This window comes from Muscardinus avellanarius, assembly GCF_963383645.1.
Source record: "Muscardinus avellanarius genome assembly, chromosome: 1".
Lineage (NCBI taxonomy): Eukaryota > Metazoa > Chordata > Mammalia > Rodentia > Gliridae > Muscardinus > Muscardinus avellanarius.
The window spans coordinates 176,302,324-176,373,523 of NC_137786.1; the positions used below are offsets into that span (position 1 = coordinate 176,302,324).

Here is a 71,200-nt window from a genome sequence, read left to right on the forward strand (position 1 = left end):
AATGCAGACTTCCAGGAAGATGGCGACCGAGAAAAGCGGGGCTTAAGAGCCCCGCCAACAACAAATCTCCATTACCACAAAATCAGCGCCTTTCATAGCCAGAAAACACCATCACCAGTGAAACAAAAAATCACCAGGTTCCAGAGAGAAAGCGGACTGAGAACAGAGCCACAGAGGAGATACACTGGCTTCACGCCCGAGGATGCGGCAGACGCAGCAGCAGCGCCATACTGCCGGCGGCACCGGCGAATTCACAGGACGGCTACAGCAAGCTGAGGTGAGCCACTGCGGAAGAGCCAGGCGGGATTTCTCCGCGCAAAGAGCATCTTAAGCTCCCAGTGGCCGAGCTCAGCACACGCTGCAGGGATTCAGAGTGGAAATCAAAACCAAGAAGAAAAACACCAGCCCCACAGCCGAGGGTGTAGCAGCGGCGCCATATTGCCACCGGCGGCAGCAGCACCGAATTCAGTGAGGCCAGTACAGCTACATCTGCGTACTCAAGAATAGTGAGTCAAATCGCGGGCCACAGAGGAGAAATCCCAGTACTGTACTCTCTGGGACTTGACCCAGTGGGGGAGTGGCGGTGGCAGAGATATCACACCATAGGAGAACGTGCAACCTGGCACCCCCCTCAGTCTAAAGCAGCCTCTATCGACTCTCTGGGTCGGAGACTCTGTGATAAAACCCAGTAAAGGAGTAGTGGGGTCTGAGATACTACTGACTCGAGATCCAGAACACCTTAAGTGAAGTCATAGTGACCCAAGGGAAGAACCCAGAGAAGGCACAAACATCCGAAATCATGGGAAAGAGGAATAATACTGGAGCAATAAATACCCACAACCCCACAACATCAGAACCCGATAAAACAGAAAATCAGAGATTTCTAGAAGATCAAATCAGGAAAATAACTGTAGAAATAATAGAGGTGCTTCGAAAAGAACTCAGAGAGAGCCAAAAAGAGATAAAGGATGCAATTAATGAAGTAAAGGCCTCAATTCAAAGCACAAACAACCGATTAGAACACATGGAGAAAAGAATCTCGCTCTTAGAAGATGAGCAATCAAAAAATAAACGCATAGTTTCTAATCTAGAAAAAAATATCCGACAGCAGGAATCTGATATTGAAGAAATATGGGCCCATTTTAAGAGAGCTAACCTAAGAATAATTGGAATAGAGGAGGGAAAAGAAAGTGAAACCAAAGGGATCAACAATCTCTTCAAGGAAGTAATAGCAGAAAATTTTCCAGACATAGAGCAAGAGGTCGATACACAGGTCCAGGAAACTTATAGAACTCCCTTTAGACAGGATCGGAGAAGAGGATCCCCACGCCACATAATTGTCAAAATGACCAATGTGGAAGCCAAGCAGAGAATCTTAAAGGCAACAAAAGTAAAGGGCCAAGTGACATTCAGAGGCAAACCAATTAGAATCACTCCAGACTTCCCAAACCAAGTTATGAGAGCCAGAAGGGCTTGGAGTAACATATTCCAAACTCTGAAAGAAAACAACTTCCAGCCAAAAATTTCCTACCCAGCAAAACTTTCTATCAAATTAGATGGAGAAATAAGAAGCTTCCATGACAAACAGAAACTGAAGGAATTTATGTCTTCAAAACCAGCACTAGAGAAAATACTCAGATTAACTACAAAGAAGAAATAGGTAACACACTCCAGAACTAGAGAAACAAGATTTTCCATCCAACAGACAACTAAGATTGGTTATCTGTGGAGATTCATTATTTATGTTAGCCTTTTACCTATCTCTAAAGGGTATTGTTTGCCTTTATTGTTGTTAATTTTTAGGATTTCTAGTTGGAATATTAATTTACCTTCAGATATAGCATTTGGAAATATTTTATCCCATTCTATTAGTAACTGTTAACTCTGTTTACATTGTCTTTGGATATACAATATTTTTTTTTATTTTTTAGGGAGTTTGTATACTCCTCTGTTGCCTGTGCCATTGAAATCATAACCAAGAAATCACTGCCAATTTCAATGTTGTGAGGTTTAATGACCCAGATTTTCTTCTAAAAGTTTATAGTCTTAAGATTTATATTTAGGTCTTTTATCTATTTTGAGTTAATATTTGTATATGGGATTAGGTAAGGGTCCAATTTTATTCTTTTCCATGTAATTATTATTTTTTAACAATATTTAGTTAAAAGATTTCCACCACCAAATGTTCATGGAAACCTTGTCAAAAATAACTTGACAATATAGGGAAGAATTTAACTCTAGGCTTTTATTTAACTCCAATGGTTTATATATCTGCCTTTAGAATAGTACTACACTGTTTCAATTACTGTAGCTTTATATGGTTTGAAATCAGAAAATATATATCTTCTAGCTTTGTTCTTTTTCAAGATCATTTTGGGTACCTAGAGTCCATATTCCATATTAGGATAGATTTTTTTCGGAAAAATAAATATATAAATATATGATAGTTTCACCTAAAAAATAGAAAAAAATATTCTCTGGTAAGAAAGAAAGCAAAAAGAAATATTGAAATGTTATCTTTAAGTCATCAAAAGCTTGGTATCAGACAAATGAAACTGTTATGTGAGATTATCATTTTTAATTTTAGATAAATTGCCATAATACTAGATGTCAACTACTAAGCCAAGCATGGGAGGGAGGGATAGGGAGAGAATGGGGTGGGGATTGGGTGGGGGCTGACTGGGAAAAGTGTGCATGTATGTCTACAAAAGTATGTATCCTACTATGATGTATGAATACAGTGCACCAATAAAAAAAATAAATAAATAAAATGGGAAGCACAAAAAAAAAAAGAAATGCAAATGGCTGACAAATATCTGAAAAACTATTCATCATCTTTAGCAACCAGGGAAATGCAAATTATAACTACACTGGGATTCCATGTCACTCCGGCTAGGACGGCAATCATCAAGAACACAAAAAATAATAAATACTGGCGAGGATGTGGGGAAACCGGAACCCTATTACACTGTTGGTGGCACTGCAAACTAGTATAACTGCTCTGGAAATCAGTGCAGAGGTTTCTCAGAAGATTAGGAATGAAACTACCATATGACCCAGTGAAAGAGCTCCTGGGCATCTCCCCAAAGGATGTGAAATCAGAATATTATCATCATAGGTGCACATCTATGTTCACAGCAGCACAATTTATAATAACTAAATTCTGAAGCCAGACTAGATGTCCATCAATGCATGAATGGATCACACAACTTTGGTCTATACATACAGTGGCATTTTACTCAGCCATAAAGAACAAAATTAGACCATTTGTGGGGAAATGGACAGAACTAAAGAATATTATAATAAGTACACCCAGTCCCAAAGAACAAGTGGATGTATGTTCTCTCTTGTATGTGGAAGCCAGAGAAATATTTGGAAATTTGGGCAGCATCAGATAGATGAGCAGAGACTCCAGGGGAGTGACTAAGGGTGATTAGGGAAGGGAGGATGGGACAAAATCATAAAGAATGCAATAGGAGAAATCATTCTATGAACATGCACAAAATTGCCAATGACAATTTCAAAGACTTGCAGTGTGTGTGTGTGGGGGGAGCTGGTGGCAACAAGAGTTGTGTACATGTATTTTTTTTAACATTCTGTACCACATTATGATATAAAATTACAATGCACCCCCCCCAAAAAAAAAGAAATTATACTTGTCGCTGGGCATAGTGACACACGCCTATAGTCCCAGTACTTGAGAGGCTGGGACAGGAAAATCACAGGTTTGAGACCAGCCTTAAGAATTTAGTAGACGCTGTTTTACAATAAAAATAAATAAATAAAATGGCTGGGGATGGGTAAAAGGGGAGGTGTAGCTAGGAGGTAGAGTGTCCCTTGATTCAATCGCCAGTGCCAAAAAAAAAGGAGTTACACTGTCAAAATAGGAAGATAGAGCATGTGTAAGAGCATGTTGGTTAGACTTAAAAGTTTTAAACATTTCAGATATAGTATCTAAGCTCCATTTGTATTCTTGCATGGGCCCTGCAAATGTGGGCAGAGGTGGTGATTCAAGGCCCAACACTACTTCTTTGTGTGTGTGTGGTACTGGAGATTAAACCTAGGGACATTCTACCTCCGAGCTACACCCCCAGCCCTATTTTTAACTCTTTATTTTGAAACAGGGTCTCACTAAATTGGGGGAGGCCTCACTAAGAAGCTCAGGCTGCCCACAGATCTGCGATCCTCGCATCTCAGCCTCCCAAGTACTGGGATTACAAGGGTGCAGCACCACGCCCGGCCCAACACTACTTCTTGAGCCCCTGCTACGCCATCATTCAGTGCACCTCTCTGTCATCGCCTCCACCATCACTGCTATTCTTCCTTCATTTCTTCTCCAGTCAGTGTATATGGAATGTTTCCTGTGGACTAGGGATGAGCATGTAGAGATGACACTGGTCTCTTGTGCAAGGTGCCTACTGTCCAGTGGGAGAAAGGCTCATCATCAGGTTCTTTCAATTGAATTTACAGAGAGTAAATTCCATTACAGAAGGGCCTACAATGCTAGGCAGCAGGACCACCAGGCAGGACTTCTCTGAGTAGGCCTTGAAGGATAAACTGAAATAGTATGGGCAGAAAAAGGGTACTATGTGGTCAGGTGTGGTGGCACATGCTTGTAATCCCAGTACTCAGGAGGTTAAGACAGGAGGATCATTGGTTCGAGGCCATCTTCAACAATTTAGTAAGGCCCTTCACAGCTTAGTGAGACCCTGTTTCAAAATAAAAGTAGCTGGGCATGGTGGTGCATGCTTGTAATCCCAGCATTTGGGAGGCTGAGACAGGAGGATTGCACAGGTTCAAAGCCAGCCTCAGCAACATAGGGAGGCTCTTAGAAACTTAGTGACACCCTGTTTCCAAATAAAATATACACTAGGTCAGGGAGTATAGCCTGGAGATATAAAAGCCCCTGGGTTCCACCCCCAGTATCACAAAAAGTCATAATAAAATAAAAGTAAAGTAAAGTAAAATAGGGCTGGGGATGCAGATTAGAGGTAGAACGCCCCAGGGTGCACACAGTGCCACAAACAAATTAAAAAAAAAGAAAGAAAAAAATGGTTGTTATGGTTATATATCAAATAGTTCCTGAGAGAGCTCATGTATTGATGTTCAGAGCTGATATTATTAAATCATGAGGGTTGTCATCTTATCAGTGGATATATTCATTGTAATGGATGTATTAGGTGGTAACCTAGGCAGGTAAGGTGTGGCTAGAGGAGGCGGGTCATTGGGGTATAGTCTTGGAGGACTGTGCTGTGGCCTGCATCCTCTTCTCTCTCTTGCTCCTGACCCCATGATGTCACTCTCTCCTACTCTCAGCTCCTGCCACCATGCCTTGAGCTCCTCAGACTTTACATGGACATGGACTGAACTCCTGAAATCTCCAGAACTGTGAGCAAATAAATCTCCTTTCTCTACATTGTATGGCCAGGTGTTTTGGATTACAACAGTGAGACTAATGACTGAAACAATAGGGAAAAGCATCCTAGAAAGAGGGAACCACATGTAAAAAGTATAGAAGAGCTGGGCGTGGTGGGCACCCTTGTAATCCCAGCATTTGGGAGGCTGAGTTAGGAGGATCACAGTTTGAAGACAGCCTCAGCTACTTAGTGAGGCCCTTTGCAATTTAGTGAGACCCTGTTTCAAAATAAAGAATAAAAAAGTAGGCAGGGCATGGTGGCACACACTTGTAATCCCTGTGCTTGGGAGGCAGACAGGAGAATCGTGCAGGTTCAAAGCCAGCCTAGCTGGCTTAAGAGACCCTGTTTCCAAATAGAAATATAAAATAGTTCTGGGAGTGTAGCCTGGAGGTAGAAGGGTTTCCAGGAACCCCAGTACCACCAAAAAAAAAAAAAAAAAAAATAGGACTGAGGGTGTAGCTCAAAGGTAGAATGCCCCTGGGTTCCATCTTTAGTACAAAAAAAAAATGTATTGAAGAAAAGACACAGGTCCAAGAGATGGTCCAAAGTTATACTGGTAGCAGCCTGGGAACATGTATTTGCACATGCCCTGGTTCAGGGCATTTCTTGTCCCCACTCCAATCATATGATGATAGCACCTCATCCTTGACCAGTCAAGATTGCTTCTGTGTCACCCAGTGTGGAAAAGTCCCTCCCCACAGCCTTCCTGTTGGAATCGAGAGGGAAGGCCTTCGTACCCGAGCCCCTTGCGAGTTAGGATGATGCGGAACTGTGGATGGTGTGTTGTATGCTTCTAGAAAGAGTTGATGGGAAAGAAAACACAGATAATCGGGCACAACAGAGTTGAGGGAGAGACAACATCCTGATGGTGTCTGTGATCAGGTCTTCCTGGATCCCAGACCCATCCCAACATGGTCAGCTGATACAGCACACTGGCCCCTGCGGGCTGCTAGGAGATAAGGTCAGGGGATTGGGTTGAAGAGGCAACAGGAGACAGATCAAGAAGGCTTAGGAACGGGAGCTTTGCCGTCATCCTGAGGGCAGTGGAAAGTCATGGAAAGAAGGCCTTAATGAGCGAGAGACATGGGCAGATCTGTTTTTGGAAGGTCATTCTAGGCTGATAGGCAAGACTTACTGTGAGAGGAAGAGTGGAGAGAAGAGGTGCTGGTGAGCAGGTGGAGCTCCTCGTCCTTGGCCTGACTACCAGGAGGCAGGGGAGGCCCAAATGCCAGAGTCAACCTGAGGGTCCCCATCACAGCCCCAACTCCCATTTACTGCTCGATCTCTGATCTGTGCCAGAGGGGAGACAGATGGGACTGGGGAGAGAAAGCAGATATGTGTTCACCAAACCCGTCTAGACCTGGAGTCCAGAGATCCACATTGTAATTCTAAAGGACCTGAGAAAACGTCCATATGCGTAGAAATGCCTGTACATAGAAACCCATGCCCCACCCAGCCTCCACCAACCTCCTACAGCGGCTCCTACTCATTTTCCATGAACTGACTCAAGGAGGAGAGCGCCAGGACCGTCTTCCAGGGACCAGGGTAAGGGAAGAAGGTTGCTTAGCCAGCCCTAGAGAGAGATGCCATTGTCCCCGGCAAGGCCCCAGGCCTTCCCTCACCCCCAGGCCAGCTCCAAACCACAGGCCACGTCCTGTTTCTCAGAAATGCTGCCATTTCCCCGAGCCCTGTGTTCTTGGGGGGACTGGAGGACGTGGCTTCACAGCTGCTAGAGGAAGAGGAGGAGGAAGCATCTCCAGGAAACCTGGAGGCCGGGACTGGATAGTCCAGTTTGGGGACCAGGAACTACCTGGAAGAGCAAGGAGAATGGAGGCTGGGGCCCAGGTCTCCTGCACCTGCCCCAGCCCAGGGCCCGGCCCCTCCAGCACTCTGGGATCCATAGGATACAGCGTCACAGACCTCAGTTGGCAGCCAGCTCCTCCGCTGACTATTGTGTGACCTTGGTTGGTCTCATCCTCTCCTGAGCTTTTATTTCCTTATCTCTAGAACATGGTTAGCGATCCCCACCGCACTGAGTTGTCCTAGGGATCAGGTGAGACCACAGATTTGCACATGCTTTGTTCACTAGTGGCCAGGCATTTGGGAGATGTCACTGGCCATCAGGTAGGGCAGTGGACTCATGGGGAGCCTCGGGAGGGGAGGGCTGGAGACCACCCCTCATCATCATCATCATGGTGGGAGATGAGCCAGGGTCACACAGAGTTGGTAGCCAAAGAAGAATAGGTTTTAGTTTGTCTCTGAACTCAGTCTGGCTGGAATCTTTCCCATCCCAATCCCCTCTTCCATTCCACATGCACAGCCAGCCACTCTCCGTATTTGTGTGTGTGTGTGTGTGTGCGTGTGTGTGCACGCGCGCGTGTGTGTGTTTTGTACTGGGGATTGGACCCAGGGGCACTCTACCACCAAGCTACACCCCATCCATACTTTGTTATTTTGAATCTAGGTCTTGCTAAGTTGCTGAGGCTGGCCTCCAACCTGCCATCCTCTTGTTTTAGCCTCCCAAGTACTAATATTACAGGCATACCCCGCCATGTCTAGCTTATTGCCAGTTTTTTAAAAAGATGTCTGTTTCCTCACTCCCCAGAAACTAACTTAGCCCCCACGAACCCAGCAACTGCTCAACAATCATGACATTGCCAGTCGTCATGGTTGCTGGAGCCTCATTGTTCAGGCCTCACCTATCAGACCTCTCAGCCAGTATGACGCCTGCCTTCCCTTGGGCCTCTCCTCGTGTCCCTTGTTGATGTTCTAGACTATGACCTGGTCCCCTTCTCTACTCTGCAGTCTCTCCCAGGCTAAGGTCCCCCTCTCCTGGTGTTAGTCACCACCTGGAAGCCAGTAACTCCCAGCTCCCCCTCTCTAGTTCAGCCTTCTCTCCTGACCTCTAATATGTACAGAGGGCTATGGCTATCTCCTGAGACTCCAGATCTGCCCAGGTGAACCTCTGAGTCCTCCTCTCAGATGAGGACTCACCAGGTGAGCCTCCTTGCTTGCACAGATCCCTCCCTCTCCATCATCCACTCTGCCGTCCCCGTGGCCTCTCTCCTACTGTGGCATCTGGCACATGAATTCCCACCACAGGCCCCTGCCTGGTCCTAGCCTTGTTCCACCAGGCCACTCTTCACAGCAGGGAGAGCCAGCTGTCTCAGCCACAGATCTGACCGCAGCCCTGGACGTCACCCTGGACCCCCCTCCACCCTTGGGATGGAGCCGCAGGCTCTCAGCTGACAGGCGGCCCTTTGCCATTGCCTTGAATTATTGTCTAGTGACAGCAAGCTATTTGTAATCCCCCCATCATCTGCTATTTTTCATCTTCTACAAAATCTTCTTTTCCTATGTCATCACCAGCCCTCCTCCCTCTGTCCCTCGACCTCTCTTCCTACCTCCTGCCCATCCCTCAGAGCCTACTTAAGCGTTCTCAGTCTGGGCTGGGGGCTGCGCTCCCCACAGCCCCTGTCACCATCACCAACACTCAGGTGTTACAAGGCCTTTCTTTCATCTCCTCTGCAAGACCTGGGGCTTCCTCAGGACAGGAAGGGCAGTTTGTCTCCTTGCTCTGGGTCAGGGGTCTAGATAAGGCCTACCCCAGAAAATGTTCAGAAAATGTTCCATGGAAGGAGAAGACGCCAACCAGGCAAGGAGGGGAACCATGGTGGAGCTGCTTAGATTCACATGGCGAGCCTTGTGTTCACGCATCAAAAAGGTCTGGACCAGAACGAGGAGGGGTTGATGTGTTGAACATGTCCCCACCCCCTGTGGTGGAACAGGTTTTGGGATGCACATTGTGGGCTTTGAATAAGCCCATCAAAAAAACCAGGATGGCAATTGGGCCCGCAAGATCAGGATGAGTGTACCAGAAAATTCACCCCTGTCCTGGGGCCCTGGAGCCACCTCTGATTGCTGAACCCAGCCTCCAGTGGAGGGGAGGGCCCTGGAGCAGGGGCAAACAGGTAGGGCTGTCACTAGGAGACTTCCAAGCTGGTTTGAAGGGTGATGGGAGTTCACCACGTGAACGACCAGGCCTTCGGATCCCTGTGCTGCTTTAAACATAGGGGGCTCAGAACTCACCCCCTCCCCGAGCTGCAGGTGAGGCCCCTGTGTGAACCAGCTGGGCTGAGCTGGCGAGGCTTCTTTAGGAGGGACAGGTAGAGATGGGAGGGAAATGGGCAGATGTCTTGACTCAAAGGATGACGGGGAAATTCTGGCCATGTCCTTCAAACCCTCAGAGTCTCAAACCAGGGCCCCCCAACCCCTGGAGCTGGCAAAGGGAACTTGAAGAAGCCTGACACCCGCCCCTGCTCTGTGAATGTGGCACTAGACTCCCTGGACCTCAGGAAACCTAGACTGGAGACACGGCTATCTCAGTGACTGCAAGGTCCAGCTCACAGTGGGTTCCTGTTAGGCCTTCTCAGGGTGTGGTGGGAGCTGTGGCTGCAGGTCGCTGAGCCCCAGGAGTCAGGGGAGGCCTGGGCTCTGGTCCTGTGTTCTTGAGCTCACTGCAAGGCTTTGGGGAAAGGCATCTGCCTTTCCGGAGCCCCTCCTATCTCTTCTTTGGGAAATATGAGTACATTCTACACTATTCGCTTTAAGTGAAATCATGAGCCTTAGAAGATCTTTGAAATCACAAGGACTTGTACATATGGTAGTCCCTCCCCTCCAGGAAGGAGGAGCAGGATAAATTATTGGTTTGTCTTTGATGATGAAGGTGAGGCCATCTGACCACAGCGCCAAGTTGGCAGGCTGTCTGCGAAGCCCAGGGACTCCTGTGAGGTGGCGGTCGGGGCTGCTCACACCCCTCTAGTGTGTGACTGGGGAAGGAGCGCCTGCCTGGAGCAGGAGGCCTGGCTTCCAATTCCACCACTGTGGCCTCAGGCAAACCGCTGCTCCTGGTCCTCCTCAAACCCACTTTCTCTCCTCACCATGAAGTGGCTGATAACATCCACGGCTCCCGGGAGAGTGTCTGAGGCTCCGTTCAACATCCCTGGCTAACTAGAGTCAGCGCCCTTTCTTAAGCTCTGTGCTACCCAGTGGAGGGAGAGAGGGGAAGGTGTCCAGAAGGGCAGGAGCTTGGAGCTTGGGGACAGCCGCAGCACAGGGCAGGAGACACATGAGCGCCTGGGCTGAGAGGCTGCAGAAATATCCCTGACCCCGCTGACCTACGGCCTGGAGCTCCTACCTGCTGCTCCTGGTCTCTTTCCAGCCCTGTAGAATAGGTACAACTGCACCTACCTCACAGGGTCCGATAGGATTAAATGTAGCAGACAGGGTTAAGAGCGTGATACACTTCTTATTTATTAATATATAATAACAAAGATGATAAAGCTCATATCTGCAACTGTTTAGGTCTTTGTTATAAGGTCTTGGTCTCTTTGTCTGGACTGGCTGTGACCTTCAGCTCTGGAGTCTGGGCTAGAAAGATGTTCCAGTGACCTGTACAGAGGGAGGCAGAAGAGAGCAGAGGGGCACATGTGTGAGTCCATGGCGGTGGGGCCTGGATGTGGGAACGCTCAGGGCAGGAGGGCGGCCTGGCCCGGCCTTGGAGGATGGAAGTGAAGACTCCCATCATACAGTTCTGGTCCATGACGCAGCCTTCAAACAGCTTGCATTTGGGACAAGGCTGGCTTCCTGACTCCTGTTGGTAACACTCCCACCTGTGACCTGCCCTTCCCTACCCAAAGCCCCACCTGGGTCCATCTTCCTAAAAGTAGTGCCGAGCAAATGAAGGGAACCAAAGAAGGTGGTCAGGAGGGTTTCTGTGGGAAATGTTCCAGGAGGAAGGGAGTGGGCAGCAGTAGGGTTTGGGGTTCAGACCTCTCCCTACAGCCCTGTATCCCCCTAACTCAAGACCAAAGCCAGCCAGCTCTGCTGCGTCTTCCCTCTCCTGCTCTGAGTTGGGAAATCTCTGGCCTGGCCGCCCACGGGATTCCTGTGCTGGGAACTGACGTCTGTGGCCCACGATGGCCCCTGACAGCCCCTCCTCCTGGCACCAGCAGCCTGGGAACTCCCCCAGAGGCCCTGCCTCGGTCCCTGCTCTCCTCCAGGCCCCGTTCCTCAGCCCAGGTCCTACCTTGTTGGGTGCTGGGGAGCAGCCGGAAGTGCTGAGCCTCTTTCTGGAAGTCTTGCTTCCTGATCTTCTTGATCTGAATTAGGTGGAAGATTCCTGAGGGCAGAGACAAAGGCACAGCAGAAACACAGGGACCCGTGAGACACGGTGACTGAGAACAGACTGGCCACCTCCATCCCGTGTCCCCATTCTGGTCAGACACCAAGTCCTGCAGAATAATCCTAAGTGTTCTAGATCAATTCTAGCCCAACGGCGCCACCCTGGCTCAGGCTCCCACTGTCTTATCTGGGTCTCTACACTAGAGTCCTAAGCCCTTTCACCTTCTAAACCGTAATCGTGTGTGTGTGTGTGTGTGTGTGTGTGTGTGTGTGTGTGTGTGTGTGTGTTTGTTATTGGGGATTAAACCCAGAAGATTCTACCTCCAAGCTATACCCCCAGCCCTATTTTTTTATTCCTTATTTTGAAACAGTGTCTCACTAAATTACTGAGGGTCTCACTAAGTGAACCTGCCATCTTCCTGTCTCAGCCTCCCAAGTACTGGGATTACAAGCATGAGCCACCACGCCGGGCTCTCTAAACTGTCATTTTAATGGTGATCATTTGGAGTGTGCCTGTTACCCTGCCAAGCCCCTTCCCTAACCTCCCCATCACCTCCACAATAAAGTCCACATCCCAGCCAGGCATGGGGGTGCACACCTCTAATCCCAGCATTTGGGAGGAGGCTGAGACAAGAGGATCTCAGGTTCAAGGCCAGCCTCGCAGCTTAGTGAGCCCCTCAGCAATTCAGCAAGACCCTATTTCAAAATAAAAAATAAAACCGTGCTGGGGATGTAGCTCAGAGGAGGAACATCTCTGGGCTCAGTATCCCTCCAAAGCCCACATCCTTCAGCCTCTTTTTGCTTCTGACCCTGCTCCTGTCACCAGTACACCTGCTCACCTGGCCACAGTGCTAGGAGGGAGGGAAGGCTGGTGGCTGCACCATATCAAGCTTTTCTCTGGGCATAGAGCATACAATAAAAATCAATAGCTGTTGGGAGGCTGAGATAGGAGGATCGCGCAGGTTTGAAGCCAGCCTCGCTGGCTTAAGAGACCCTGTTTCCAAATAAAATATAAAATAGGTCTGGGAGTATAGCCCGGAGGTAGAAGGGTTCCATCCCCAGTACCACAAAAAAAAAAAAAAGAAAGTAAAGAAAAGAAATTCTGCTAATGTCTGCAGTTAAAAAAAAAAATCATTAGCTGTGCTTACTCAGATATAAAAAAAAGAGAAAAGAAAAAAAAAGAAAACCACCTGGGAGTTGTAATGCCCTGCCTGCGGTCCAGTTCAGACTGAACACTTAAGGTGCCCTGAAGGGATTTACAAGCGCCAGCCCCTCTGCTGGAACACCTTCCACTCGGCCTCTACTTCTACTGTTACCGAGTGAGCCCACACCCTGCCCGGCCTCTGCCGGAGTCTCCCCTAGTCCACCCTGAGCAGCTATGACTTCCTCCCTGGGACACTCACAGCACTGGGCTTCTGTTTATCATCATCCCCATTTCTAAGGCACTACCATTATGTCCATTCCCATCTCCCCCCGCAGAGAAACTCCTAGTGGAATGGGTCCTGAGCTTGGTCCACACTGGGCACATAGAATGAGTGAATTTCTTGATGGATCCCTGCTGGATGGATGGATGGACACATCTTGTGTACCCAGGCTAGACAGGGTGCTGAGAAGGAGGTGATGGCTGCCTTCCCCATGCTTGCATCTCGTGGGGTGCTGGCCAGTGCACTGTGCATGGCACCGAGGCCCTGAGCATGTGGGCTGTGAGGCCGCACCAGCTGTTACTCACCAAGGCCTCTGGCCAGAAAGAACAGATGCAACCAGCGAGGCCCCACCAGGCCAGCGCTGTCTTCAAGAAAACCAAGAACCAAATGTGCTGTGGGAATCAGCGTGGGGCCCTATCCAGGGGGAATGGGAAGCACTGGTCCTGGAACTAGGTTTTGGGAATCAGGATATACCCAGGTCAGATTTTGGGAATCAGGATATACCCAGATCAGATGCAGAGGAGCAGGCCAGAGCTCCCAAAGGGGGTACATCAGTGTGTAAGCAGGGAGATGGGAAGAGGCCCACACCGCATGTTCCCTGGCACAGAGATGGAGAGGAGGTGACAGGGGAAGGGAGATGCCCACACTAGTCTATGAGGTATAGTGGGCAGGACTGGGCTTGGAGGCCTGGAATGGAGAGCTAGCCTGAAGGGGGGTGGCCATGCCTCTGGCCCTTTGAAAGGCCCTGCCAGGTGCGAGGGTAGCCGGGACCTGTTTGCCCACAGGCAGAGCTGGCTCTGGGAGTTAAGTTCCAGGAAAAGAGGACAGATTCAGCTCCTTGTGAAGATTCCCAGTGTTGGGAGTGAGTCCCCTGCTGGGGGCAGGGGCTGGATGGATGGGTGTAGAAAGGATCAGAGACCCTCAGGAGGCTGTAGGATACACTCCTTACCTAGACAGGGCTTGGAATTGAGACCCCTGAAGCCTTTCCTACCCAGAGACTCCAGAATCACAAAGGTCCTTAACTGTGGGCCAGCTCTGCTTGGAGCTAGGGCCTGGAGCTGGCCAGGCCATGGGGACCTCCCTAGCATGGCTATCAGCGACCACCTGCTCACTCTATCTCTGCTCCTCTGAGTGAGGACACAGGGACTGGTGTCCACTGAAGACAGCCTTGAGAAGGTTCATTTTGATTCCCAAGGACGGGGTGGGGCAGAAAGGAGGAGGCTGTTTGGGTGGGGAGCGGCTACTCATGCAGGGCCGGCCTGGCACCGTGAAGTGTAGGACCTCTCACACCTCGTTTCTTTTCTGCTGCGCCAGGTGGTGATGAGCTCTCCCTGCTGTGGCCATGCTGACGCTCCTTGGCCTCCCCCAGGCCCCTCCCTAAAAGCACAGGGTCACCTGCATGGAGGTGGCACTGGGGACAGTCAGAAGACCTGGGTTTAAATCCTTATCTTGTTGTTTAAACTGTATGATTTGGAGCAAATCATTTGATCTCTCAGTCTCAGTTTTCTTACCTACCACATGGGGCGTTAATATCCACCCTTAGGTTTCTTATGAGGATTACTTGGGGCACATTACACGCAGGGGCTGCTCCACACTGGTGACAGGGTGCGGGCACGTGGGCGAGGGCTTTGCAGCCAGACTCTGAGGCTACCACGGCCATCCCGCTACAGCAGCCCTCTCTGCTCTCTAAACGGTGGAGTCCCATCTCTGCACAGCCTTCTCTGACCAGCTCAGCTCCCGTCCACAGCTGCTGCCCCTGGGTCACTAAGCCCTGGGTTTCTAAGAACCAAGGCTGGGGTACTTTCTGAGGTCGCAGCCAGCACCAGCCCAGGGACCAGTACTCTACTGTGTGTGTGTGTGTGTGTGTGTGTGTGTGTGTGTGTGTGTGTGTGTATTGCCAGGGATTGAACCCAGAGGCATTTTACTACCAAGTAACACCCCCAGACCCTGGTTTTTATTTGGAAACCAGGTTTCACTAAGTTGCTGAGAGCCTCACTAAACTGCTGAGGCTGGCTTAAAACCTGCCATCCTGAGCCAGGCGTGGTGGCACCCGCTTGTAATCCCAGCATTCGGGAGGCTGGGAGGAGGATCGCGGTTCATGGCCAGCCTCAGCTACTTAGGGAGGTCGTTTGCAACTCAGTGAGACCTTGTTTCAAATAAAAAGTTAAAAATTGGGCTGGAAGTGTAGCTCAGAGGTAGAATGCCCCTGGGTTCTATCTGTAGTACCACAAAAAAAAAAAAAAAAAAAAAAAAACTGTGATCCTCCTATATCAGTCTCCTTTCTCAGTACTGGAATTACAGGCTAGACCCGTACTCTTTTTTTTTTTTTTCTTTTTGGTGGTACTGGGGATTGTACCCAGGGACATTCTACCTCTGACCTACACGCCCAGCCCTAATTTATTTTTATTTGGAGACCAGGTCTCTTTTGCTGAGAGCCTTGCTAAATTGCTGAGGCCCCTTCCAAAGTACTGGGATTATAGGCGTGCACCACTGTGCCTGGCTGGACCAATACTCTCTCTCTCTCTTTTTTTTAATGGTACTGGAGATGGAACCCAGGGGCACTTACCTCTGACCTACAACCCCAGACCTATTTTATTTTTTATTTGAAAACAGGGTTTCACTAAGTTGCCAAGGCAGGCCACGAACCCTATAATCCTCCTGTTTCAGCTTCCTAAATACTGGGATCACAGACACCTGCCACCACGCCTGCTGGTTTAGACCAGTATTCTTACTGCTCAAAACAATGCTAGTGGTCCCTGGAGTCACTGGGTCTACCCCTCGGCTCTCCCCACCCAGCCCTGGCTTGCACTTCCCCGGGTGGCGCCGGCTCCCTCCCTTCCACTGTGGGGTGGCTCTGAGTATGAGGAGGTTTCTCCTCTTATGGATCAGAAATCTGCTTGCTGCAGTCCTAACCAACCCAAAGGGTGGGAGGAGGAAACTGACATTTTTAGCACCTACTACGTGTCATTTTCATTTAAGCCTCCAAAACCCCTCTTTCCCCAACGAACAGGAGAGGAAACTGAGGCCCAGAGAGGTCAAGTGACAGCCCAAGGTTAAGGAAGAGCAGAGCCAGAATTCCAGGCGGCAGAGGTGGAATTTGAAGCCAGGTCTGCCTGATGCCAAAGCCCCTTGCGCTTGTGCGGTGACCCTCGTGGTCACTCAGAACACAGCTGTTCCCCTGCCTGGGGCAGCCCTTCAGAGCCATGAAGCCAGCAGTCTCGGCCCTGGGTCTTCTCTTCTCCGGGCTGCACAGCTCCACTTTCTTCATCCGTTCCTCCTACGACAGGGGGCAGAGGAGAGCAGGGGAAGAGCTGCATCTGCCGCACAGACATGGGCTCTAGCTCCCGTCCACCACTTACTGGCTGTGTGGCCTGGGGCCAGGCACTTCACCTCTCTGAGCCTCAGTTTCCTCATCTGTAAAATGGGGATAATAATACCTAACTCTCAGGCTCGTTGAGGATCAAACGAGATAGTGAATGTGGAAACACTTTACAAACATATTGGTTGTCTTAACATCATCAGGTTCTTATCATTCCCTCTCCCTCTCCCACCCCCGCCCTCACTCCCGCAGCCAAACCCAGCAGGGGAAAGTGACCTTACCGCTCATTGACACTTAAAGAGTTTATTGTGAATCATGGCTTAATGTTTCACTTTATCCAGAGGTTTTATATTTTATTGATTGATTGATTGATTGATTGTGTGGTATTGGGGATGGATCCCAGAGGCTTTCCACCTCTGGTCTACACTTGCAAACCTATTTTATATTTAATTTGGAAACAGGGTCTCACAAAATTGCTAAGGCCCTCACTAAGTAGCTGAGGCTGGCTTCGAACCTACGTGATCCTCCTGTCTCAGCCTCCCCAGTACTGGGATCACAAATGTGTGCCACCACGCCTGGCTTGGTTTTATACTTTACATGTGCCATAAAACCAGACTCTCAGCAGCCCCCTTTGTGGGGAAAACTCTTGACCTTCACTTGGTGAAATCAGCAGCCTGTTAAACAGGACAAGTTTCCTCACAGAGCGAGAAATTATGTTCTGATGTCAGCTTATCTGGAAGTGACGGTCTCCACCAAGAGAAAAGGCTCCGTGACTCTAGATCCAAGGCCTCTGGTCTGGAAAGATCTCCTTTAGGGACCGCTGAAATCCTACCATTGACATCTATTGATTTCAACGAGGTAGGCTCCTGGCAAGGCGCAATAACCCTTTCCCCCCAGGAGAGGGAGCACTTCAAGGCCTTGGCATCTCAGAGTGAGGGAGCTTATCAGAACTGTCAGAGGATCACAGACCAAATAGGTCTCCCTGCGCCTTCCTGAGTCATTGAATCAGAGACTCACACACCTGGGAGGTAGACGGAGGCACCTGATCAACAAAACGTCGCTAAGGCCCTGTGAGGTCTCGAGGACAGGAAGGGGGCCAGGCCAGAAACAGACCCAGCTGAGAGCAGGTCACTCACCTTTTACCAGCTTCCAGAGGTATATCTCCACCTGGCCAGAGGCCTCGTGCTCAAGGGCCATGCGATGCAGGCTGTCTGGGCTTGGTGATACCGATGTGTGGACGAGGACCCGGCCTGTTGTCCTGGGACACGTGGTGGAACTGATCTCAGTGTGACCATGGTCTGCCTTGTCCTCTGGGAGAGACCGAAAGCTTGTGAAATATCCAATCAACATGGTTATTCCTCTTGAAAGTTCTAGTGTTCTAAGATTCTATGACTTCATAGAGTGCAGAACATTGAGTTTCCACTGTCAAAAACCTGAGTCTATTACTGTAACATTCGAGGGTTCCAGTAAAGTCTGACATTTCCCACTCCCGTGCCTCTAACCATCCATGTATCTATAGACCCGGCCTCCTGTGGCCCCGAGTGTGTGCGCCTCCATGTCTGAGATGTTCCAAGTGTCTGTGACCCTGGAGAGAGAGACCCAGGGCTTACTCTGGCCGGCGTCCCCCTGTCCCCAGCACCTCCTGGTACCTGGGCAAATCTTGCAGCACTTCCCGACCACTTTCTCGGGGTGGCGGCAGGGATACTCGGTGGGGCAGATCACACGCTGGCAGTCCTGGTTGCCATCCTGACAGGTGCACAGGATGCAGGGCAGGGGGAAGGAGAGGAAGACCGGATGCCACACCTCCCCATGGGAGTACGTCTTCCCAGCATGCACACAGGCTGGGACAAGGAGCACAGGAAGGGAGGAGGGTCAGTGTCCACCCCACACTGCCTGCAAAGCCCAGGCTAGGGTACAAAACCCGTACCCTGTCCTCGATACCCCCATCTCAGAAACCAGGGCCATGATGCCCAGAAGGAATTGCTGAAGATGGAGAGTCCTCCCCCGGCTTTGGGATGCTCCAGCGGAGCAAGAGGAGTATTGGTCTGGCCTAGGAGACCGGAGACCAACCTCTGTCACCACTTGGTCATGCAAGCTCTAGCAGGTCCTTTCTCCTTCTCTGCCTCTGCCCCATCTGTCCAAAGGGCTGATTTGGAAGCCACAGGGCTCCTCCCTCTCCACCAGTGGGGAGCCCTGCAGCAAGGCCCCTGCCCTCCCCGCCTGCGGCCACTCCACCCTCACCCCGTCCCCCGGCAGCCCAGCTCCCTCCTCCCTGTCAAGCTTTCCCTCGGTGCTGCCTCATATTAACCCATTCACGCGCCTGTCTCTCCAGCTAGTCTACGAGCCCCTTGAGGGAAGAGGCCATTCATCATCTCTCTGTTATCTTCCCCACTTCCCAGTAAAGACAATGAGAGACGCTAAAAATATATATTGTCATATTGTTTCAATCAATCCACTGCACCTCATCCTAGCAAATGAGGGCTGCCCCGATGACCTTCAAGGGCACTTCTGAGTTTGATATTCTTTGAGTTTATAAGTTCAGATTGGGGGACCAAAGCAGGGGGCCAGGAGGTAGGACCCCAGGTTAGAGGAGGTCCAGGCCTCACCTTTCTTATGCTTTTCCTTCAGGACAATCTTGATAATCGTGCTGCCTGCCCCCTTCGTTTGGAGGTGACGAGGGGTGAAGTCCGGAGGGGTGCTGGGGCCAGTGGGGGCTGGGGTGCTCAGGATTCTCTTTCTCCCGCCATCACTGGAACATGGATCCTGGGTGTTTCTCTGCAAATGGCAGGAAGGATGCAGGTCACTGACTGAGTGCAACAGGTTGCAGCCAGCAGCCCGAGGGTGGACACTAGCCGACTTCCCAGTGAAGAGGGGGCATCAGCTCTGAATAGAAAGATATGTATAGGCTGAAAGTGATGGTGCTTGTCCATAATCCTGGCACTTGGGAGGCTGAGACCAGAGGATCACATGTTTGAAGCCAGCCTTGGCAACTTAGTGAGACCCTCAACAACCCTTGTCAGAGCCAGGGTCCTGGGGCTGGGGTGGGCGGAGGGTGCCAAGGTCTTGAGCTGGGAGACATACCTGCTGAGGGATAAGAAGAATTTACACTTAGGAAATAAAGTGAAAGCCGGGCGTGGTGGCGCACGCTTGTAATCCCAGCATCTGGGAGGCTGAGACTGGAGGATCGTGGTTCGCGGACAGCCTCAGCTACTTAGTGAGGCCCTCTGCAACTTAGACCCTGTTTCAAAATAAAGAATAAAAAATAGAGCAGGGGGTGTAGCTCGGAGGTAGAATCCCCCTGGGGTTCATCCCCAGACCCAGAAAAAAAGAAAAGAAAAATAAGTTGAGTGTGCAGTGAGGCTGCAAACCAGGAAGTTCTTAGTCCAAGAAAAGTTAGGTGATAGGAGAAAGGGATAAGGACTCCGAGGATCCCAGCGACACCAGAATCCCACAGGGCAGGAAAACTAAGAGCACACACTCCTCCAGGACAGAGTCTTTGGAGCTCAGGCCCCTCTACTGAGCCTCTGGAATCCAACATCCTAAGGCCTGGACTCCAGATCAGTTCTTGGGGGGGCTGCCAGGGATGCCAGAGGGTGGGTGGGGAGGGTAGCTTACAGGGCAGGAGATTGTGGCTTGGATTGGGCAGCTTCAGGCCATGAAGAGGAGTGAGTGGGTGGGGTAGGGAGCAGAGCCCACCACCTCCCTTGCTATCGCCTAGACCTGCTCTGTGCACTCTCTTTTCAGAACTCTTCTATCTCCTCTTCCTCTTCCTCCTCCTCCTCCTCTTCCTCCTCTTCCTCCTCCTCCTCCTCCTCCTCCTCCTCCTCCTCCTCCTCTTCTTCTTCTTCTTCTTCTTCTTCTTCTTCTTCTTCTTCTTCTTCTTCTTCTTCTTCTCTCTCTCTCTCTCTCTCTCTCTCTCTCTCTCGTTTTGGTTCTGAGGATTGAACCCAGGGGTATTCTACCTTTGTGCTACACCCCAAGCCCTTTTTTCAGTTTTCATTTTGAAATAAGGTCTGGCTACGTTGTTGAGGTTGGCCTTGAACTTCCTGTTTCAGCCTCCCAAGTACTGGGATTACAGGTCTATGTCAACACACCTGGCTTCCATATGGTCTCTGAATCTATTCCTTTATGGCCCTAAGACTAAGCCCCCAAGAGCTCCCCGAGTGGAAACTGTCCCTGGCCCTAGCTCAGGCTCGGGCACACAGGAAGCTCCCACAAAACAACTGTCAAGTGGAATGGAGGCAAGGACTCAGAGGACCCAGCCCCCACATGAGGTCAACTTGCCCAAGTCATCCAGCAAGTCACTGAGTCGTTCCAGCTCAGGACCAGGAACTGAGCCTGGGTGGGCTTCACTCACAGGCTGCCTCCTCCAGAGAGGATGGGAAGGGAAGGGGTGGAACGGCCCAAGTCCTGTGGCACAGAACCCACTGAGAAGCCCGGAGAAGGGGGATGATGTGGCAGAGAAGTCATGAGCTTGAGCCCCAAGGGTCTCTGGGAAGGAGAGCCCAGCCCCCAGTTCCCGGGGGCTCAGGAGACCCGGGGGGAAAGGGCAAGTGGGGTCGTTCAGGTTGTAGATTTAGCACAGGGACTAATGGGGGGATTTGAGTCAGTGTCTGGCTGATTCTCTATTTCTTCTCAGACCAGAGAGACTGGGGCAGGTGGCCCCATCTTGACTCCAGACAAGACTGAGAGGGGGAAGGAGAGAGGCAGACTCCAGACAAAGAGCCAGTGCCCCGGGCAGGGAGCCGGGTCCATGCCAGAGGCCATTCTCTCAGGAGAACCTGTTCCCAAAGGCAGCTTGGACTAAGGACAGAGACGGGCTTCGGGTGAACAGTATCCAAGAGCTTCTCAAGAGAGACATGAGGACATTCAGGGTCTGCTGCTAAACCAGCAGCCTGCTTTCTCCTGGAGCAGAGCCATGGAGGGAGGCTGGAGCGACGGCCTGGGATATGGGGGTGAGGAGCCAACCCAGAGGGCAAGTTAGAGGTGAGGACAATAGCTGGCCTTGCTGCAGCAGAGTCCTGCAGGCGTAGGCCCTGGACACCAGCCTCTCTCCCAGCCCTATCTGTCCAGCTGGGCACTCACCGCCCCACCGTGCGATGGTTCCAGGTCCTCTTCTGGGGATTTCTCATTTGCCTCATCTGAAAATTCAAAAAGAAGCTGGGTCGGCTCAGGCTCCTCAGCCTCGCTATCCACGGCCTCAAGGCCTCCACTGGTGCACAGTGCCTCCTCAGAGCCTGGGGTGGCCCCAGCACACCCACGGGCCCCTTTGCTCCAGGGGTAACTTATTCCTTCTTCTCATTACAGCTTATCCTCAGCCTTGGGTTCATGAAGTCCCACAATTGGGTTTCTTCTTCAGTGTTCCCACACTGACCGCCTCGTCACCACTGGAACTGAACTGCTTGGCTGGGCCAAGGATCTTGTCTTTATATAAAAGTTAGCTCTCAGCTTGGCACAGTGACATGAGGCCATAGTCCCAGCTACTTGGGAGGCTGAGGCAGGAGGATCGCTTGAGCCCAGAAGTTGGAGGTTAGCCTGGGCAACATAGCAAAACTCCAGCTCAGGAAAGAAAAAGAAAGAAAGAGAGAAAGAGAGAAAGAAAGAAAGAGGAAGGAAGGAAAGAAGGAAGAGGAAGGAAGGAAGGGAAAGAGAGAGAAAGGAAGGAAGGAAGAAGGGAGGGAAGGAAAAGAAAGACAAAGAAAGACAAAGGAAGAAAAAAAGGAGAGAAAGAAGAGCTGGGTGTGGTGGTACACATTTGTAATACAGTACTTGGGAAGCTGAGGCAGGAGAATCATGGGTTCGAGGCCAGCCTCAGAAACTTACAAGATGTCCAGGAACTTAGGCCCTGTTTTTAAAAAATAAAATAGGGCAAAGGGTGTTAGCTGGAAGGTAGAATGCCCCTGGGTTCAATACAGGAACATTCTACCTACTTTTCTGCTGAAAAGAAAAAAAAAGGAAAGAAAGAAGAAAGGAAGGAAGGCAGGGAAGGATGGAGGGAAGGAAGGAAAAAGTCACCTCTCTGGGACTGTGTCATAGATGACCCAAGAGCCCAGATCGCATCCCGCAGCCACCTCTTCGCATTCTTGGAGCTTACAGGCCTCCGGGCAGCCACTCTGCCCACCTGCAGCTGCCTTGGTTTCACCACACTCCCAGCCCCTACTCTCCGGCCCCTCTGTCACTCCAGTTGGACACCCTGGGACCCTTCTAGCCACCATTCCCCAGAGAACCAGCACACAGCACCCTTTGGAGCCCTGCAGCTTCCTAACGCCCTGAGTGCAATCCCTTCTTCCACCCCCCCCCCGCATGCCCCACTGAACATGCCTGCTTCACAGACCCCAAGCATTGGAATTAGACCTTCTGTTGGAAATCGCAGGCGCTTGACTCTTGCTGTACCCACGGCACAACTAATGCCCAGAGAGGGCAAGGAATTTGTGAGGTTTGCTGCAAGAGACAAGGCTAAACTGGAGTCACCTGGCTCCTGCCTGGGGCCCCTTCCAAAATGCCAACATCTGGAGACACATGCCCTACCTGAGCTATGCCTCCTCCGGGAAGCTTTCAGTGACTGCTCCAGCACCCGGGAACAGCCCCGCCACTTCCTTCTGCTCAAGCCCAGTATGCCCTTCACTATCCAGGGATTCTCCCTGGGCTCTGCCAGGCAGCTATGTTGTGAGCCCGTGAGCACAGTCCTCCCTGCCCTGCCGCGAGGAGGGCAGCTGGAGACTCGGTGCCCGCTCGTGTTAGTCTCCCTTATCTTCCACCTTTGCTCCTCTTGGCCACCTTGGATTGTAGGGACATTGCAGGGGCTGTACCGCTCATCAAAGGCAAGGCAGCAGTGCCTCCTCTCCAGCCAACCCGCTTCCCTTGGGCTCACCCCAGCAGCACCTCCCCTCACGCCCGCATCTCCTGTTGCTGCCCCTGCCCACCTCCTGTTGCTTACTAGCCCACTCCACCCCTGCCTGCCATTGTTCCCGGGGGCCCCCGGGCACCCACGCATGCCAGCATGCTGGGGAGTGGGCGGGAGTTATCACCCTTGGGGTGACCTTTGGCTAATATGAGTTGTTAAATGGCTGGAGAGAGTCTGCCCCTTCGCCTACCACCCCCAGACTCCTGAGGGAGAGCGCCACTCAGAGCACAAGGTCACACTTGGTTACCACAGAGGCCAGCTCCCAACCTCGCTGCCTCGCCACGCTCCCCCTTGTGCCCACTTCCTGGTACTGCTATATAGACTAAGTGGACGCCAGCCTCTGCCATGGCTCTGCTCTCCAGGGGATCCAGGCTAAACTGCCACTTCCCGGAAGGAAGGACCCATGTAGGATGTGCTGGGTGTTCCCCCACGCTCCGCCCTGCGTGGTCTGTGGTTAGCCTGTGGAGCAGGAAGACTGGCAGATGCACAGACACACTCACCTTTGCGGCTCAGGCAGCAGGAATCGGGCAGCTGGATGGGTAAAGGACAGCTGGGGTCAGGGCAGGTCAGGAGGCCGCAGTAGATCTTTCCCTCCTGAGGGACAGAGCAAATAGGGGCTAGAAATGAGCTCCGACAAAGACCAGCCCTGGGGGCCTAGGAGAATCCCTTCCCTGGGAGCAGATGGCCTCGGGGTCTCCCTGGGCAGTGGTGAAGCAACTTGGACCATGGGCAAGGCCAGGGGTCCCCGTCCCTGACTGCTCCCACACCTTCATCCTTCAGTTGCTAAGCCTCTTCACTCCTGGTCCTCCTGGGCTCCCAGCAACTATGAGGGGGGTCCCCATCCTACAGATGAGAGGAGCCCCGAGGAGGGTCTGGGCCCTCAAGTCACAGTTGGGGCAGAAGAACCAGAGCCCAGCTATGGACTTTTCTATGGTAATCAATGTTCTTCTCTCCTGGCCAGAAACGGGCCCAGCATGTACAGTGGTCTCGGCAGTGACTCCTGGGGTGGATCCAGCTCTAACAGAGAGCCTCTGGCCTCCAACTTCAGGAGGAGAGTGGGCCTTCTGGGAGGCAGGAGGTCAGAGGGCTTTGGGGAGAACTTCCCTTCTCTCAGCCTCAGTTTCCCCCTCTGTGAAATAAGGCACACCCATCTGGGCTGTGCAGATCAGCTGAGAGAACGGTTGTGAAAACCAAGTGCCCGGCATATTGTTCCTGGAGGAAGTGATGTGGACATTGGGGCCTCTCCCTGTTCCTTCATCCCTGAGATGAGGCCAGGGGCCGGGCCAGTCCCACAAGCAGGGACGAGACAAAAGAAGGGAGACCCAAGTGCCCGGGGAGAATGGACAAGGAAACCACAGAACGTTCTCACCACCAGCATTTCTGCCTCTTCCCATGGCCCCTCCTAACCCAGGTCCCCTCCCTTCATGGGAGGCCGCGCGGCACAGGGAGACGACATGGGCTCCTGGAGGCCTGAGGCCTGGGTCTGCGTTCTGGCTCTGCCTCGTACTAGCTGCATCATCTGAGGCATGTCACTTAACTGCTCTGAGCTCGTCTCCTCATGTGAAAAACAGGAATAGTGATGTCCTCCTAGGGCATGGGATACTGCATGGAAATACAGTGCATTTCCATGAACCTACTAGTACAATATACTAGACCACGGAGAGGGGCTGGCCCTGCTAAAAGTAACCACTCGCTAGGCTGACACTGGTTACTCTCCTGTGTGGGGAGACTGTTTACTCTGCAGCACAGACTTCTGTGCTTCTGAGTCTCGGGCTCCTGGGGCCTGGGGAGGCAGCCCCGACAGAAGTTCCTCTCCCACAGTCACTCAAGGAACCAGGGCAGAGCTGGAGCTCAAACATGGGCCTCCAACACCTCGTCTAGAGGGAACATTAGAGACCACCCGTCAGACTCCTTCATGGACTCCAAGGAACTAAGGCCAGAGAGGTGTGATGATCAGCTAGGAAGGAGAGCTGGAAAGCAGAGGTTTCTCCAGATGCAGAAGAAATCCATGCCTAGAACTTTCTGAGCAAGATGGTGAAGTCTTTCTAGGTCAAACCCTGCTTGGCTTCGGTCTCTGTCCCCTGCTAACACTGCAGTGTCAGCACTGACTGTCCCCAGGCCCGACTCTGACCACAGGCAGGAAAAGTTTCAGCACCTTCAGATGAAATTCCATTTGCTACCCTTAGGCCCCGTCCCTGAGCCCCTGAACCTGATCATTCACTCATTCATCTGTGATTATTACAGGCATCCTTTGTGTATCAGGCCCTGGGCCAAGAGCAGCAGAGGATACAGAAACAAAAGGGGTATGTTCAGGGCTGGCAGTGTGGCTCAGTGGCCAAGTGTTGTCTGGCATGTGTGACACTCTGTGTTGGATCCTCGGCACCACCAAAAAAAAAAAAAGGAGGGGGAATTCGTTTCCTCTTCTCCAGGAGCACAGTATCCACTGGGGGAAACAGAACTGGGCCCCTGTCCATTCCAGGTGACCGCTGCTATTACAGGAAGCTTGGGAGTCCAGAGAAAAGTCACCTGGCCCCGCGTATCCCAAAGGCAGGATACTCCAGACCCAGAGGTCCCTCTCCCTGTGAGCCCCTTCCTTCTCACTTTGTTGTCCCCAGGAAACAAGTTTCCCCACCCTGGTCCAGACTGCTGTGCCCTATGCAGGGCTGGACACAGGGCTGGGCTCCAGGGACAGCAGGAGGTCTTACGTTACAGCTGCAGAGGCCGCACTGGTTGGGCAGGCGGGCAGGGAACAGCTCCGGGGCGGTGAAGAGGTCTCCGTGCTGGTACATCGTCCCGTTGTGCTGACAGGACTTGGGGGGAGCGCGGAGTCCTGAGGGGGTGTGAGGTTCTGCAGGTGGGGGGGCAGGAAGAAGAGAATGAGGTTTTACAGAGATTGTAGATCCTTGCCAGAATTAAGTGGGCCACTTTTCTAAGGATTTTGTATTTAATTGCTTCCTGCCATTTCAACTAAGCTCTGGCCCCAGCCATTCCCCACATGGACCCACCAAGAGCCCCCACCAATACCTACATCTGACCGTGTCCCTGCCTCCCGTGGCCCTCTACTGCAGCTTCACGGCTCTTGGTATCTGAGCTGGCCCTGACCAGAGCGAGAGGAAAGGCTGAGCGCCTCGGCCCCACAGAGGCACAGAAGCGTTCACGGGGCACCTCCTGGTACCAGGCACTATTGTAGGTGCTAAGGACTACATCTTGGGAGAAGGTCCCCACCATCGCGAGTTACATCCCCCAGAGTCGCTGGAATGATCTCCAGTGTCCCCATGCTTGGCGTAGGCTTGTGGTTCACTGGCCACCAGAGCACCCCTGCTCATCACCTGCTGAGGAGTTGGTCCTCACCCTGGGGTAGTGGGATCAGCCTCCAGGGAACCCATTCATTCATTCATTCATTCATTCACTCACTCACTCATTCGTTCATTCAGGATACCTTTACTAAGCACTTTCTCTGGACCAGACACCATACTAGCATTGGGAAGAGAACGATGACCAAGATTCATCCATGAAGAAACTCCCAATCTAGAGGGGTAGAGAGACAAGCCACAAGCCATGGCACTGTCTTGTGGCGAGGCCTGGGGTGGAGGAGGCACAGGAGTGGCTCGCAGAGGAGGAGCTGCTAACTCAGTGGGGGAAGAAGGTCGGGGGGCTTCTAGAAGCTGATGGCAAAATAGAGTCCCGAGGAACAAGGAGATTCAAGCAGGAAGAGGGCTAGAGCGTGTGAAGAAGAGGATTTGAGGAAGAAGGGGCCTAGGCCCCGGGGGGTCCCCAAGTCAGCCAGGAGAGGTAAGGACCCCCAGAGTCAGCGCCAGCCACGGAGGAGGCACAGTGCTGCTCCAGGGTGGGGGGCACAGGATGAAACTGACAGCGTCCAGAGCCAGGGATCTCTGGCACCCACATCAGACCCGTGGTCAGATCCCTGCTTAGAAAATGGCCCTCTCTACACATGCTCCTCCCGGCTCTCCAGGAGCATCTGAGCTGAAGCCAAACTAGGGAGCCCCTCACCTCCTGGGCTCTGGATTCTCTCCTTAATGTCTCACCAGCCCCTGGTAAGCTGGCCTCCCCACCGCTGCCCTCACAGGCCACGGTTTCTGCTCAGACCACCTCCCCTCTCTCTGACCTCTAGAATCCCAGTCTCAGAGGCTTACATCTCAAAATCAGGAAATCATGGACATTTGGCATTAGAACACATAGAGTCCCAAATTTCAACACTGGGAGGAATCTCAGAGTGCAAGTGCCAACTCCTTGGGCCATTCCCGGCCCCGGGTGCTAGCCAGGAGGCTTCCCTACAGGGCTGCTCTGGTTCAGATGCCGTTTGGGTGTGTCCCCCAGAAGTTCATATGCTGGAAGCTTGGTGCCCAGTGTGGCAGTCTTGGAAGGTGGCCTGCCCCTTAAGTGGCGGGGCCTCGTGGAAGTTGGTCAGGTCACTGGGGAGGCTGCTTATAGAAGGGGATGATGAAGTTCTTACAAGACCCTGGTTGGCTTCTGTGAGTTGTTAGAAAGTAAGTCCACATCATGCTCTTGCCACCTTCTGCATTCAGTAGGTTCCCTCTCTGTTTCTCCATCATGTTGTGACCCTGCCAAGCCCCCCCCCCCCCGAAGCCAAACTGATGGGGCCACCAGATTTTGGATTTTCACTCTCCAAAGCTGTGAGCTAAATAATCCTTTTTCTTTTCTTTTGTACTAGGGATTGAACCCAGAGGCATTCTATCTCTAAACTACACCCCTAGCCCTATTTTATTTTTTATTTTGAAACTAGATCTCACTAAATTCCTGAGGATCTTATTAAATTGCTCAGGCTGTCCTCTAATCTGTAATCCCCCTGTCTCAGGCTCCCAAGTACTTTGATTACAGGCATGTGCCACCAAGCCCAGCTTCTCTCTTTCTTCTCTCCATACTACTACTACTACTACTACTACTACTACTACTACTACTACTACTTTTCCTTCTCCTCCTCCTCCTTCCTCTTCCTCCTTCTCCTTTCCATCTCTGTCTCTCTGTCTCTGCCTGCCTCTCTCTCTCTCTCTCTCTCTCTCTCTCTCTCTCTCTCTCTCTCTCTCTCTCTCTCTCTGTAATATTGAGGATTGAACCAGAGGCATTCTACCTCTGAGATATACTCAGCTCTCCACCCTTCTATTTATTTTTTTTAAAACAGGGTCTTGAAAGGTTGCTAAGAGTCTTACAAAATTGCTGAGGCTGGCCTTGAACCTGTGATCATCCTATCTCCTGTGTAATTCCAAGTACTGGGATTACAGATGTGTACCACCATGCCAGGCCTCTCTATTCCTCATAAGTACCCAGCTTTGGGTATTTTGTTATAGCCACAGAAAATAGACTAATACAAGGATCTTCCAGACCAAGATCACTCACCTTCACTCCCCCCACCACTTCCAGTGAACCAGAGAGAGATTGGAGCCCAAGTATTTCAGTCAATAGGACAAGAAAGCCCCTGTCTCCTTCACCTACTTTCTACTTTTTTTTTTTTTTTTTGTCTCCTTTGACATGCATACCTACTTAAGAACAAGAAGTTTGCAGATACCCTAACCCTGCTTAGGGGGTCCAGGAGGGCTCCTCCCCTGAGCATCTCTGTATCTCAGCACCTCTGATGGGCAGTCCTCTCCCCAGGAGACTGCGTCAGGGTGAGATACAGGTCAGTGGGTGATGAAAGGCACAAGGGGAAGAGCGAGGCTACTTACCCACACACCTGGGACAGCACTGCTGCGGCTCCGTCACAGGCTGGGGGCAGTGGACAGGTGGGCAGCGGAGGCGGTAACAATTCACATGGGCAGTCTGAAGCGGACACAAGAGTCAGCCCTAGTTCAAGAGATCATGGCCTCCCACAGGCATTCTCACTGCAGAACTTTGCCTTGTTTCAAGCCTGCACTGGGATTAAGGTATAACTCAGAGGTAAAATGCCTCTGGGTTAAATCCCTAGCCCCACAAAACCCAACAACAACAATAAAACAATGCACTTGAGTGAGACCAGACACCCTCACCGCAACCCTGCCCACTCCGGGGTCTCACAGGGCTGGGGGAGGACTGATAGGCTGAAGAGTTTGCTGACTTGTGTCTCCTTCATGGTGTACAAGAGATACGAGTAAAAACCTTGGATTATTTTGATGCTGATCTCGATGTTTTAACGATACTATTTTAGCTCTAGTGCTTTATTTATTTATTTATTTATTATTTTTCTTTTTGTGGTACTGGGGATTGAGCCCTGGGGTGTTCTACCTCTGAGCTACATCCCAGCTCTATTTTACTTTTTATTTTGAAACAGGGTCTTGGTAAGTTACTGAGGGTCTTGCTAAGTTTCTGAGGCTGGCCTTGACCTTGCAATCCTCCTGTCTCAGTCTCCCAAGTATTGGGGTTACAGGCGTGCACCACCACACCTGGTTTAGGGTTTCAGTCTTTCAACTCGGAGCCTGAGTCTTGTGCTTGGGGAGGAATGGAACACATGATGGGGATCAGACTTAACACTTGCTGTGGAGGAGACTCGGGCCTTTGTGATCCTACTCCCTAAATCTCCAAGAGGTCCCAGTAACCCCCGATAAAGCTTTGGGAGTTGGCACCATAGAAGGAAGGATCCAAAGTCCTTTCGCTTTTTCAAATACAGCCAATGAGAGAGGATTGGGCAGAGAAACATACCTAGAGAGAGAAAGAGAGGAGCTGAAGCTGAGCGAGCAAGGCCACCTTTCCTTTGGGGAGCTTTCTAGGTTCACTAGGGAGCCTCTGGCCCCTCCTCAGCCTACCTACACCTTGTTCTCCCCCTGCCGCAGGCTCCCTGTGTTGTATGGTGACAAGCCATTTGTACCTGCCTCACCCGCTCAGCTGTGGACGCCAAAGGACTCGTGTACACGGGGCTTTGTTCAAGTCAGTGCCTGGAAAGTCCCAACCAACCAACGGGCGTGTGATAAACAGGAGCCAGGAGAGGAGGTGTATACAGCCTCTCTTCGATGGACAGGGCCGGCTTCGTTTAAGACTTTGAAGTTGGCAGTTTCTCTCTCCTGCCTCCTGGTCCCTCCCACTGCCCTCTCTCAGCAGAGGTCCTCAACAGCACTTCTCCCAGAAGCCACCTCTTGCTCCATGGGAGAGCCAGACTGGCCCTAGCCCGCCCTGAGGTCACGGCTTCCCCAGGTGGCTAGAGACATCAGAGGACGAATCAGTGTGAAAGGGCATCCCTGGGTCCACAGAGCTGGCTTGAGCTCTAACGGGCCTTCTAGGGGCGCACATGGGTGCCTAATGGATGTCAAGAGAGTCAACTGAGGCCCTCAGATGAGAAGCTAGGTGGAGTGCAAAGGACTGTGGGGCCTGAAGAGTTGGAATCTCTCTGTTGACTCGGGCAGCGGAGGAGCCAAGGGTCAGAGGTGGTTGGCAACAGGCATCAGGCGAGCTGGACAGGGGGTGAGGGCGAGGGCAGGGCACGGGCTGAAGCAACCTTCCAGGGAATCACAGCCAGCACTAATTGATGGGCTACTAGGCCGGAGCTTTGTATTATAAATATCATAATGTAAATTGTATTATTATAGCTAATCTCACTTCCTCTACTATATATGTAGATTATCTCACTTCTGCTTTATATTATATATAGAGAGGTAGATATAGATAGATTATCTCACTTTCTCTTCTGAATAGCAAACAGCAACGCAAGAAGTAGGTTCTTACTATAATTCACACTTTGTTTTTGATTCTGGAGATTGAACCCAAAGGCATTCTACCTCTAAACTAGACTCCTAGTCCCCCATTTTCAATTTTTTAAAAAAATTATTTATTTATTTAGTCAGTTAGGGTTTTTTTTGTGTGTGTGTGCTACTGGGGATTAAACCCAGAGACATTCTATCTTCAAACTACACCCCCAGATCTTTTTTACTTTTTGTTTTGAAATAGGGTCTCATTAGGTTGCCAAGGGCCTCGCTAAGTTAAGTCACTGAGGCTGGCCTCAATCCTGTGATCCTCCTGTCTCAGCCTCCCAAGTACTGGGACTATAGGTGTGCACCACCACACCGGCATCTTTCACACTTTTGAAATGAGAAGAGGGTAACCCTGAGGTGAATGGCCGAGGATCACACAGTGGGTCAATACTGTCCCCAGGGCCCATGTGCTGCCCAGGGTGTTGCGCTGCCTCTGCTGAACAAGGCTTGAACTCGCCACTCACTCAATATGTGTCGCATGTCTACCGGGAGCCAAGCCCTCTTCTGCACACTAGGAACACAGAATGAGATGGCAAACTTTCTGTTCTCCCTGAGCTTACATCCTAGTGGTAGAAAATAGACTAGAAAATTTTAAGCATTGTTAGGTGTGATGGGGCATGCCTGTAATCCCAGTACTTGGGAGGCTGAAACAGGAGGATCTCAGGTTTGAGGGAGTTTCAGCAATTTAGCCAGGTCCTCAGCAACTTAATGAAACCCTGTTTCAAAATTTAAAAGGAGGGGGGGTGGCTGAAGGATTGTCTCAGAGGTAGAATGCCCCTGGATTCAATCCCTAGAACCACAAAAAAAAAGTAAGCAGGAATAAGACAATTCCAGATGTTAAATCTATGACGGTGATAGATAAGGCAGTGCAACCTGATTGGACCAAAAGGTTAACAACTTTAGCAACAGCTGCAAGGGGGATGCGGAGGAACCACTCATGAGGGGGTCTAGGAGGAGTAAGTGGGGATGCTTCAAGTGTCGGGAGAACCCACAGAAGGCCAGTGCAGGACAGTGGAGTGAGCAGGTGTGAAGACGGGGAGTAAGACAGAGGTGGACCACAGAGCCCTCGGCAGAGAACTGGGCTTCTATGGTAAATGCAGCACAGAGCCACGGGAGGGTAGGAGTGAAATGACATGATCATTTCTGTGATCAGTTCTGTGATCAGAATAGATCATTCTAGCTGAGCTGTGGGCTTTGAGGGGGAACAGGGAGACCTGTTAGGAGGCTGGCATAGCAGCCCAGGTAAGAAATGAAGGTGGCTTAGGCTGGGGATGGTGATGGTGGGAGGAGTGGAGGGACTTGGGCTACATTTTGGAGGTATGGGCAGCAGTTCTTCGAGTCAAGGAAACTGTGTGCATATGAACTCTGGGAAGGAGAAATGAACTCGCTCCAATGGATCACAAAACTTGGACTTAGTCAACTGGACCACATGATATGTCTGGAATTTTCTGTTATGGTTTCCTTTCTGTTCTCTGGCTAAATGTCATAAAGTTCTTTTTAAAAAGGATGATTGGCCTCAGATGTGCTACAGAAAATTCAGGGGAGGCAGTTGTGGGGGAGTTGTGTCCCTGTTTGTGTCAGAGTCCAACCTGAGGCCAGTGCGGTGGCTGCAGAGGGGACTCATTGGTCCTCACTGGTCTGTCAGGAGAGGACTGGCTACCATTCCCTGCCCCAGGTCACCTTAGGGGCCTTCTCAGCCTCCACCCTGTGGCATGAGTGGGACCCAGAGAGACCTGTTCCCAGGGGCTCAACCGAGGGGGGCAACAGACAGACGCAGGTAACTGTGATCAGACACCAAAAGAAAGGGATGAAAAAACTTAAGTGGAGTTTCAGGAGAAGAAACTACTTCCAGGCAGAGGTCACCTGCCCATTTATTTGGGTGAAGACTTGAATAAATATTTGGGCCAGTGGTGTGGGAACAGATCCTAGGCAAGGGCTGGGGAGAGATGGCTGGATCAAATCGTGAATGGGAAGGAAAGGAGGGGAGGGAAGGTCAGAAGGGCTCCGTCTTAGGCTGCGTGGGAGGCAGGGAGGCTGGCAACAGTGCAAGCTGGAAAAAAGGCTGGGATTAGAAGTAGGAGATCCAGGGCTTCTACCCAGCCCCATCACGGACCCACTGCCAATTTTTTTCTGGGAGGCAGATGGGGCATCTACTCCTAGGTAGTGAGGCTCCATGGGGAGGTGGCCTGGTGTTCAGAGGAACCTACCTCAGAGCAGGTGCAGCGCAGGCAGTACATCACACCTTGTGGCTCCAAGTAGGGGTGCCAGCTCTCTCCAGGGGAGTACTTCTTATCATGGAAAAGGCAGAACCTGTCTGGGCCTGGCAAACCAACAAGTGCTGTTAGGAGGCTTCAGCTCAAACCTGGCTCATCCCTCCTCCTTTCTGGCTGCAGGAAGGGTGCCATCTGGACCATCTCCTGATGGTTTCTTCTCTTCAGGCAAAAGAGAAACCATTGGACATGCTCCTTCAGCTGGTGGCCAGAATGTCTGAGTTTAGATCTCGTTTTGACCACACATGTTACTGCCCCTCTCGGAGCCTTAACACTTATCTCTCAGGGCAGTGAGGGGCTAAAGCAGGGGAAATGCTTTACAGAGTTAGGTTGTGGTGTAAATGTTAGCTCTTAAGATCTCATGGATAATATGAAGCTCATAGAGGACCAATTTACACTATTTAAGAGTACACAGCAAGTCAGTCACCAAGCAGGATGACAGCCGGAGACGCCTGACTATCAATCCAGGGCTCTTTGCCTTCATATTTACACTTCTTTCCTTTACCTTTATCTCACTTTGCTTATTTATTTATTACCTCATCACAACTTTCTCTTCCTCCTCTCTCTTGTCCTCATCCCCAGCTTCTCTGGGTCCTTTTATCTACCTTTGGAATAAAGCCACTTACAGAAACCCACCCTTCCTTCCTTCCTTCCTTCCTTCCTTCCTTCCTTCCTTCCTTCTTCCTTTTCTCCTTCCTTCCTTCCTTCCTTCCTTCCTTCTTTTCTTGTGGTGGTACTGGGGATTGAACCCAGGGGCACTCTACCACTGAGTTACATCCCCAGCCCTTTTTATACTGAGCTAGAGTCTTACTACATTGCCCAGGCTGGCCTCAAACTTGTTCATCCTCCAGCCTCAGCCTCCCGAGTGGCTGGGATTACAGGTGCATGCCACCATGCCCCACCGCTTTGCTGCTTTTATACTGTATCACATCTCTACAGCTCAGTTAGCCATGATGGGGGCGTATAGAAAACTGACCTTCACACCTCCTTGCCACTACTCTGAGTTGAGATTGGCTCACCAAATTAATTTTTCAGTAATCTGCAGATCAGCTGTTCCTAAGTATATACAGGTGTCTAAGAATGAGTGAAATACGTGTCTGCTTTGTTAGGTGAGTTAGCCGGCTCTCCTGCAATTCTACTTTCTTGAAGCCTCTGTCTTCACCTCTTTGAATCAACCCACTCCAACCCCTCACCTGCCACCACTCACTGCTTAGCCCTGGGCCCAGCATTGCAGCCTATGTCCACCACTCTGCCCCTTGCCCTACCCCTACCCGCCATCCTCCCCACAGGTCCTGGTGGGCTTCATCCCAGAGGGGACACTCTCATGCCTATGGAAAAACTCTCCATTACCCAGCACAAGCTAACTACCAGCGAAGGTGTGTTAAGTGAGAATGAAATATGGAGAGAGAAAAAAACATTTATCAACCTTCTCTGTACTGGACTTTGTTTTATAAGTTACTTACAGATCTCCTAAACATTATTGTTCTGAGAATTAAGTAGGATAATGCTTGTAAAGTACATACAGGGCCCAGTTCCCTATACTTAGTTGAATGCTCTTCTTATGAGTATGGTAGCAATCACAAAGACAGCCAAGTAGACCTGAATGAATGTCAAGAAGCTGAAATGGTGTGAAGCCTGGACTCCAAGACAGTACCCACCTTGCAGTGGCTTTGGATTGTTATCACAATTACAATTACGAAGAAGCCTGATAAGAAAACAAAGAATCCCAGAGACTAAGTGATTTGCCTAAAGCTATCCAGCTTGTGGTTTGAACTCAGGTCTCCAGGCTCCAAAGAGCTCCTTTGGGTTCACCTCACTGAGGTGGCTTTTAACCCAACCTCCAGGCCTAATGGCTCGACCACTCTGTCTGCCCCACCAGCCCCCAGCTTTTTCTCCTAGGCCCCTATTGACCTAAAATCTAGAAGTTGCCTTCCATGCCTCCCCTTCCAACTTTCTAGAGTGGAGCATCTAGGAGACATGTGTTCTCACACTTTCTGAATCACATTCTCTTAGACCTGAGCTCAGGGATGGCAGAGCGCTGATAGCAACACACTGGTTGGGTGGAGCAGGGCACAAGGGTGTGGAATTCCCTCTAAGCACTGGGGATGGGCTGGAGGGCAGCCCCTGGCTCCCACCTGCAGGGAACAGCAGCTCCTGGCCCATTCCTAACCATGAAGATGTTTTCTTCATGAGAAGCCGAGATTGGCCTCCTGGGCCACTGAGGACTTGAGGAACACACAGCTTAGACCTCTCCTATCCCCTTCCTGGCCCCCACAGTGGAGGAAGCAACCAGACAGAATCCCTTTCCCCAGCGAGCCAGCAAGGCCCGGCTGGCCCGTATCAAATGAGCTGTGTTTATCTCTCGGCCTCCACTGGCAGAGGTGGAACACAGGCCCAGCTGGGGTGCTGGTCAGAGCCAGCCCAACTCTCCAAGGAGTGAATAATGTCTTTCTTCCTCGGTCCCCTCCCCATGGGGAGGGGGTGATTGCAACACCATGGCCACCTTAGGACTCAGCCCATGGCTGAAGAAACCCTGTCCCACCTTCCTTGGGACGGCCCTGCAGTGCCAGTTGGCACCCGTCCACCTCCCTGTCTGCTCGGAGTGTGTCCCAGCCAATGCCCAGGCTAGAAGGCCCCTTCCCCCACCCACAGGCCTGGCAGGAGGCCTCCTGTGTGCCACAGCCCCATCCGGCCACACCCTCTACAGTGAGAGGGGTGGCCATGCCTGGAGTGCTCTCTTTCCCCGAGGAGGCGAGTGCCCACCGGCTCTGCCAAAACCAGGCAGGAGGAGGACCTGCCAGGCTCAGGCCACCCCGGTTCCTGCCGCCCAGGCCCCAGCCCCCATCCTTGCATATGGCTGGTGGAAGTAGCTCTGACTCCTTAAGCAGCAAAATCACTGTGATATTCAGGAAGACTCCTTTGTCCCTTCTTTGAGCCTCGGTTTCCCATCGGCCAAATAAGGGTAGGAGTAAACTATGGTCTTCAAAGGTTCTCCGCATATTTATGAGCCCATGATTTTATATTCTAAGACTCCGAAGCTGTAGGCTTCTAAGATTCACGGTTTGAAGATTCCATGTTTCTAAGAATCTACATTTCATTAGGACCCAAAGCTCCTAGAATTGCGTAGTGGCAGGGTTCCAAGATTCGATCCTTCCAGGATACCAGGATTCCCTGATGTGTTGGTGGCCCCACCCATCCCAGGCTCTCTGGGCTCCAGGGTAGATTAGGACAAGGGCCCAGGAGCCTCTGGACACAGAGCTGAGCGACACTGTGAAGGAGGCAGAGTCTGTCTCTTGCATCTCCCTCCCTTCTGAAACCCTCCCTTTGTCCTCCGTGGCCTCCCCGCCCCTCTCCTGGCCCTGCGCCCTGCTGCGCCCTCACTCACCCACCACCATTTCACATCCCACCCACCCATGCGTGGGTCTCTCTCCCCTACTCAGGGACCAAGTGAGTCTTTTCTCAAGGACCTTCTGGAGTCCGATAGGTCAGGGTTCAAGTCACAGACTGAGCCTTTAATTTGCAACCTGAGTTTAGACAAGCTAGTTAGTCTTCCAGGACTGTTTCCACATCTCTGAAGTGGGACTAGTGATGATCTCTTCCTCTCAGGGTATTGTAGAATTAAATCAGATAATCGATGTAATATGCCCAGTTTCTAGCACATGCTAGATGCTCACTTAAAACACTAAGGAGGAACAGACAGACAAAGACCAAATTTGTGTTCTGACCCCCAAATTCCTGAACAGTGTGTTTGCATAGTATTTCTTTTACTCCCAGAGTTCTGTGCAGCAGCCTCCAGGCACCTATTAGGGCACAGACATCATAGTGCCTACCAAGGTCGAATCTCCCAGGTCACAAGGCCACACCAGCCCTGTTTCTTATGCTTTGCACTCTTCTAGCCCCGGTGTTCCTCAGTGTCCCCTTGTGCCCACAGAATCCTAGGGCTGAGATGTAGAGATCAAAGTGGCTCGGCAGGTGGGAGCAGAGAATGGGGAGGCAGGAGAGAAAGGCTGGAGATGGGATGGGAAAGAGAGGCAGAGCCTTGTGAAGGGCCTCCAGAGCACAGTGGGGAAAAAGCACTGGGAAAGCCTGTATCTGGCAGGGTGTGTGAGCAGCATTTTAGAGTCATCACTGAGGTTCTAAACTCTCAAGCCTGGCTGGAAGCAGTGATGCATGCCTGTAATCCTAGTGCTTGAAAGATTGAAAAACAGGAGGGTTGTAGGTTCAAGGCCAGCCTCAGCAACTTAGTGAGACCCTCGACAACTTAGCAAGACTGTTTCAAAATAAAGAATAAATAAAATTATTGTCCATGCCCTAAATAAAACAGGGAGAGGGGTATAGATCACAGGTAGAATGTCCTTGGGTTCACTCCCTGGTACTCAAACAAAAACAAAAACTCTCAAGCCTGCAGTCAGAGAACAGGGAGAGGCTGTTGCAGTCGCCCTGTTGAGCTAATGCTGCCCCTGGAAGCAGTATTGTGGGCAGGTGTGGGAAGGCCCAATAGGGTCTGGGTGGAGAGGGTAAAGGAACAAGTTGAGGATGGGATGGAGGTTGGGGGCCTGAAGAAATAGGTGAGTGTGATGTCAGGGCTGCCCAGAAACATCTCCTTTGTGGAGAGTAAGGGTGGCAGCAAGGTGACCACAGTGGTGGCACCTCTTGGGGAGGGTACAGAAAATGTAGAGTAAATGTGGGCCACTTGGCACCATAGGCAGTAAATGTTATTATCATTGATAAGAATAATATCACCTCCTGCTATTCATTCATTTATTGAGCTTTTTTCATATCAAATTTTGCACACATCCATGGGCCTGGTGCACAGCTTAAATAAGATAAAGTCCTGCCCTCAAGGAGCTGACAGCCTCATGAAAGAAGACAGGATCCCTACATAAGAACTGAGACGAGAGTGTGTGTATCAGTGGGAGCCTCCTGCAAAGGCACAGAGGAGGGGCTGAATGTGGTTCACCTGGCAACGAGGTTACAGGATCTGATGGATGCCAGCCCCCCTTCCTGCAGGAAGCACCCAGAGGCCATAGCCAATGTCCTTAGCTCCCTTGATAGACTTAGAGTCATCAGACTTATCTAACCTGAATTCAAGTCAACGATACTTACCAGATAGACTCTCAGTGTTACCACGTCACCTCAACCTGTCCCGAACTGGCTCTTGGCTGCTTTTGCAGAAAAACTTTTTCTGGTGGCCCTGTTTTCAGCCTCACCTCCCCTTGCTGAGTTTCTCTCCCCTCCACCGCCCCTGCAGCCTCCTTCGTGCTTCTGTGCCTGTGCACGTGCCGTTTCTTCCACTCTAGTGATTTCCCTGTCTCCGGCGTTGACCCACTCCTTCTCATCCTTCAAAAGCCAGCTTAGGTGCCACCATTTCTGCCCATTGTTGCGTGGCCCTAGTCTCTCCATCAGGACTGAGTTCAGCCCTCTGCTACAGTTCTCGTCATCATGGGTTAGAAGTAGTGAGGAGAGTTTGTCTCTCTTACTATACTGTGAGCTTCTTGAGAGAAAGGGTCAGATCTCACTGAATTTTGTGCCCTGTGCCTGATGAATGAATGAATGAATGAATGAATGAATGAATGAATGATGGAGTTAACGAAGAAGAGGCGGAGCTGATGTCGGCCCTTACTCCTGGAAACCTCTCTCACAACAAGAACTTCATTATATGGAAGGAGAGCCAAGTCTCTCTCAGCACGATCCCTTTGCCACCTAACAGGAATTAGCCTTTGACCTCCCTTTCTGGCTCCCGCCATCTGACTCCCAAGCCACCTGCCAAACCGAAGAACATCATGTACGAAAAGGTCAGGAGCCTGGGACAGCCACGCGGATGAGTGACCCCATGATCGTCTGTTATAAGTCAAAATTTCCAGGCTTTCCCCATCCAAGCGCATCCTGCAGTCTGACTTGAAACTCTCATGCTCCCAAAAAGGTCTCATAGCAGATCAGTTAGGAGCAGGTAGTGTGGCTGGCAATTCTTCCAGTAGGAAGCAGAAAAGAACACCAGAGAGAAGCTGGGATGGACGGGAGGCTGGACGTGGCAGGAAATGCACCGGCAGGGGCTGGGTGAGAGGAGAGAGGGCTGGAATTGCAGCTGGCCCGTCCCCAGCCTGCCAGACCTCGGGACCAACGCGAGTCAGCCAGGCTGCTCAAGAATGCGTGCGTTTACATCTTGCCCTCACGCCCACACAGCCATACTTGCTCTATTTATTTATAGTCCCCTCTTCACACAAACAAACTCCCTCCCCTCTGAGACATAAGCTCTGCTCTGGGCTCCGGCCCCGATGGGGGAGGCATCTTAGGGGAAATCAGTGCCTGAGCCGTGTAACCTAGGAGAAGGGACCCACTTTTCTGAACCTGGCTCCTTCCGCCTGGTACACAGCAAATGGGCAGGAGCACAGAAGGGCCTCTGAGGAGAGACTCGCGCCAGGAGAAGCGGCTCTGCTCCCTGACATGGACAGGACCTTTGCATTCTATTATGCTGTGGACGTCGACACTTAGATTCACAGAATCTTAGAAAGATAGGAACTCATGACGTTTGACCCCCTCATTCTACAGATGTGGAAACTGAACCCCAGAGTGACATCAGGACTTGCCTGAGTGCACGACGGCACCAGCACAAACTCCATGGCCAGAAAGGATGTTCATAGGAAAACCCATCCCCCAAGGAGCAGGACCTTTAAGGAAGGGCCTTTAACTTTCAAACAAAAGGACTTAAGTAGGACGCAATGAAGAACTCCTGAGGACAAGAAAGGACAACAGAAGCCGACTGTGGAGCAGCTTTCTCTGGGATGGGGTCCTGCCCAGAGGCAGGGGGATGCCTGAATGACCTATGCACCGCGCCGTCCAGGGACGCCCTTCTCACTCCTTCTCATTGGGAGTCTGAGGGATTTCAGGCCTGTTGCGGCTGGCGGCTGGGGAAACTTGAGAGGCCAGTCCTGGAACAGGTGCAACAGCTGGAGTAACTGCGCAGCTGTCCAGCTGTCGCTGACAGCCTGAGAGCCAGTGAGTGAGGCAGAGACCTCTACTGGTGGAAGAGGGGAAGTGCAGAACCTCCTCATCAGAGACCCAGGCAGGGCTTGCCTGGAATTGGACTTCAGGGTTGCGGTCCATGCCCACCACTGCCTCGAGCACACCTGGACAGGTGTATGGGGATGCAACTAAATGGAGCTAAGGGCCCCTCACTGTGGATCTTCCACCACACTCACTGCTCCCAAGCCCTCCACACACTTTCCTGGCATCAAAGGGTTTGTCTGCCCACTCCTCCACGCAGGGCAGGGAAACCTACAAACCCTAAACTCCTCTTCTCTTTTTACTTTTTTTCTGAGTCATAGTGAACTCAGAATCGAGGGCAATTTTAGATCTTAGAGACTTAGAATGATGGGCTGTTAAAGCTAGAATGATCCTAAGTGGTCACCCAGTTGAGCCCAACGGTCTCACTATACACGTAGGAAAACTAAGAGGCAGAGGAAGGCAATTTGCCCTGGGTGACAGCTGGAATCGCTGGCAGAGCCAGAACTGAAGTCCTCACCTGATTCCAAATTTTCCTTCTGCACCACCTCACACCTTGCAAGCTCCCTTCCTGCCCCAGGCCCAATTCTGAGGTCCAGGATTCTGTCACCTGGCAACCAAAGCTTCAAGTCCCATAATACACAAACCCTTGAAGAGAGAAGAGTGGGGGCTGATGTGTTTAGCTGGTAACCGACTCTCCTGGGAGCAGCACTAGAGGGAGGGAAGAAAGGCAGAAGTATACCTAAGAGGGACACCTGAGAGAGGAAGAGTGAGACCCAAGGCTGGAACGAGGAGGAGACCCAAGGCTGGAACGAGCACTAGACAGAGGTAAGGAACTGGGCCATTTCAGGTCCTCGAGAGCATGTGTGAGCAGAGCAGAGTGAGCAACAGCACAGAGGGTGCGGCTTAGCCCGGGGCTGGGGCCCACTGGTCAGTAATAGGGACCCAACCCATGTAAGGGCTCCAGCCTGGGGTAGAAGTGGGGTTCAGTCAGTGAGCAGGGTTGGAGGATTAGGGCTCAACCTGTGGCTGGAGTTGAAACTTGGTTAGGATCGGCATCTGAGCTCGGTCTATAGCTAGAAATAGAGCCAAGGAGAGAATAATCTCTGCAGAACCGCCTTGGATTTTAACGAAGAACACAGAGCAAGCCCTGCTCATTTGCCCTCTGCATTCTGCAGGGCAAACACCCCCCCCCGCCCCGCAGTCTGACACCAGAGACCCCAGAAATCCCATCTGTTGGTGCCACTTCTGAAGACACCTCGGGTGTACCCAGATTTCTTACCTACCACAGGCTTGGGATCTCACTTAAACTAAAATGATGCCCTTTGGAGACCTTCAGACAGGATCACAACAGATGACCACAGGACTGCTTCAAGAGTCTAGACTGTCAGCACTAGACAACATGAGGCCAAGGAGGGAGGTGAGTTGCCCCAATTCACACAGCCAGTAAGTGACAGATCAGGGGCTAGGATCCAGGCCTCGGTTGTTTTCTTTAATAAATTCACTGTGTGCATTTATTCCCAGCTTCAGTTTAACTCTAAGGATAGGTAATGTGTTGAGTAGACACAGATGAGAAGCCTCTTCCAGCTCTGACATCCTCAAACCTTAAAACTCTTCTCCCAATGCCAGTCCACCGCCCCTTAGCTCCGTGGGTTGGCTCCAAGTCTTTTTCTTGCATGTCCAGAGCCCTGTATTTACGAGGCTGTAGGGGACAGAGAATCCTGGCAGGACCTAGTGAGAGGTATGGCTCGAAGGCCAGTGGAGGCACAGAGGAGGGGAGAGCGAGCGGATCGGGCCACCAGGGAGAGTTTGCTGGAAGAGGGGACCAAAGCGAGGCCATGAAGGGCTGACATGTGACCCGAAGAGAAGGGGTGTGAGCAGGACACAAACAATCCCACACAGGGGCCTGATTCTAGGGCATCACTCCCCTCCTCGTGCCAAGGGGAGTGAAAAACCTGGAGGGAAATCTTGCAGACTAAGAATGAGGGGCCAGGTGGAAGACAGTCAGGCATGGAGGGCTTCCTGAGAAAGGTCTCCAAGAAGCAACAGGCAGGTGTGAGGAGGAAACCTGCAGGCTGCAAGGAGGCAGGGAGACATTTGCCGAGTATGAGCATTATATTGAATGTTTTTAATTCTCCCCAGAACTCCTCATCTTTCAGTTAGTACCTCTCTTAGGCAGAGAAAGAAATGGAAACTCAGAGAAGTTGAGACTTTGGAAGAGTCACATAACCATAAGAGGCAGACACTTGAATCCAACACCGAGCTCTCTCCATTAGTCACCCCCAAAGACTTTTGGGAGTCTCCTGCTGCTGGTGGAAAGGGGCATCTGACAGACACACACAGCCTTTACCTTAGGAGCAGAGACAAGACTGAAACAAAATCCAGCTCCACTGGTGCGAAAGAATATCACAGAAAGGGGAGCTGAGCCAGGGAGACCAAAGAGCACTGGACTGGGAGTCCAGCAACAGGGGTTTAAATCCCAGGCTCTGCCCCCGCCCCCGCCCCCGCCCCCGTGTGACCTGGAGCAGCCACTACCCTTCCTTGCCTCAGTTTCTTATCAGGTATTTCAGGGGCTGCACTAAGCTTCTTCCTTTTCATTAAGAAAATCTTTGGTTTGGTTTCACACTCTCATAGCATTCTAAGAGAGGATGCTGAGGGGGTCTATCAGCGAACTAGGGAACCGAGCCGCAGTTTATACAACCTGCTTGAGCTTACACTGGTTTTTATATGGAATAGTATGAATTAGGCAACTGATATTTTTTTTTCAAGGAGCTGCCATGCAAGATCCCTGTGCTAACTGCCTTACCTATTTTTACTTATTTTCTTTCTTTCTTTTTATGTTGTTTTGTGGTGCTGGGGATTGAACTTAGGGGTGTTCTAACTCTTAACTACACACCCAGCCCTTTTAATTTTTTTATTTTGAAACTGTTTCGCCAAGTTACCCTGAGGCAAACCTGCGATCCTCCCATCTCAGCCTCCCAAGTACTAGGATGACAGGGGTGTGCCACCACACCTAGCTGCCCTGCACCTCTATCCTATCATTTTAACCTCATAACAGTCCTGGGGCATTGACTCCCATTTTATAGATTAGAAAACTGAGATTCAGCGAGCCCTCCACCCATCTGGTATTTAATGGGGCTGGGATGATGAAGACCCAGTTCATTGTGCCTCGTTGACTCCCATAGTCTCACAAGTCCAAACCAGGGTGCCTTCTGGGTGCTCTGGGGGCAGCATTTGGAATGAGAGGGTTCGGGCTTTGGATGGTTCACTAACTGTAAATTCCAGCAAGTTCCATCTCCTTACTCAGCCTGTTTTCTGATCTGTAAACCCTGAACGCTGGTATGCGCCCATAGAAGTGTTAAGATCAAAAAGAGATAAAGGACCAGCAAGGTTAATCTTTGCAATTCTTTCTCGGGTGGGCTCTTCCTAGATGTAGCAGCCTTTACCTCTTCACCGCACCCCTCTTCTGCAGCCGACCTACCCCTACGGTCTACTAGGAATTAGTCCCCTTCTCCAAACACAGCGCCCTACCCTCTGGCCGGGCAGCAGCCCCTCAGCCCCGTCTTCCCAAGGCTCCCATCTCCCTCTCCCACCAGACTCACCAGCCCAGAGTGGTCCGCGGAGGAGTCGCCAGCCCTCGGGCACAGGTGCTGCCCGGGTGGTTGTCACCACAGTTAGGTCCCAGGTCCTAGCACCTTTCTGCACACCCCGGGCCCGCATCCCTCCTCCGGCCGCCCTGCCTCCCCCTCTACTTACGCGCTCGCGTGTGGACGTCCAGGGGGAACCAGAGCAGCACGAGTCCCAGCACGGAGGAGAGGACCCTCACCTCGGGAACCATCCTTGCTTCCCCGGGGCCGGCGCGGGGCGAGAGGGGCACTGAGGCGCAGGGGCGCGAACCGACCCCCGGCCCCCGGAGGTGAGCTGCGGAGGAGAGGCGGAGAAGGGTGGAGAGGAGAAAAGGACGGGAAGGGAGGCGTAACGTGGGGATCGGAGGGAGGTCGAGAGGAGAGAGCGCTGGAGGGCCGTCCAGCAGGAGCGCGGCGCCGTCCAGGGGAGGGAGAAGGTGCGCGGGCGCGGAGGAAGGGGTGCGAGGGCAGGGTCGGCGGGCGCCGCGGGGGAGGCCGAGCGCCGGCCGGCTGAGCTCGCCAAGGGCGCCAGGCGCCGGGCTCGGGCGCATTTGTACTTTGCCGCGGGAAGCGAGCTGGCCCGGCTGGCGCTGGCCCGGCGCTGGCCCCTCCTCTGGGGCACCGCGGGCCCGTGGATTGGCCACTCGAGAAACAGGCCCACTTTCCCCTCCTCTCCCGTGCGGGTCTCCGGCGCCGAGCGCGGGGGCTGGGGCGGGGGAAGGGGCCACCCGGGCCACCGGCTTTAACCCCTGACTCCCCGCGACGCCCGAGTGCGGGAGAGGGGAGCCCCGCCAGGCTTCAGGTGGAACCTCCAGGTGGAGTAGGATGAGACCCCGGGGGCAGGGCAGGGGCAGGGTAGGGAAATGGGCTTCGGGAACCTGGAAAGCGCAGGGTGGGGCGCTTGGCCGGCCGTGCACAGAGCTCGGCGTCTGGATGGAGTCAGGCCACTTGCCGTCTTAATTCAGTTTGTAGTCTCTGGCAAGCCACCTCAGAGTCTGTTTCCCCAGCTCTAAAATGGAAATTTTAATATCTCCCTACAATTGTTGCAAAGATCAGCTGAGATAAGGAACCTCAAAGCATGCAAACCTCAGAGAGAAACTGTCTTCATTCCAGGGCCCAGGATGCCAGTCGCCCTCCATCCCCTGTTGGTCTCCCCTCCCCCCAGTTGCCATCCCCCGGTTGAAAGAGAGCCCAGCAGGGTCCCTGGGCTTCTCCTGGAACTCCTCCCCTCCTGTTCCCCAAACAGGATCTGATCTTTCCTCTGCAGAAGCAGGTGAGGCTGGCGCCTCTCTGCCACGGATAGCCACGTTCAGGCATCTTCAAGGGGCCCACTGTCAAAGTGTCTTTCCCACCAGAAAGTGAGCTCCCCAAGAACAGGGACCCAACGCTCCCGGGCTGACTCTCCCTCCCTTGTGTTGAAGAAGCATATGAACTAGAGCTAATAGCTCCCTGAGAGCAGGGCTCTGACACCCCAGGTTGACGCTCCATCCCTGTGTCCAATGAGCATAAGAACTAATAGGACCCCAAGAAGAGAATAACCAGTTCTGTCCACACCCCAAGTCCCGAAGCTCTGAAACCAAAATGACAGTCATCGTCCTTGTTGGGCCACTTGGGTAAATACATTCATCCTTGCTTTGGACCTCGATTTCCTGACCCACTTCCTTGCAGAGCCTTAGGAGGCTCCCGGGGCATCACAGGGAGAACACTAGGAGGAGAAAGTGAGAAGCGATGTTGAGCCACGTGACTCTCCGCACGGGAGAAATCTGTGTCCTGGGAGAAGAGACGTCCCCTGGGGGGTCCCAAGGAGTTGCTAGAGAGAGGGGGAAAGGTAAGCCCACTCAAGACCAGTGGGGTCCTTGACATGCAAGAAAGGAAAGCATTTCAGCACGTCAATAAAATCAGAGATTCATTTAAGAAAGCAAGGGATACACAGGCAAGGGAGAAGTGTACCATCTCAAGACAGAGGCGTGCCTGTGAGGTAAAGCAAGGAAAACACATCAGTGGGGGGGGGGATGCGCATCGAGAGAGAGAGAGAGAGAGAGAGAGAGAGAGAGAGAGAGAGAGAGAGAGGTGACGGGTGTGGTGGCACACACCTGGAATTCCAGTACTTGGGGGGCTAGGAGGAAGGATGGAAAGTTTGAGGACAGCCTCAACAAGTACTGAGACTCTCAGAAACCTAGCAAGGCCCTATATTTCAAAACAAAAATTTTTAAAAAAAGGTCTGGGAACTTTGGCCTGCCTTTAGGGTAAAGTGAGGAATATTCATTCAGGGAAGAATGTGGACCATTTTCAGAATGAGTGACACATTGGGGGGGGGGCGTTCCAACTCTTAAAGGAATCTTGGTGAAAGGTGGGTATGGGGAACATGTGAGGATATTTGTCCAGTGATCACAAGATGGTTTACGGTGCGCTGGTCATTTTCCAGATCCTTGATATGGTCTCCATTGTCTGATCAATAGATAATTCTGGAAAGTCCTCTATTTGTAGGTTTCTCAAGATACCACGTCTCTCTTGTTTAAACTGTTCATTGGGGGTGATTAACAGTGTACAAGGTAATTAACATAAGGTGAGGAGTTTTGGTTAACTTTTAGATTCATAGATTTCCTAGGAAATTGGGAGTAATAAACCTGAAAGAGAGACTGGCTTATGGAATGACGGGCCTGGAAAAGTATATGGAACTTCTGAATTAAAATGTTTATTTCCTGCTCCTTCCTTTATGTCTCCTTTCTACCTATTTCTTTAATTTCTTCTGTCCTACCTCATTCCCACCTTCCCCTTCCACAAGACAGCAAGCCTTAAATATTAAGTGTTTGTGAAGGGTAAAATTCTGTCTCCTGTAATGCTTCAGGCAAGCAATGGGCAATGACCTAGCCTGGCCAAAGATGAAAAGTCTCATCCTAGTTGATCTAAAGGTCACAGAGAAAAATCGGTCTCTGTTGTTGTATGGGTTGGAAGCCTTGCATTGCCCTCCTCTTAGCATGGAATCATTATAATCTGGAAGATATAAATTTGATCACAAGATTAAGAAGGGAAGGGCCATAGGATTAGAAGCAAAGTCACTAATGGTCCTTATAGTGGTAACAACCAGGTAAGGTTAGACAAGTAAGCTTTAATATTACTACTTATGGTCTATGTACTGCTTTATGTGGCTCCAAGGGGCATGTATAAGAAGGTGAGGAGTAAGAGGATTAGGGTTTCCAAGAGAAAACAGATCCCTAGCCAAGGGACTGGCTTCTAGAAAGTAGTATAGAAGAGGGAGCCAAAGTTAGAAGATACCTAATTAAATAAATTATGTGAGGGATCATTTTAAATGGCTCCATGAATATGGCTCTTTCTTTTTACCTCTGTAATAGTATACTTGTCTCTGGTTATAGTGTCCTGCCGGTGTCTAAGACTAAGCCCTATGTCTAGTAAACATGAATCTTTTCTTTATCTTTATTGTTAAGGCCAATTTAGGCTCCTCTGGGGTTACTCTTGGGAACTTTATGAGGAACTCCTCATAACTCCTTTAGTTTTTCTTCTCTACCAGTTTTAAAATTTGCCGGGCTGGGTCAGGATCTTATTATTACATGGCTCGCCTTAATGCACTGGGGACATTTCCCTCTCCAATGATCCTCTTTATTATCATTAGTATGATTTTTTTTTTTTTTTTTTTTTACAGAAAATGAAGTAGTGGCCTCACATTCTGTCCTCACAATCTCCTTGATCAGGAAGAGGTCCGGTGACTCACCAGAGTTGCAAGGCCCTTAGGGGAGTCCTGTCAATTTCTGTGTCCTAGTTGACTTTGCAGAGCAAAGTTCAAAATATTGATGGGTGTTTTTCCTTGGCCTTTTTATTTCATGATTGCTCTCCACGTCTCAGCTGTTGGACACACACTGGCCTGGAGCTCGTGATCTTCCTGTCTCAGCCTCCCAGGTACTGGGATTATAGGCCTATGACACTGGGCCCAATGGGAGAAAACAATCATAAATTGTTTCTTATCGCCAGGCGTAGTGGCACATACTCATAATCCCCACGCTTGGGAGACGGAGACAGGAGGATTGCGCAGGTTCGAAGCCAGCCGCGGTGGCTTAAGAGTCCCTATTTCCAAATAAAAATATAAAATAGGTCTGGGAGTGTAGCCCAGAGGTAGAAGGGTTTCCAGGAACCCCAATAGCACCAAAAAAAATTGTTTCTTATCCATTTTAAAACATATATTATAGACCCAAATAGATTGTGTTTCTATAGATCTTGAAAAGCCAATATTATATAAATTTATATATAGCAATTAATGTTTTAGTATTTAAATTATTTATAAACAACTTTGATTTTTAACATATCCATTTATAAATGATTATTCTATTTATTTATTTATTTATTTATTTATTTATTTATTTATTTATTTTGCGGGTCTGTGGATGGAACCCAGGGGGCATTTGACCTCCGAGCTATACCCCCTGCCCAATTTTTTCTTTACTTTTTTAAAATTTTATTTATTTATTTATTTATTTATTTATTTATTTATTTATTTGGTGGTACTGGGGTTCCTGGAAGCCCTTCTACCTCCAGGCTACGCTCCCAGACCTATTTTTTAGTTTTGGAAACAGGGTCTCTTAAGCCAGCAAAGGCTGGCTTCGCACCTGCGCAATCCTCCTGTCTCCGCCTCCCAAGCGCGGGGATTACAAGCGTGCGCCACCATGCCCGGCTTTATTCTTTATTTTGAAACTGGGTCTCAATGAGTTGCAGAGGGCCTCACTAAGTAGCTGAGGGTGTCCGCGAACCGCAATTCTCTGGTCTCAGCCTCCTGAATGCTGGGATTACAAGCGTGTGCCACCATACCCGGCTTGATTATTCTATTTATATTTGCCTAATTTACTCATTTTAATAGGTATTTTAGGTTACCAATGAAAAACAAGATTTAACTAAGATAAATTTTAAATTTTTTGGTGGGACGTGGTGGCGCATGTTTGTAATCCCAGCTTTCGGGTGGAGGACCGTGGTTTGTGGGCGGCCTCAGCTACTTAGTGAGGCCTTCTGCAACTTAGTGAAACCCTGTTTCAAAATAAAGAATAAAAAAATAGGGCAGGGAGTGTAGCTTGGGGGTCAAATGGCTCTGGGTTCTATCTCCAAGAGCCGCAAAAAAACAAAATTAAATTTTTTGGGTTTTGCTTTGGTACTGGGGATTGAACCTAGGGGCATTATACCTCTGAGCTACAACCCCAGCCCTATTTTTATTTTGAAAAAGGGTCTCACTGAGTTGTGGAGGGTCTCACTAAATTACTAAGGTGGTCATGAATTTGCAATACCCGTGTCTCAGCTTCCCTCCAAGTACTGGGATTACAGGCATGTGCCACCAGCCTGGCTAGGTTATTATTTTTTGTTAAAGAAAAATCCTAAAGGTAATGCACATTGTATTTTTTTTGTGTGTGTGTGGTACTGGGGGTGGAACCCAGGGGCTTTCTACCTCTGGGCTATACTCCCAGATCTATTTTTTATATTTTATTTGGAAACAGGGTCTCACCAAGTTGCTGAGAGCCTCACTAAGTAGCTGAGGCTGGCTTCGAACCTGTGCAATCCTCCTGTCTCAGCCTCCCAAGTGCAGGGATTACAAGTGTGTGCCACCATGCCCGGCAGCACATTGTATTTTAAACATCTGACAGAGACAGACAGGTGCTTTCTGGATCAGCTAGCAACCTGGGAAAAAACATAGTTAATAATGTTTTTAGTGTTAATATTTAAAGACATCTTTACTTTTACTTTGCTAATAAATTTAACTTATTTGTTAAAAATTATTAAAGTCACATGAACTGAAAGCTGTTTGGGTTCATTTTTAATTTGTAAGTGCTCATTTATGAGCAAATTTTGGTGCCATGTAGATAATAAACACATGAAGACATACAATACACACATTATAAAAAACATATATAAAAATAGGCAGGAAGAAAATGTTTTCTAGCTTTCACTTACCAGGTATTGGATGACCAGAGATAAAGGACAAGAGAGATGTTCATTAGGTAGAACCTGTCATAGATGTCTATGATATCAAATAGTGAGCGACAGAGATGCCACATGAATTTGAGAGTCAGCCCTTAATTTTTTTCCTCAAGATATTAACACTTGAATAACTGGTTTTCTTAGAAAAGACAACAAGGAAGAAAACACACACTCATATCTTTGTCCATTTTCTTTTCATTTTATGGATTGGGGGCAAGGCCTGTTACAGTAAATAAAGAATGATTTCTCTTTTTCTTTAAGTCCTCTGCCTTAAAATAATTCACCCAAGGGGTGAGTTCTCAGGTATATAAACAGAACTACTCATGATATTGTAGTTTGTGCAACTTAAGGGGCTTTCTTGTGTTCTTCTGAAAAGAAAAAAGAGCCGGGCGTGGTGGCGCAAGCTTGTAATCCCAGCATTTGGGAGGCTGAGACTGGAGGATTGCGGTTCGCGGACAGCCTCAGCTACTTAGTGAGGCCTCTACAACTCAGTGAGACTCGGTTTCAAAATAAAGAATAAAAAAAAATAGGGCAAGGGGTGTGGCTCAGAGATCGAATGTCCCTGGGTTCCATCCCTAGGCCTGCAAAAAAAAAAAAAAAAGAGAGAGAGAAAGAAAGAAAGAAAGAAAGAAAGAGAGAAAGAAAGAAAGAAAGAAAGAGAGAGAAAAAAGAGAAGTAAATCTCCTTGGGTGCTCTTCAGGACTGGGCTCTGAGTCTGCTCCACTGCCAATCTGCCTAGGGCCAGGTGTCCCATCATGGAGATGCAGTCCAATGGGAATGAACATCTCTGGCACATTCCTTCTGCAAATTAATGGCAAAATGAACGTCCTGGCTCCCAGTAAGCAGTTCTCAGGGTGCTCTATGAGCCCCTACCAGATTCTCTAAGTCTTCCTGGGGTCCACAAGAAAAATAAGAAAAGAAATTCCTCATGAAAACTAATACCCCTGAGATCTCAAGTAATTTGGATGTACTGGAGAATTTAGGATTTTATCACAAGGTGACACAGAGAACTTACAGAGAGTTTTAAAAGGATTGAAGACTTTCCTGGATAGGACCAAGTTAGGTAGATTTCAACAGATTTGTGTATAGCTGGTGTTTTATCCCATGACCAAGACAGATGAATGCCTTAGTAGAGAGGTCTCATGTAAAACAAAAAAAACAACAACAACAACAAAAAAAAAACATATCTTAAGTACAACATTTAGTGATTACCAAAGATGAGCCACTTTTGTTTTTATTAGACAGTACCAGTAGGGTAGATGTTTATCTCAAGATAAGAGGTGAGACAAGGAGAAGGACACTTTTCTTCCTGGTTATATTTATTAAAGAGATGGGTCAAAATTGGAATAACTTACTTTCCCAAATATCAAGTACAGAGAATATGAGAATAAACATAAGAATCAGCATGGCTTAGTTAAAGCAAAGATCTTAGAAGCTTCCTACTCTACACTGGATGTACAGGTCAGGCTGAGATTGCACAGAGTTGGGAAAGACAGGATGAGAGTTTTTCCTCAGACTTAGATTCATAGTAGAAGCTTAAAGAGTTAAGAAATTGGCCAATAAAGTGTATCAGTTCTGAACACAATGATTAATAGAGGTAGCTTCCCTGATCTTCATATCAAGGTGTCTTGAATAAGCCCCACATTTGATGAAACAAAGGGATGCTCAAAACTCCTGAAGACTAATCCCTCATTTTTGTCTCTGGATGAGAAATTTATGTTCTCTGGCCTAGGAATTAGATATGTTGGCCTAAAAGATGTGTCCTTTCTCTGGTGCTTTTATGAACATGCACTAGGCTTTCAGGGAAAAGAAGGAAGAGAGAGGGGGGGGCGCCATTCAAGTTCTATAGTGGCTTGAACTGAAAAGTGACTTCCCCCTTTGTTACTAAATGGGTCTGGGCAGTGACTCACACATAGTTTATATTCTAGTTCAATTGAGATAACAGGACTTAGCAAGGACAGGCATCTGGCAGACAGTTGAGAAACTTATAGGAAAGCCTTCAGTTGCAATACAAGAAGAAAGAAGAATTTTTTAAAAACTACTGAGCTCTTCAAGGATTTAGAGTTCAGAGACTCTTACTAAATCTCAAGTGTGGTGTCAACTTCTTATTGCCACTTGAATCTGTATAGTTGAAGGATGGGCTCCCAGTCACCCAAGAAGGAGAACATGGCCATTAAGGCAGACCAATCTTATGCTTTTTGATCGATGAAAGTGAAGGAAGCAGAGGGAGAGGTTTTAAGTATAGGAACCTACAAATAGTAAGTCAAGGCCAAGGCAGAAAAAAAAATTCAATTAGATTTACCAAAGTCTGTGCCTCTGTGATCCCACATTGGGCGCCAAGAGATGATGTCGCTGGAGAACAGATATTTTGGAAGAGGGTTCTGAGGAGTTCCCAAAGAGAGGGGGAACTGGACTCAGGAGCAGGGAGTACTTGACATTCGTGACAGAAAAGGATTACCAGTATATATTGGTAGAGGTACAAAGATTTATTTAGGAAATCAAAGAATACACATTTAAGGGAGAATACAGGCTATATCCAGAGTGAAAGACACATTTTAGGGGTTCCTGGCTCTTCTTTTAAAGGAAATGGGCTGAGACAGGAGGACCAAAAATTCAAGGTAGTATGTGATAATTTAGTGAGCCTATTTAAAATAAAAATAAAAAGGGCTGGGAGAGTAACTCAGAGATAGAGTACACACAGATTTATTTTCCAGTACCAATAAAATAAATAAATAAATAAATAAATAAATAAATAAATAAGTACTTGGTGAAGGGCAGATACAGGAAGGTATGTGAAGATGACATCTGTAAAGCTGGTCTGGTCATTTCCCAGATTGCTGATGAGGTTTCCTTTGTCAGATCAATAGATGATTCTGAAAAGTCCTGTATTTACAAGTTTCTTAAGATATATGTCTCTTAAACTATTCATTGGGATATTAATTAACAGTGCAGATGGTAATTATCATAGGTAAGTTGTGGTTAACTTTAAGATTTATAGATATCCCAGGAAATTGGGCATGAAAGCCTAGAGGAAAGGCTTGGGGAGTGATGGGCCTGGAAAAGTACATGGGACTTCAAACTGAAATTTTATTTCAAGTCAGGTGTGGTGGCACATGCCTGTAATCCCAGTACTTGGACTGAAACAGGAGGATCACAGGTTTAAGGCTATCATGGGCAACTTAGCAAGGCCCTGTTTCAAAATTTAAAAAAATAATTAAAATGGCTGGGAGTGTAGCTAAGAGGTAGAATGCCCTTGGGTTCAGTCCTTAGCACCAAATATATATATATATATATATATATATATATATATATATATATATATATATATGTAGTAGTTGTTGTTGTTGTTGTTGTTACTGGAAATGGAAACCAGGGACATTCTACCTCTGAGTAACACCCCCAGACCAATTTTTTATTCTTTATTTTGAAACATGATCTCTCACTAAGTTGCAGAGGGCCTCACCATGTAGCTGAGGCTGGCTTTGAACCTGCACAATCCTCCTGTTTCAGCCTCCCAAAAACGGGGATTATAACCATGTGCCACCACGCCTGGCATATATGTGTGCGTGTGTTTGTGTGTGTGTGTGTGTGTGTGTGTGTGTGTGTGTGTGTGTATGTATATATAAAATTTTTTTTGTATGGTAGTGGGGATTGAACCCAGGAGCATTCATCCTCTGAGCCACACCTCCAGACCTTTTTTTAAATTTTTTATTTTGAAACAGCACCTCACTAAATTGCTGAGGCAGAGCCGGGCATGGTGGCACACACTTGTAATCCCAGCATTTGGGAGGCTGAGACCAGAGGATCGCGGTTCAGGGACAACCTCAGCTACTTAGTGAGGCCCTCTGCAACTCAGTGAGACCCTGTTTCAAAATAAAGAATTAAAAAATAGGGCAGGGGGTGTAGCTCGGAGGTCAAATGCCCCTGGGTTCCATTCCCAGACCTGCAAAAAACAAAAAAAATGCTGAGGCAGTCTGAGAACCTGTGATCGTCCTGCCTCAGCCTCTCAAGTACTGGGATTACAAGCATGCACCAGTACACCCAGCTAAAATTATACTTTGTCTGGAGAAATCAATGATGGCCTCAGAGATGAAGAAACTCAGAACAAAGTGGCCCAGGGCTGACTTTTAGGGGAGGGCTGGGGATTGAACTCAGGGGCTGAGCTAAATCCCCACCGGTCCAATTTTTTTTGAAACGTGTGTGTGTGTGTGTGTGTGTGTGTGTGTGTGTGTGTGTGTGTGCATGTTCTGTATTATTTTATTTTCTTTCCTTTGTGTCTCTTTTCTACCTATTTCTTTTATTTCTTCTACCTCAATCCCACTCTGATAGAAATCAGATTCCAGGTTTTCACACCTCTGACTGCCTGTCTATAACGACACCTTCCTGGGCCAAGGTTGGGCTCCCCATTCTTCTGTGGCTTTCCCCCTGCCCCAAATAGTGAGCAGTAGGAAAAAACCAATGATCCCAGAAAAAGCCCTTCGCAGGGCTCTCAGAACCAGAAACAAACATTGAGGAAAGTTTCTGGGTCTTTGTACTGGAGATAGTGGTATATCTAGTGTGTGTGTGTGTGTGTGTGTGTGTGTGTGTGTGTGTGTGTTGATGATGGATAGTGGACCCAGTAGTGCTCTACTTCTGAGCTACACCCCCAGCTCTATTTTCTGTTTGGTTTTGAAACAGGACCTTGCTAAGTTGCTGAAGCTGGCCTCAAACCTTTGAGCCTCCTGTTTTGGCCTACCAAGTACTGGGATTCCAGGTGTGCACTGCCACAACTGGCTATTTGATGAATTCTTCTAAACACTAGTCAGGGAAAATAATGCATCTACCCAAAGCAATTTGTTGCACAAGAATGTGTCAGGCATCTGCTTGCTTCCCTGCTAGGGAACTTGCTCAGCTTCCCAGGAAGCCCATTCCACTGCTGGGCAGCTCTGCTCTTTATATGAAACTGAATTATGATTTCCTATGACTCCCTGTATTGCTCCAAGATCTGCTTTCAGGGCTTTACAGAATAAGCCAGCTCTTCTGAGAGCTCTATAGAGACTTGAAGCAGAGAACCTCTCTTCTACATTTTTGCTTTGTTGGTCCTCGTCTCTGCACACATATGCCGTGTTAAATTTTTTTTTTTTTTTTCAGTCCTGGGGATGGAACCCAGGGGCAGTCAACTTCCACGCTACACCCCCAGCCCTATGTTTTTATTCTTTATTTTGAAACAGGGTCTCACTGAGTTGCAAAGGGCCTCACTAAGTCGCTGAGGGTGTCTGCAAACAGCAACCCTCCTGTCTCAGCCTCTCGTACGCCAGGATTACAAGCGTGCACCACCACGCCCGGCTATGCTTTGTGCTGACCTTCCTCCCATGCCTTTGCTCATACTGTGCCTTCTGCCCGAGGTGCCCTTCCTGCGCCCACTCCTGTCTGTCTGTCAAGGTCATTCTTACCTAGGGACACTGATGCCCAGACATCGATTGCGGAGCCAGGCTCTCTTTGGTGATGTCTCCTCTGCGCCTCTCTTTCTCTATTTTAGCGCTTTTCACAGTGCATCACCCATAGGGTATGTGTTGCCTGCTCAACAGTAAGTTCCTTGAGAATATTTACTATTTGTCTCATATCCTTGCTAGCCTTTAGCACACAGGTTGTTTGTTGAGTCATATCCTCGTTTCCCCAAACAGTTGTCTTAAGACATGTTATTTGTGACTAAAAACATGCCTCCTAGGCTGAGTCTTACTTAATTATGTGAAATTAGGTTAGTGATATAGATCAGAAAGATCAGAGTTAAGGAGAGACTTCCCAACGTAATCCACTTAATTTTGCCAATATGATTCTAAAAGAAGGTTCACCAGGAACCTTCAGAGAGAATAAATAGGACTACAAAATAGAGACTATACCAGTGATGTGCTGCTAAATGTGTATCAACCAGCTCTAGAAAAAAAATCCTAGATTTTGCAGTTGTCAATATCATGGTATAAATACTCCTACTGTGGCCAATTCAAGCTACCATGTGACATCACTAAAAGACTAGTTGAGAAGGAACGTACCGTAGGAGACCATTATATAGAAATTTCTTGGTATAGATACAATAGACATAATAACTTCAGGAGCATGAATAATGGTAAAATAGAGGTGATGTCTTTGAGTATATACTATTCCTGTTTTAACTATAATTTATTTAGCTGTGGGTTTATATAATTTAATTTTGGGTAGTAATTGTGCTTAATAACTAATGAAGAATGATTGTACATTACCTTTACCTGATTATGTTCTATTTATTTATTAATTTATTTATTTAGGTGGTACTGGGGTTCCTGGAAGCCCTTCTACCTCTGGGCTACACTCCCAGACCTATTTTTACATTTCTCTTTGGAAACAGGGTCTCCTAAACCAGTGCACGCGGCTGGCTTCAAACCTGCGCGATCCTCCTTCCTGTCTCTGCCTACCAAGCACGGGGATTACAAGTGTGCGCCACCACGCCCGGCTACCTGATTATGTTCTAAAGAGGAGTGAGCAAATTGACTCTTTAAAGCTGGGAACAATTTATAGTAATTTCTAATAATGATAATTATTATTTTTTTTTTTGCGGATCTGGGGATGGAACCCAGGGGCATTCTACCTCCGAGCTATACCCCCTGCCCTACTTTTTTTACTCTTTATTTTGAAACCGGGTCTCACTGAGTTGTGGAGGGCCTCACTACGTAGCTGAGGCTGTCCATGAACCGCGATCCTCTGGTCTCAGCCTCCCAAATGCTGGGATTAGAAGTGTGTGCCAACATGCCCGGCTCTTGATAATTATTATTATCTTATTGTAGTACTGGGAATTAAGCCAAGGGGAATTTACCACTGAGCTACACTCCTAGCTCTTTAAAAATATTTTTTTTTATTTTGAAACAAGGTCTAAGGTACTACATGCTGGGAACAATTTATAGTAATAGTATAGTCTTAAACCTATCATCCTCCTTCCTGTTTCAGTCTTCTGAGTAGCTGGGATTACAGGAATGTGCCACCACACCCAGCTGACTTCAATTACTTTTTTTTTTTTTGCGGGTCTGGGGATGGAATCCAGAGGCATTCAACCTCTGAGCTACACCCCCCCCCCAATTTTTTTTTTTTTATTCTTTATTTTGAAACAGGATCTCACTGAGTTGTGGAGGGCCTCACTAAGTAGCTGAGGCTGTCTGCAAACTGTGATCCTCCAGTCTCAGCCTCCCAAATGCTGGGATTACAAGCGTGTACCACCACACCCGGCTGATTGTGTGTGTACGTGTGTGTGTGTGTGGTACTGGGGATTGAACTCAGGAGCATTCTACCTCTAAGCTATATCTCACCCCTTTTTTTGTTTTGAAACAGCTTCTTCCTGGGTACCTGAGAATCTCCCTACACTGCTAGGCTGTCCTCAAACCTGTGATCCTCCTGTCTAAGCCTCCCAAGTACTGATATTACAGGAATGTGTCACCATACCTGGCTGACCGTTATTGTTGTTGTTGTTGTTGTTGTTATTATTATTATTATTATTATTACTACTACTACTACTACTACTACTACTACTAGTAGGTACTAGGGATTGAACCCAGGAGCATTCTACGATAGAGCTACATCCCAGCCCTATTTTATTTTTTGTTTTGAAACAGGATCTCACTACACTGCTGAAACTGGCCTTAAACTCGTGATTCTGTGACAGCCTCCCAAGTCTGGGATTATAGGTATGTGCCACCACGCCTGGCTTTTGACCTTAATTCTCGATCACTGTGATATCCTTAGCCCCTAGAACAGTGACTAGCATACAGGAGGGGGTTACTGATTTTTCTTTTTCTTTCTTTTTTTTGTGTGAAAATAACCTGAAGTTTTCACTATCTTCATAATAAAACACAGGATGGTTGGGTACAATGGCACACACCTATAATCCCAGCCATTCAGGAGGCTGAGGCAGAAGGACCACAAGTTTGAGGTGAGCCTGGAAAACTTAGGGAGACCCTATCTCAAAATAAAAATTTGAAAGAGTTATGGGTATAGCCCAGTGGTAGAACCCTTACCTAGCATGCACCAGGCCCTGAGTTCAATCCCCAGCATCACAAAATACTATTAAGGCTACTACTACTAAAATGATGATGATGATGATGATAGATGAAAGATGAAACTTAGAACTGGAATACTCAGCCCTCTTTCTTTTAATTTCCTCCCATGTCAAAATATTCACATCTATTGAACTGGGGATGCAGCTCTGTGTTAAAGTACTTGCCTAGCATATGCTAGGTCCTGGGTTCAATCCCTGACAACCCAAAAAACAAAAACCAAACAAATCCCCAAATGCTTGCATCCTCTTAGAGCTGCAGGTGTGCTCAACATATAGACTCAGCACAACCCTCTTCATAGTTTTAGCTTTGTCCCAGATAATCGGCCTAGTCAGCCCACCATAGCCACGCTGCTTCCTGTCATAACACTTTCTCTGGATACACAAAGAGTCCTTGCCTTCCCGGTACTATGTCACTTTGTGGGGTTGGTGTTTGCCATACTTCCTACAGAAAGTCCAGTGGGTTTTAGGAACACTTACCATGTGTGCAGAAGCCCTATGGCATGAAAAGTGAATTAAAAATAAATGAGCTGGGCGTGGTGGTGCACGCTTGGAATCCCAGTACTTGGGAGGCTAAGACAGGAGGATCGCAGGTTCGAAGCCGGCTCGCCAACTTTGTGAGGCTCTCAGCAACCTAGTGAGACCTGGTTGCCAAATAAAAAATAAAATAGGTCTGGGGATGTAGCCTGAAGGTAAAAGGCCCTGGGTTCCATCTTCATTACCCCACTCACACACACGTACAAAACAATAATAAAATAAATGGAGGGTAGAATACTTCTCTGAGTTACCTGATTCCGATGGAGAGAATCTCAGACTCAAGAACCCAAGTCCTCCAGTTCAACCATGTTAGCACTCTCTTGGTCCTCATCGCTTTCCTTACTTTCATGGCTGTCCCTCTATCCCCATCAACAGGTGCCGCTCACCTGGGGAAGTACGTGACGTTTGTTGAGTGATGAACGAATGAAGAGCAGCTTTACAGTTGACTGCAAACTTTTCTAGTCTTATTTATTCTGTCTCCTCCACTGAGTCCCGCTTCTTACACACTGTATGCTCCAGCTACTCAGAACCATTCCTTTTCCCCCTGCATACCACGTCTTTGCGTCTATGCATTGGCTTCCTCTGCTGTTCCTTCTATTTGTAGTTCTCTTTCCTCTTCTTTGATGGGTTCTCATTCTTTCTTTTGGACCCAATTCTGTACCCATCCAGGAGTCGGTCACTTCCTCTTCTGTGTTTCCATATCATCTTTTCTCCACCACTATTAAAAACTCCTCTTCTCAGCCGGGCGTGGTGGCGCACGCTTGTAATCCCAGCATTTGAGAGGCTGAGACCGGAGGATCGCGGTTTGCAGACAGCCTCAGCTACTTAGTGAGGCCCTCCACAACTCAGTGAGACCCTGTTTCAAAATAAAGAATAAAAGCCAGGCGTGGTGGCGCATGCTTGTAATCCCGGCATTTGAGAGGCTGAGACCAGAGGATCGCGGTTCGGAGACAGCCTCAGCTACCTAGTGAGTCCCTCTGTAACTCAGTGAGACCTGGTTTCAAAATAAAGAATAAAAAATAGGGCAGGGGGTGTAGCTCGGAGGTCGAATGCCCCTGGGTTCCACCCCCAGACCTGCAAAAAAAAAAAAAAAAAAAAAAAAAAGAATAAAAAAGTTGGTCAGGGGTGTAGCTAGTAGGTCAAATGCCTCTGGGTTCCGTCCCCAGACCTGCAAAAAATAAAAAAATAAAAATAAATAAAAACTCTTCTTCTAAACATAACCCAAGTGCTTGGGAGGTTGAAACATGAGGATCACAGGTTCAAGGCCACCGTCAGCAACTTAGTTAGGCTCTCCACAACTTAGCAAGACCCTGTTTTATAATAAAAAGCAAAAAGGACTGGGAGTGTAACTTAGAGGTATAATGTCCCTGGGTTCAATCCTTAGTACAAAAAAAAATTTTTTTTTAAATCTCATTTGGGCATAGGTTGCCTGTAATGCTAGATGTTGGAAGTGTTAGAGGTTGGAAGAGATGTACAGTATTGGTGAAAACATTGTCCCTGCCCCCCAAGTTCTTATAATATAACTGGGAAGACAAGTCTTTTTCATAAAAAAGATATCACTAAAACCTAGTGTGTCCTAAAATTAGAAGCAGGAGGAAGCTTTATGTGGTGAAATGTGTATAGAATTGGAATAGTCAGAAGACTTGATTTCCAGCTTCTACAATATCAAATTACTTCCTTTTTTCAACTTTAGTTTCCTTTTCTGTAAACAAAGAGGTTTCATCAGAAGCCTCCGAGATGATTTCTAAAGTTGGTTGCAGCTCTGACATTCTGTTTGGCTCCATGGAAACTGTGTGAAGGAGGCTGTGTAGTCTCAGTTTGCCCCCTCGTGGTCACTCAGGAACATCACAAGCCCAGAAGATGCATCAGGCTGTCTATTCTGGGGGTCTAGCTAGCGGAGCACAGAGCCTAGTAAACAAAGAACTCTGCAATAATGACCATTCTAAAACAGAACCAACCAGGTTCCTCACTGGGCACTGGTAGATTGGTGGAGAAACTGTCTTCTTTTAGGACAAAGGAACAAGAGACCAAGCTTTCTATTCTTAGCCTTCAGCAGAATGCATCTTGTATCTGTTTCTTTCGAAACTAGAGAAAGTCAATCACTGAGAGGCTATCTTCTACCCCCTCTTTCTTTTGAGGCAAAGTCTTCGTTCTTCTCAGTACAAGTATCTATCCATTTATTCATGACAAATGGAGTTTTCTCTTTCTCTTAATCCTTTCTGGAAATAGGACCATGACTCACTTTTTGCTTAGGGACTTGGTCTAGAGAAAATAAAGATAGCAGGATTTCTTTGGTGAGAATAAGAAATAGACCGTGTGAGAATAGGAAATATTATTTACATTGTAAAAGATGATCAATACTAGCAGAGAAAGCTGTTTCCAGATGTTTCTACCCTGGAATGGGGTTGGATAGGACCATTGGCCCATTCCTCTCCCTCCTCCCTTTTCTCTATATCTTGAACCTAAAGGATTTTTTTTCTATGCTAGGCTGTTTGAACCCAGGCCTGTCACATGCTAGACAAGCATTCTACCACTGAACTACATCCATAGCCCTTTTATTTTGAGACTGGGTCTGCCCAGGCTGACCTGGAATTTGTGGTCCTCCTACCTGCAGCCTCCTGAGCAGCTGGGCTTATAGGCACACTCCACTTTACCCCATTGCTAAAGGACTTCTTAAAGCCATCTCTAGCTGGGTGTGGTATACACTTGTAACCCCAGTACTTGGGAGGCTGAGATAGAAGCATCACAGGTTTGAGGCCAGGCTCAACAACTTAGCAAGACCCTGTGTCCTAATAAAAAATGAAAAGGGTTGGGGGTATAGCTTGAATGTAGACTGTCCCTGGGTCCAATCCCCAAAACCACAAAAATAGAAAATAAAGGTTGCTGGACGTGGTGGCACGTGCTTGTAATTCCAGTACTTAGGAGGCTAAGACAGGCGAATCGTGGTTTGTGTACATCCTCAGCTACTTAGTGAGGCTTCTGCAACTTAGTAAGAACTTATTTCAAAATAAAGAATAAAAAATAGGACTGAGGGAAACCAGGCATGGTGGAACACGCTTGTAATCCCAGCATTTGGGAGGCTAGGACAGGAGGATCATGGTTTGCAGACAGCCTCAGCTATTTAGTGAGGCCCTTTGCAACTCAGTGAAACCCTATTTCTTTTTTTTCTTTTCTTTTTTTTTTTTTTTTTGGTGGTACTGGGGTTCCTGGAAGCCCTTCTACCTTCGGGCTACACTCTCAGACCTATTTTTACATTTTTATTTGAAAACAGGGTCTCCTAAGCCAGCGTGCGCGGCTGGCTTCGAACCTGTGCAATCTTCCTGTCTCTGCCTCCCAAGCGCGGGGATTACAAGCGTGCGCCACCACGCCCGGCTTAGTGAGACCCTATTTCAAAATACAGGATAAAAAATAGGGCTGGAGGTATTCCTTGGAGGAAGAATCCCCCTGGGTTCCATCCCCAGCACCACAAAAAAAAAAAAAAAAAAAAAAAAGGACTGGGGGTGAAGCTCAGAGGTACAATGCCCCTAAGTTCCATCCCACTACTGTAAAAAAAAAAAAAATTAAATAAATAAATAAATAAAATCACCTCTATCCATTCCTTATAGACATCAAAAATTATATCCATATAAAAATTGTATATATGTATAAATTTACTGTGTAATATCAATTAAAAAACTAAATCAAAGAGGAAATTGGTTGGCTGAAACCACTGACCAGAATCTAAAAGGAGAAGAATAAGGACTTTGAAAGTAAGGAAGAGAAAAACTGAGGGGATGGGAAGGCAGTGTGAAGAAAGGGAGGCCAGCTGCCATTCTAAGTGGATTTTAGTATTTAAATAATAGAATTTTTGTCACCAATACATTTGTTGGTTAAATAGAATTTTCCCCATGCACTATACTTTGAAACTCACTATGGTGTAACTAAGGAGATAACATTCTGTAGCATCCAGAATGTGCCAGATACTGTGCCTGAAGCTGGCCCCACCCAAACTGGCTCAGCATCCGTACACGGCCTTCCTCGTCTGCAGCTGAATTCTCAGCTCCTGTGTTATCCTGCACTTCATCGGTGCTCAGTAGATGTTTGTTGAATAAAACTTAACTGCACCATACTTTCTCCTGTAATATCTCAATTCCATGGGGGTGACATAAAGTCTGATGATTTTTATTCTTCATTTTTAATTATAGGATCAAGAGTTATAAGATGTAAATCCATATGTAACACTCCCTTGGTCTAAATATTGAATTTTCTATGGTCTGTAAAAATAGAGATAATCATATATCCCCCTACCAGGGTTACCTTAGGCTTAAATAATAGGCATATCATTGCTTAGCGTGGTACCTGGCACGCAGTAATTGCTCAATAAATTTTTCATCTCCAATTTTCTAGCCTCATATCCAACCCAGTGTTTTAACCACATTGAATTCCTTAATCAGCCCCACATAGATCCTGAACTTTTATGCCTTGCCTCTTGTTTTTTCTCTGCCTGGGATGCCTTCCCCTGTCTCCACTGGGAAGTTCTCATTCTTCAAAACATAGATCAAACATCTCCTTTTCTGTGAGATCTCCCTGACATCCCACCTTGGCTCTCTGCTTCCACTGCACTCTGTACATGTCTGCTGTAGCGCTTGTAATTCTGCTGTAATTATTTTCTGCTATAATTATTTATTTATACTTTTGCCTACTAGGCTGTGATCTTGGTGGGCAGAGAGTAAGTGTTATTTGGTCTCCCTGAGTCTTTAGAAAGGGTCTGGAGGAGATTAGAAAGATGACATGGAAATCATAGCGGAATTAGCTTCGCAAAAAGAGCTACTTTTTCCTTTCTTTTCTTTTTCCTTGTTTTGCGGGTCTGGGGATGGAATCTAGGGGCATTTGACCTTCAAACTACACCCCCTGCCCTATTTTTTAATTCTTTATTTTGAAACAGGATCTCACTGAGTTGCGGAGGGCCTCACTAAGTAGCTGAGGCTGTCCGCAAACCGCGATCCTCTGGTCTCAGCCTCCGGAATGCTGGGATTACAAGCGTGCGCCACCACGCCCCCCCCCCCCCCCCCCGCAGGACTACTTTTTTCTCTGGAACAAAAGAATAGAAGATGAATGATAATAAGAATGGAGCAACCGGGCTCAGTGTGACCCAGGCATATGATGTCCTAGCCCTGCCCCATTCTGGAAACCTAAATTTACTCACTCCCTATTTTGTGTATGCTGCTTGGTCCCTCAAGAACATCCAATACCAGATGGCGACCGAGAAAAGTGGGGCTTAGGAGCCCCGCTAACAACCAATCTCCATTACCACAAAATCAGCACCTTTCATAGCCAGAAAACACCATCACCAGAGAAACAAAAAAATCACCAGGCTCCAGAGAGAAAGCGGACTGAGAACAGAGCTCAGAGCCACAGAGGAGATACACCGAGGACGCGGCAGCAGCGCCATACTGCTGGTGGCAGCGGCAAATTCATCGGACGGCTACAGCAAGCCGAGGGGAGAGCGCGAACGCAGTTCCCCACTACTACAAATTATGCAGTTGAGTTTCCAGCATTTGAGGAAGTCGCAGGGGTCAGCACATCCGGAGTGCAGTGGATGAGCCTCGCCCTGGGAAAACCACCTTTGTGATCATGGTACCTCCCCTGCCAGTTGTCATGACAGACATCCTGCCAAAATGATTCCTTCAAAGCCCAGACTTGTCATACCCTATGAGCTCGAGACACTTTTTGAAGGACTTAGCAGAGCCGTGTTCAAAAGCAGACTATCAGACATCATCCAGTTTGCAGCTGTTTATTTTAAAGAACTTGTGTTTAGAGAAGAAAATAAGTCTCTGGATATAAAAGATCTGGTTAAAGAGTTTCATCAGAATAAAGGTGGAACTATCATATATTTATATATTTATTTTTCAGAAAAAATCTATGCTAATATGAAATATGGACTCTAGATACCCAAAACGATCTTGAAAAAGAACAAGGCTAAAAGATGTATATTTTCTGATTTCAAACCTTATAAAGATACAGTAATTGAAACAGTGTAGTACTGTTTTAAAGGCAGATATATAAACCATTGGAGTTAAATAAAAGCCTAGAGATAAAAAAAAAAAGAATGTAGCAAGACTCTGTAAATCAAAAGGAAGGGGCCAACTCTTGAGGGGAAACCTGGTTTGAGGGAAGAACACAGGCCATTTGAAGAGATGAGGAGGGGAGGAAGAGATTCTTGGTCCTGCAGAGAGAAACAGCCCTGTTTCCACCTGACCCAGGCTGAATGGCCTTGATTCATACCAGAGGATGTCAGTCCAGCAGAGAGCAGCTGGAGCTGCCTTTTGGAGGAAAGGGAGAGAGAAGAGGTTTGCAGCGCTGTGGCTTAGGAGCAGTGCAGGGTCGGGTGGTAGTACACAGCCGTGGAGAACTATTTGGGTGGAGGCATTATGGAAGGATGGTGGGGAATTCTGGCAACAGTACAAACCTTAGAAAGTATGGCAAGGAGGGGTAGCAGAGCCCATGGAGCCAGAGAAGTGTAGATCCATGTGGCTGCACAGCAGTTTGTTCGAGCTGATATCCTGCACTAAAATGTTTCTGTGCGTTCCTCTTCTCTTGGTAGTCTATAGTTACAGGTGGGGCCGAGAAAAAAAGCAACACATACTATTTGGACTTGATTTACTTTAGACTGTTGGCCTAAGCTTCTTGCACAAGTTTGTAAGTTGCAAAGCAGTTTAACATTTTCAGATAACACTTCAAAATCCACAAACCAATGTTTTGGTCAGAGTACTGCAATACAAATTAAAAAACGTAATGGGCTGGGCATGATGGTATATGCCTATAATCCTAGTACTTGGGAGGCTGAGGAAGGAGGATTACAGGTTTGAGGCCAGCCTCAGCAACTTAGAAAGACTCTCAGTAACCTAGGGCAACCTTATTTGCAAAACGAAAATTAAAAAGAACTGGGGATGTAGCCCAGAAGAAGAATGCCTGAGTTCAATCCCTGGGTGGGTGGGGTGGGGGGATAAACTGTGAATGATTCAAGAAAGAAATAGAGGCTGGAAATATAATTCAGTGACAGAGTTCTTGTCTAGCATGTGTGAGTTCTTGGGTTCAATCCTCAATACTAAAAAAAAAAAAAAAAAAGGAATTAACTGATTTACTAAAAGAATATAGAGCTGACAGGAAGGCTAGAGAGCCAGATATAGAAAGGAGTAATAATCCAGGAAAATGGAGTCCCTGCCTCAGGAACAATCTGGCATGGACATCATCATCATGGTAGAAACACAACCCTCACCCCACACCCCAACTGAGAGCCACTGCTGTTGGACACCTACTGGATCTATTGCTACAAATAATTCTAAAATTGTCTTTGTGTCACTCGCTGAAGATTGAAGAGGAGTGGCCACGGGAGCTGAGCCTAAGCCATATGTCAGGTCCTAGCTGCTGGGGAGAAGAAGGGTGGCCTCCTGTTTCAGCTTCCTAATCTCATCAGTATTACATAGAGCGGGGCATTCCCCCAAATGGGAAGGAGGTTTAGATGCTGGTGATAAACTAAACAAAATGTCTGCTATGCCCAATTTCTCCTCTTCTTCGAAACAGGTCTTCCTTGATCTGTTCTTTTCGGATGTCAGTTGTGACTACAATCCCAGGCTCCTGGACTTGAAACTCTCATTGCCTTCAAATTTTCATCATGAATAACTCCAGTCTCTTAGATTTGCCTTGACTTCTATTACCATGATTGCTTTAGTAAGATTATTTTGGCAACAGCATAAAAGAGAGACGAGACTGGAAATTGGGAATCAGACTTGTAGGATGTTAGAGCTGGACTAGAACCTTTGAAATAATCCATTGTTGAGATTTTTCCTAGGAATATGCACTAAAATTCGTACAGCATTCTAAAAAAATACACATCCTGGCCTCCCCTGCCTCAGTTTTGGGGTTTAATAGATCTGAAGTGAGACCTTGGCATGTGTGCATGTGCGTGTCTGGGGTACATCCCCAATTGAGAATTGAAAAGGTGAATTCTAACACCTTTCTTTTCAAGATGAGGAGGAGACTGAGGTCCAGAGAGAAGGCAGCTATTTGAAATCACAGCATGAATTAATAAAAGCAGTCAGGGCCACGTTCAGATCCTGCGATCCGGTCCTCATACCTCTTGCTTTTCCCCTTCTGCAAAAGCAAACTTCCTGTCTCTATCTGTATCCAAAGACACACGCTACACTGTTGTGGCTCGGCTCCTTCAAGAGTAGATGCATCCTTCTGATTAAGAGGTATAAGTCACCAAGAGTCCACATTAAGGGCCCTGTTAAAACTGTGATTGGCTTCATCTCTGAATGACAGGTCTCTCTTGTCAGAACTGGGTAAAATAGTCTCCAGAACCTCAAGTGGAAAGGGAAATGAGGAATTCCCATGGATAAAGACAGCCCAGCCAAGGCCGAATTTCTGTTTCTGGCAGGATTCTGATTGGCTGGGCCTCTGTGCATACAAATTCTTTTTTCAGTTACTCATTGAAATGATTCTTTAACTCTCAATTGTCCTTTAGCTATCTGGTTCTCATCCTGGTAACTCAGCTCTCTTTTTTTCTTCCTCTCTGACTTTGACCAGTCATTCTGATTTGATTGGTTTGCAGAAGCTCTGGGCAATCTCATGGAAACCCAGGGCCTCTGGTGCCTTCTATTACATTACATTTTTCAATTATGTTCTCTTTAAAAATTTTCTGCTTTCCTATGAAGAATCCCAGTAGGAAATACCATTTTTGTAGTGTTTTCCTGCTCCAAATCTACCTTAGGGGAAAAAAAAACAAAAAACAAAAAACAAAACAAAAAACAAAAACAAAACAAAAAACCAGAGTGGGAGACCAGCCTTACCAGAACCCGGTCTATCAGAGGGAAACCATTCTTTTCCCCAGACTCTCTGCATCCAGAAAGGGAGCCAACATCAAAGTCGAAGCACCTTGCCTGGCCCAAGTAGGAATGAAACAGTCAGGGTTGGCTTTAAGGTAGCAATGCCAAGAACTACAGAAGATGCAAATATCAAATTGGGGGGTTTAGAAGGAAGGGAGTGTGAGGTGGCCCAAGGGAGCAAGCAGAGTGAGAAGGACACAGAATCCCAGAATCCCAAGCCTAGAACATTCTCACTTAAGTCTCAAACACAGGGAACCACTCAAGAAGAGTCTGAGAAGGAGCTAAATATTGAGAGTGGGGAGGAACAGAGAAGTATGGGTTTGCCAGCCAAGGGAGGGGAGTTTCAGAAAGAGAAAATGAGATGAGGACTGCCAAGAGGCTGTCTGCCACAAAAGCCACCGTGGTCCTTCTGGGAGAGCACAGGCCCTCACATCAAATGAAGTACTAGGGCAGGATTCTAGGTACTTCACAAGCTTCCCAGTCACCTTAGCCTCAGTTAATGAGGGTACCGCAGGACAAATAGTGAAATTACTTCATAAAGTTTAACATTGTCTAGAATCTCCCAGTCAGTCCCTTCAGCTCTCAACCTCACTTGCCTCAGGAAACTGCAAAGATTCTGGAGGGCGAGGCCAGAGACCGAATATATAGAGAACTAATAAATATTAATGAGGCACCCCCCGCGGCCAATCAGGTCCTGGGAGGGCCTAGGGGGTTCCCGAAGCCCCGCCCCTTTCTTCATGAATATGCAGATGCAACCGCGCCGCGCACGGCCCCGCCCTCTACTCTTCTCCCTCGCAACCGACTCTCCCTTCAAACGGGAAACAAGATGGCGGCGGCAGGCCCGAGTACTCGGGCTGCTTCCGCGGCGGCCTCGGCTGCCCTGAGTCGGCGGGGGCGGCGGGGCCGCTGTGACGAGATGGCGGCCGCGAAGAGCGGGGCCTCGGGCGCGGGCTCCGCGGTGTTGGTGTTGCCGCCGCCGCCGTCGCGGCCGGGCGAGGCGGGCTGCGCCGGGTGCCTGGAGAGCCCGGGGGAAGCGGCGGCCCTGCCGTGCGGCCACTCGCTGTGCCGAGCCTGCGCCCAGCGCGCCGCCGACGCGGCGGGCCCCGGCTGCCCGCGCTGCCGCGCCCGCGCCCCGAGCTGGGCCCGCCGTCGGGCCCGCGACGACGGCCAGGCCTCGGCGGCGGGGCCGGGGGAGCGCGCCCGCCGCGGCCCGGAGCGCTGCCGCCCGCGCAGGGCCGGGGGCGCGGCCGCCGCGGGGCCGGGGCCGGAGCCGCGCGCCGAGCCAGGTGGGCTTCCCCGGGGTCCGCCGCGGTGGGGGCTCTCGGCGGGCTGGAACCGGGCTCTGCCAGCGGCACTGCGTTTCCGGATTTTGAACTTTGGAGTGAACTGCGGGCGCGCAGGATTTGAAGGGGGCAGTGGAGGGACCCCGCGGCTTACGTAAGGCAGAAGTTTGGAAGGAAGCGATTCTTGGAGCAAGTTAGGGGCAGGTTGGAATTGATGGGTGGAGGGGGAGGGGCCCGGAGGAGGCGCGGACGCTGGTGTTGACTGTTTGCCTTCGAACTTGGGGTCCTGTTGCTCGGAGGGAGGTGGGCTCCTGCGCCCGAGTGGGTCGGCGAGGGGTGTGGAGTAGCCGGGGTTTAGGGGACGGCGTGATGTGAAGAGAGCTTTTCAGGCTTGAGAGCAGAGTGGGTTGGAGAATGAGCTCACATGTGCAGTTTCCCCCCCCCCCCATAAAATCTCAAAAAGTGCATGCTTAGCCCAGAGCTTGGCACAGAGTGAATAAGTGATAAGTAACAGCTATTTATGTTTATGCTAATAATAATAAGCGCCAGCAGTGCCCGACAAAATAGCTGGGTGGGGTTTAAAAGTTTTGGAATTGAAGATTGGCGGGGGCAAAGTAGATTTTCTACTCTCATCCTGGCAATTTAAAAGTTTGCTGTAGGACCCTTGCCTGAACCCTTCTGCCTTTCTTACCATCAGCAGCTTGCCAAGTCGATTCTTCATAGAACGTGCCCTCTCATACACAAAGTAAGACTGTGTTATAATTTAGAACTTTTTGGGAAACACCCAGTCACCTTATCTACAGCTGTTTGATTTTTTTAAAAAAAGCTAATCAAGGAGATTTTTAAGAAACATAAACGAGAAAAGACCAGTTCCTTTGATGTTAGAATTTTGCCGCGTCTTATTTTCAGTAGGGAAAGGGAGGCATTGCTTGTGTATGAAAGTGCCCGCCCTAGAAACTACAGGTTTTAGAATGCAGTCTGTTTTCATTGGGTCAGAAACACCTGCCACTGTTCCAGGATGATGCTTTTTCTTGGGGGGTTGTTGGGGAAACAGCATCTCCTCCTCCTCCTCCTCCTCCTCCTCCTCCTCCTCCTCCTCCTCCTCCTCCTCCTCCTCTTCCTCCTCCTCCTCCTCCTCCTCCTCCTTCTCCTCCGTGGGTGGAACCCAGGGACTTTTTTTCTTTTTTTAACCTCCAGGCTATACTCCCAAACCTATTTTATACTTTATTTGGAAACAGTTTCCCTAAATTGCTGAGAGCCACACTCAGTAGCTGAGGCTTGCTTTGAACCTGTGTGATCCCCCTGTCTCAGCCTCCAAAGCTCTAGGATTACAAGCGTGCACCACCACACTCCGCTACATCTTATTTTCTATTCTTTTTGTTACCTCTTTGAAATGTCACAACGTTCCTATGAGATAGGTACCCTTATTTCCATTTTATAGATGAAACTGAAGTCCACAGAGGTTAAGTAACTTGTCTAAGGTTGAAAATCCAAATCCATCTGATTCCTGCACAGTTAATTTGTTTCAAATTTTGAGATTATGGTCAAAATATAGGAATATTTCTCTGGTTTCCCTACTAGTACTATTGACTATATAGTCATATAAATTAGAAATTTTTAGTTTGATTTTCTAAGCTTGGAGGCCACTGAGGTATCAGGTCTGAAACTTGAATCTTGAGGGAGCTTGCCTTGCTGATTTGTGCAAATTTTTTTTCCCTCAAAGAAAATTTTTGTTATAAAATATATTGGTCAAGCTGGGCATGGTGGTGCACACTTGTAATCCCCGTGCTTGGGAGGCGGAGACAGGAGGATCGCGCAGGTTCAGCTGGCTTAAGAGACCCTGTTTCCAAATAAAATATAAAATAGGTCTGGGAGTGTAGCCCGGAGGTAGAAGGCCCCTGGGTACCATCCCCAGTACCGTCCCCAAAATAAATAAATAAATAAATGTGTGTGTGTGTGTGTGTGTGTGTGTATGTATATATGCATGTATATATGTGTGTGTGTGTGTGTGTGTGTGTGTGTGTGTGTGTGTGTAAAATAGGTGTCTGGGAGTGTAGCCCGGAGGTAGAAGGGTTTCCAGGAACCTCAGTACCACCAAAAAAAATTTTTTTTAAAGAAATATATTGCTGAAGAGGACTTGGGAATTATCTCTTAGCATCAGTGAATTGTCTGAACCTATTGAAGTTATCTACATTATTTTTTAATTTAAAATTTTAATAGCATATTCACATGATTCAAATGACAGTATAAGAAGACCAGTGAGAATATGTCCATCTGCATGTTATTTCCCACTTCTACCAAAGATTGTTTATTCTTCTACAGTATACACATCTGCATGGAAATTCAAGAATACCTAATTTTTGTCTTTTTTATACAGAAAGTTATATACATTGTTCTATAAGTTGCTTGTTTGCTTACTATTGCATGAATGAAAATTGTAGAAAATTTGTTTATTTTTCTTATAGTATATAATTTCATTGAATGGGTAAATTTTAATTTTACTTGATCATTTATTGATGGACAGTTGGGGTTGATTCCAAACTTTTGCTGTTATAAATAATTTTTAATAAAATTGTCATATGTGTATGTGTATTTTTATGGAGAGGTCACTGATTTTTTTTTTTTTTTTGGTGGTACTGGGGTTC

At 48.6% G+C, this 71,200-nt stretch overlaps 2 protein-coding genes across 2 annotated transcripts in view; one reads left to right on the plus strand and one right to left on the minus strand.

Moving 5' to 3' along the window:
* Positions 1-10,777: 10,777 nt before the first annotated feature.
* CHRDL2 (chordin like 2) lies at positions 10,778-44,051 on the minus strand (the record flags this gene model as incomplete). Its single annotated transcript, XM_080689316.1, has 13 exons — positions 10,778-10,868; positions 11,506-11,598; positions 16,384-16,438; positions 17,480-17,653; positions 17,993-18,184; positions 18,950-19,118; positions 21,429-21,580; positions 22,872-23,120; positions 23,748-23,841; positions 25,953-26,095; positions 28,950-29,043; positions 33,149-33,261; positions 43,970-44,051. The coding sequence occupies 13 exons, from the start codon at positions 44,049-44,051 to the stop codon at positions 10,778-10,780; spliced, it is 1,701 nt and encodes a 566-aa protein (XP_080545442.1).
* Positions 44,052-68,009: 23,958 nt separating this feature from the next.
* RNF169 (ring finger protein 169) overlaps positions 68,010-71,200 on the plus strand; it is a gene marked incomplete at its 3' end in the record, with an annotated part of 58,231 nt that continues 55,040 nt past the window's right edge. Inside the window, exon 1 of the mRNA XM_080709430.1 lies at positions 68,010-68,558. Coding sequence (XP_080565556.1) covers positions 68,099-68,558 — 460 coding nt within the window. The 5' untranslated portion in view covers positions 68,010-68,098. The remainder of the gene's footprint in view (positions 68,559-71,200) is intronic.